Source organism: Haemaphysalis longicornis, unplaced genomic scaffold, assembly GCF_048455015.1.
Source record: "Haemaphysalis longicornis isolate Haplotype H1 unplaced genomic scaffold, Haemaphysalis longicornis Haplotype H1 scaffold_6, whole genome shotgun sequence".
NCBI lineage: Eukaryota > Metazoa > Arthropoda > Arachnida > Ixodida > Ixodidae > Haemaphysalis > Haemaphysalis longicornis.
In genome coordinates this window covers 13,750,024-13,822,112 of record NW_027526407.1, presented here as the reverse complement: position 1 = coordinate 13,822,112, position 72,089 = coordinate 13,750,024, and the positions used below count along the sequence as shown (strand labels likewise).

The 72,089-nt window shown below is 46.1% G+C and overlaps 1 long non-coding RNA gene across 1 annotated transcript; it reads right to left on the bottom strand.

Moving 5' to 3' along the window:
• Positions 1-16,667: 16,667 nt before the first annotated feature.
• On the bottom strand, positions 16,668-68,792 carry LOC144141401 (uncharacterized). The gene is made up of 3 exons (XR_013316583.1): positions 68,657-68,792; positions 67,581-67,750; positions 16,668-16,823 (listed from the first exon to the last, which is right to left on the bottom strand). It is a non-coding gene; the product is annotated as an uncharacterized LOC144141401 (long non-coding RNA).
• Between the last annotated feature and the right edge of the window lie 3,297 nt (positions 68,793-72,089).

Genomic DNA, 72,089 nt, shown 5'->3' with positions numbered 1-72,089 from the left:
TCTGATTTTAAATCATCTGTATAAAGTTTGAAAAGCAGCAGACAACTAGTAGAGCTGAGCATCTCGATAAACTATAGTGATTGTTACCTAAAGTAAAATACAAACTTGGGCTAGTTCGAACATTGCGAAGAAGAAAACTGCGCATAAATGCTGTGCGAAGACTGCAGAGGCTGTGCGCCACGCCTCGAAGCATGCGAAGTAATAAGGCGCTACACGAGTGCGTGCACAAGGGAGATTTTTGAAGCGTATGCGATCCTCAAAATTGGCGAAGCTTGCGTCATTTCACCGTCGGTGTCTCTACTAAGTGGTGTCTCTAGTAAGTGGTGCCCCCGTGTTGCTCGCGGTTTTTGGCTATGGTTTTGATTGTTTTAGGGTTGTTTTTTGTTGTTTATTTTCATTCTGCGCCCTAGGTGATGGAATATGCGTAGACCGCGTTTTCCTTCGTGATGTGTACTACTCAATTAAGAATTCATTTGCTAGTCTGCGCCCAGTGTGTCTAGTCTTCTTCTCTCGTGTCCAAGATTTATGCGGAGGTTTCTTTTCGTAATGTAGCAACATGCCAACTTTGTATTCAACTGAAGTTTATTTCTTCTACACAGGGGTCTCTATCTTTATTTGACATTTTTGACATAATGTTTCTGCTAGTTTCTGCATCGCTTAAACGTATCGTGCTCGAATGCTCGCCTTCGCTAACAGGAACAACTACACATGCCCTGAGTTTGCTCAGCTGGTTGCGCCAGGGGTCAGACAGTTTGGCTGGTTTCGGTATTGAAAATAAAGTGTCGCCATACCTCTGGTAGCCAAGCGAAAATTCAATAACTTTTACTTATATGGCTTTCTCTTTCCATCAAACGCCACAATAAAGTAAAGTGGTGCTATAACGAGTAGAAATAAAGTTTGTGTTTGGCTATTTCCTTTTTTTGACATCCTATTTATTTATTTTTTCAGTTCATTCGTTGCACCGACGGGTGGTACTTTCGTTCTTATCTATTCTGCCGCCACCCTCTCCATCTGCTCCGGCCGTGTTTCCTGTGTGCACGTGTTGCGGCTTTGTAGCGTGGCTTGAAGGTGAAAACTTTTGTGTCTGTGAGTGCCAATGGTCTCCAAATGTGAGAGAAACTAAGAAAATGTCACAAGGCGTGCTGCGCTGACGTGTGGTGCGACAACTCGGGCAGAATAGCACAGCGAAATTTTCCCGCTTCCTAACGGACGGCATGTAAGCACATTTTTATTTAGTCAATGTTATGAAGAAGCAAGCGCTATCCTTATCAAGAAAGCTGCAAGGCAAAACAAAAAAACAAATGTGCCGGAGTTGCTTCACCGCGGATTTCTTCTTGTTTGGTACAACGCATTTGTCAGTAATACGTATAAGCATGTGAAGCGACTTGTCGAGAGATCCTCATCAGCCGATTGATACCAGTGGGTACCGACACATAAATTTTGCTTCGGTATCGGTTTTGTGAATGGTTGCTCTACATTTTTTTTCGACGACAGCAAAGCCTGCAAATCATGTTGGCCGAATGTGCCGATGGTTTGCCGAATGATGTCTGCCGAAGTGGTTTTGCGTTAGAGCTTTCGGAATATCAGCTTCTTATCGCTACATTCCCGCCTTTGAATGTTCATTAGGACGAAAGAAGCCCCCAAATTATTAACGTAGCAGCTAACCGCTTGCATTCCGTTTTAAGAAAAGATCAAGTTACCTGCGCGATGGCAGATCTGCGCTCCGCTTTTCATTCTGTACTAGGACACGTTTTTGGTAACTTCCTTGCTCTCTAAATATTTGTTTCGCTTTTACTTATATTTATTGATACCAATAATAGTATTTCGTCCATTTTCTATTTGTGACCTATGGTACACTTACGCTGAAAATTCGCAAGCTGTAAGATGTTTTTTGGGGTAGCAAGTTTACAAGGATAAGGAAAAGAATAACTTGGTAATGGTGTGCGAAATGTGCTTGTCATCTTCACCTCAGAATCATTTTATTATCCACCAGAGGGGAGCGTCACGTGCGCGCATGCAAGCAAACGTGCTTCCCATGGGCTCTAAGATCTTTCCTTATTGTGGCGTAAATTCCACGACCAAGCTGTTGAAAGCTCTTTCATCGGGTACCGAAGTCTTCCAGGTCTTCGAGGAACCAACCCCGACAAATCCTGGCCCACCGGTAGGCTTTTTACACCCATTTTACCGAGCGGCCACGCCGCAGGAAGCTAACCCAAACCAGCGCTTTGGAACCGCCGCCGTGCCTGGTCGATGGCGCAGGGCGCCACGGGGCCTCCGGACGTGACCGCGGGAAGGACGCAACCCCAAACCGCGCCGCTGGCTTTTTCGTCGTGCAATATGGAAGTAGTTGAAGTAGAGGGTGAGACTATTTCACTCGAAGACTTCGAAAATTACACCGGTTGGCTCTCGAGTCACGGGAAAAGAAGTGGCAATTCACTCGAACGACTTAAGCTAGCCCAGAACGACTCTCAGAGGCAACCAGACACTGGTAGTGCCTCATCAGTTAGCAAGACTCCAGAGCCAAAGCGCAAGCAAGCGATACGGTTGCCGCACCAGCCGCGGCTGCCGAAAGAGGACATAAAGATCGTCCTCCGACCGCGGGACGGACTTGACGTCGCCAAATTGAATGACGCACAAATCAGAGACGGTGTTCTCTCCGCCGCAGCAATCAAGAAGGAAGAAGCCGAAGACGATTTACTTCGGACAAGCCTAAAAAAAACATCATAGCCATCAGCACCCCAAAGATGGCCCACGCCGAAAAGTACAACGGAATCAGACAGCTCTGTTTCGGCGAGCACAGTTACGAGATCACCGCCTACGCTGCCCCCCGGAGGACACTACCAAGGGAGTGATCCATAATATTCCTGACTATGACACCGCTGACGACATCACACGCAGCCTGGTCTACAGGAAGAACCCAGCGGTTTACAGGCCCGACGCATGGGCAAAACGAACTTAGTCATTATCGTCTTCGAGGGCCTCCGCGTCCCATACTACGTCTACTATAGAGGTACAGAGTAACGCTGCTTCCTCCATAAGAAGAAGCACGAATTCAGCACAAGCTGTGGTCGACTCGGACACCGCGCAGATGTTTGCCCCGAACCGGACAAGCCCTTCTGCAAGAGCTGCAATATCGAGAAAACCAACCAGACAATCATGTTTGTGAACTTAAGTGTGCAATCTGTGGCGAAGGCCACACGAGTGGTGAAAAGAAGTGCCGTAAAAGGTTTAAGACTCCTTTTCTCCTCAAACAACGTGAGTGCGAGAACAGCATCGTGGTTCCAGACCCAAGGACAGCTCCACGGACACGAGCAACACCGACAGCAGTGCCAGCCCGGAAGGGCACCACCGAGAAGCAAGAATCGCAGAGAAGAGGAGCCGCTCTGGTTCGTTTCCTCGACTCCCTCCCCTAGCCGCAGAGAAGGAGAGCACTGGAGGCCGGCACAGATCCCGTTCCAAGTCTCCTTACCGGGAGGCGAAGCGCAGAGAGTCGTGCTCTGCCTCATGCTCCAGACTCAACGACAATACTCTGGTGGATCACAGCAAGGTGAGCTGGGCCAGCACGGTATCCCGAACTGCTCCATACAACACACAATGTAAGTCAGGGCTACCTTCTGCAGTTGAAGCAAAGCTAACGCATATCAAGCAAATGCTCGAGTTAGTCATCAGAGAAAACCAACAGCTTAAAGCAAAGAATGCCCAACTCAAGGCCAAAACCTCCCACCACCGGCAGCGCGACCTAGCGGCCTCATTGCTGAACCCGTAACGCCGATCCGATTTTTTGTTAATGCAGCAGTAGAAGTTATGTGCGAGTCCGAGGCGGATGCACCGCCCTATAAGCGAAAAGTGGTGACTGAACCCGGTGACCCGACAAAGCAAAAGTTTATCGAGGGGCTAGAAACAAAAATAGATGCCCGTCTCGAAAAACTGCGACATGTTCGCTAAATTTACGGAGTCGGTGAACAAGCAATTAGCAAACTTGAAGACTAGGGTACTCGCTATTGAATACGTCCAAACAATAGCACAACAGACACCAGGCGTAGGCGCATACAAATCCAAGCCCTATTCGAGGCCCAACGTGGGGGAAGGTGCCAGAACATTTGATAATACCAGCGGACACTGTGGCCCGGAGTAACAATGCAAATATGTACGTCATTTGGCGATGGAACTGCCGCGGGTTCAAGCGAAAACGGGGAAAATTTTGGCAGTTTTGAAGTAATTAGCAGCAACCGGAGACGCCAGACTTAATCGTTCTCCAGGAAACGGGGGGAGGCTAAATTATCAGGCTATAAATCATACTACGACTTGAACTCGGGTGAATAAAAAAAAAACCGTTACTACCCTAGTGAAACGTAACATCCCGGCAATTCAACATGATACTGGCATTGCGACAGTAGGCCACGTCATCGTCGAAATTTTATCGGGTAAAAAACACGCAGAGGGCAGCCTTTTTGTGCTTAACTTGTACAGCAGCCCCAGCCAAAAGCACCAATTTGCAAATCTTTTGCACAAAACATTAGACATAGCCCGAAAACAGGCACTTATGGTGGGTGACTTTAATGCACCGCACTCTGCTTGGGGGTATAAGAAGGACCTCAGCCAGGGCCGGCAGCTTTGGTAAGATGCCCACTAGATGGGCCTCACCCTGGTCACTGATCCTACTTGCCCCACAAGGAAAGGCAACAGTATTAGCGTGGACACCACACCAGATCTTACATTCACAAGGAACACACGGAACGTCACATGGCTGAACACTCAAGAAAACCTAGGGAGTGATCACTGAATTTTAAGAACTACCATCCAATCCTCGCCAACTAGGGCCACACGTAAGCAACTCAAAATCACAGACTGGGACACTTTCTGGCAAAGTAGGGCTGCTGAACAAAATTCGACTTGTGCAGTGATAGAGGACATCGCAGCATGGACATCAGATATTCATGCACATGTCCAGGCAGCAACCAAAATTGTACCCGAGGAAGCCAACATACATCAAGAAGATTCTAGGCTACTACACATTTGGGAAGCCAAGGCGGGCCTTGAAAAACGCCTTAATAAGCAGACACTCAACCGCAGCCTTCGCAGGCGGCTCCCCTTACTAAATAGAGATTTTGAGGATTACGCCAACCAACGCACGCGTCAAAACTGGGACTCTACTTGCGATGGGATGGAGCTCCAGATAGGACTCGCGAAAATGTGGAACATCCTGAGATGCCTGCTAGATCCAGAAAAGAGCAAACTTACTCAGAGACACAATCTCAGTAAGATGCTGCATAAATACAAAGGCACAGACGACGAACGTATTCAAGAAATCAGAAACCGTTACCTTGGTACTAACCCTACAGAGACTCTCCCACCCTACAAAGGACCACCAAATCCAGAACTGGAGCGTCCCATCACTGCAGCAGAAGTGCGATATCATACACTGCCTACGTACCAAGTCTGCCCCGGGTCCTGGTGGAATAACTAACAAAATGCTGAGAAATCTGGACGACAACTCAATAGACGCACTCTCCAAGTACATGAACCACTGCTGGGAAAGGGGAACCTTACCACCCCAAAGGAAATCAGCTAGGATTGTTTTTATTCCTAAAGCAGGCAAGAAACTCCACCTCGAAAACTTAAGACTTATATCGCTTACCTCGTGTGTAGGCAAACTATTGGAGCACGTCATTGTCAATAGGCTCAACATATTCATGGAGGAGAAAGATCTGTATCCCCGCACCATGATAGGGTTCCGAAAAAAGCTTTCAACTTCGGACATTATTCTCCCACTTAGGCACCAAATTATTAAAGCAGACGGGTACTCACAACTAGATAGCAGGGCAGTACTAGGCGTCGACCTAACAAAAGCCTTCGACAATGTGTGACGTGATGCAGTGCTCTCCAACCTCGCCCAGCTTGAGGTAGGAAAAAAGGTCTATGACTATGTCAAAGATTTCCTCTCGGGGCGGACTGCACAACTACTTCTTGGAGGATTGGAATCTGGCGAGATCAAGATTGGTACCAGAGGGACGCCGCAAGGGTCTGTTCTCTCTCCCTTTCTCTTTAATGTCGCCATGATTAATCTGCCACAGCAGCTAAACAAAATAGAAGGACTGCATCACAGCATATATGCTGATGACGTCACACTGGGTTGCCGGTGGCAGTGACGGAGAAATTCAAGAAACACTACAACAAGCGATAGACGTGGTAGTGGCTTATGGGAACCCAAAGGGCCTTAGCTGCTCGCCACAAAAATCTGAATTGCTTATTTACAGACCAACCAGGAGAGGCTGCAAACGAGACCGCTATGTTGCCAATATCCAGCTATATGCGGACGGCCGACCCATTCTCATGGTACAAAACACCAGAGTCCTTGGTCTTCGCATACAGGCCAATGGTTGCAATACAAAGACCGTAAAGGCTCTGGAAACAAGTGTACACCAGACAGTCCGCCTCATCTCCAGAATTGCCAACCGGCATCATGGTATGAAAGAAGGTAACCTCGTCAGATTAGTGCATGCTTTTGTTCTTAGCCGCATAGTCTACGCGACGCCCTTCTTGGCAATAAAGGCTGATGAAAGAAAAAAAAATCAATAACATCATTACGCAAGCCTACAAGCAGGCACTAGGTATACCCATTACGGTAGCAAACGAACGCTTTGGAGCGATGGGGCTGCAAAATACCATAGACGAGCTTGTAGAAGCCCAAAAATAGCACAGCTAGAAAGACTCTCCAAAACCACAAAAGGCAGACACATCCTGCAAGAGCTTCAATTCACCTATGCGGCTCAACAAGGAAAAAAGGTGGATATCCTTAGCGAGCATAGGGCACGTATATACACAACGCCTCTGCCCAGAAATATGCATCCCGTGCATAACCTACAGCGCAGGAATTAAAGAGCAAAACCCCCCAAAAGCGATTCGAACGATGTGATGACGTGGTCTACGTGGACGCGGCCGAGTACTGTGGACACAACGCCATGGCCGTGGCAGTAGTCAATCGGCAGGGCCATTGCATACCCTCCGCAACGATCCGCACGGACACTCCGGAGGTAGGAGAAGAGGCAGCCATTGCACTGGCGCTTTCTTCTACAAGAGCGAAATACATAATAAGCGATTCCAAATCTGCAATCGTAAACTTTGAAAAGGGAAGGATCTCACCCGAGGCCCAAGGAATCCTTAGAGGATTCAAAGAATTAAGACTCCGAGGGGTCCAAATTATATGGGCAGCGGCGCACTCTGCATTTCCGGGGAACGAAAACGCTCACGAGGCAGCTCGAGGTCTGAGCTTCCGAGACTGCCCCGAAACACCTGAGGCATCGTTTCGCACGGGGGGTAGGGACCGCATGGTGACCTATAGGGAGATAATCTACCATTACAGATTAGGGAGGGCCAGATATCCCGCAGCTCATCGCACCTTGGGAAAGTGGCAGTCAGTAGCATGGCGTCTACTTCAGTCCTACACTTTTCCGAACCCGGTTACGTAGAGTCATTGTTACCCCGGTCTATGCGAAAATAAGTGTAAATTATGTTCAGCAAGGGCCGACCTTGAACACATTTTATGGGCCTGCCCCCTTAAAGTGAACAGCACACCTCAAGCACTAGACATCACTTCCTCAGAGCAGTGGGAGACCGTGCTGTTTAGTTCAGACCCGGACGTTCAACTCCGGGCCGTCGAGATGGCTAAAGACGCCACCAGGGCTCAAGGACTCCTGGCCGCCGTCCGAGGGGGGAAGAAGGAAGGGGACTCCCATCTTCCTTCTTCCCTTACCCCCGTCTAGGGCTCAATAAAGTTATGCACTCACTTATTATCCACGAACATGTGTTCATGAAACATCGTTTCTGTAGAATTGTATTGTGTACAAAGATTGAACGTGGTGACTTCTGCAGCAATTTTCTGTATAGGATGAATTGCACAAAGGTCTCTTTTGTGTTTGTGAAACCGACACAGAATGCGAACATTTGTACTTATTTTTCGAGATACACAGCAGGGCATGTATTGAATTTCTTTGTTGGCAATAGGGTGCTAATAAAATCAGTGAATAAACCTCATTTTCTGCTACTTCCTTTCTTTGCCCAAGGAAAATTATCACGCCTTGGGTAGTACTGGCAAACACGTATTCAACTGAGAAAGATTAAAAAATATTTTGCGCACATGCTGAGAGTCCAAGAAAATTACACTGAAAGCTGTCGAAAACATAATGTCCAGCAGCGACACAATCTGAAAAAAAAAAATGCAAGCAGTGTTGCTTGCCGCTTGCGGCACACAACGACGGTTGCCGCCATTATGCCCATAGCAGATTATGAGTGGTACGGCGTTTCCTCGTCGCTCATCAAGACAAGCGTTTCCATAGCAACATCAGTAATGTTTTTGTCGTTCTTTGGTTTGACAGTTTGGCCTACCAAGCAACATAGGACAAATTGGCGCTAGTGATGAAATTTGGTTCACCTGGGGGTATACCAGCTGACCTAGCCGTGATTGGGCCACTGCTACTGTCGCCGAGCCACAACCGCCGGTTGTGCCGAAGCCTTCGTGCGGATGTCCGTCATCAAGTTTTCCACTTCAAATAGTGTCTACATGTGGATTGCTCCTACGTCGTTCCGCCCAACCGAGTGTAGGAACGGTTCCACTTTGAGCTGCGCACCGCCTCTCACGTTGCCTGTTTTACTGAACGCGGATTGTCACCTTTCTGCGAAACAAGGCACTCCACCGTCCTGTTGGACAACGAATTCACATTTTTGGAGAGCAAGTGGTTCCTGAGCAAGTTTTGAGCGTGTTGCGCCTCGGAACCAAATTTGGTCTGCATACTAAGCTAGATGCACCTGAGGTATTGTCTTTAGTGAGAGCTGCTGCTTCAAACGCAATACCTGAGGATTAGGACAGGTGCATTTATGAAATCGTCAACATCCTGCACATGATAACCGGTGTCAGATGAGCCCCTCCGGTCACCCAGGTGGTTGAGTCCCTTAGATCTGCAGACATCAGGCTCTTGCTCTCTGATAAGGAAGCTGGCTTACCATTTTTCCGTCTGAAGTATATACGAGAAAAGCTGATGAAGCAGTCTCTGTAAGTTTTATTCTACATAAGCCTGTAAAATTGGCACGCGTCGAAAGTGAGGTGATAGAGGTGTGCGAGCAAGTAGGCTCAAAGAAGCTTGCAACTTCTGTCAAAAAAAGCGATGGCCTGAACCTACGAATTTAGTTATCTGCGAAACCCCATAAGCTGGATTGCCCGTTAAGAGCCATCGTTTCTGAGCACCCACCATGGCAACGGCTACTGGGGCCTTACCTCCAGAGGTCACACTGAGAAATCTTGGTTGACGACCTGTTTTTCGTGAGGAGCCCTAAAATAGTGTCCGAATATCTCCCGAAGAAACACTCGTGTAGCCTAATTATGTTCTCGGTGGACATTAAGACATATTTTTGTCTGCCACTGGACCTGTTATGCGCGGCAGTGAGGGAGGAAATCGGAAGGCATGTTGAAATTCGTTCTCAGAATGCCCGCGGGATAGCCGCCCAACATTATTATGGAGGCCCTCAAGTTTTACCTGCGCTCTAAAAATTATGGCCTACAAGGATGCCTTAGACATGCAGAAGGACGGCGTATGTATAGGGTCGTGTCTTGCCCCAATACATAAAAAACGTTTGCTATCCCGTTTGACAGAAAACTTCGTCAGTTGCTTCCGTCGCTCCCCACTAACATCACGAAGACCAACTTCATTGACGACTTTCTAAGGCTGTATCAGCTCAATTCAGAGGGCACTACAGATCAAGTCGAACGAGTGTTTCAACTTTTTCGTTCCGCCCTTAGCGTCTTTTCGTTAACAATAAGAGCACCGGTTTCTGGATAAGGAGCTCAAGGTGAACACTGAACATGTGTGTTGGATGTCATCCCCACGATCCAAAAAAGACTGCTTCCATTCACGTCAGAGAAAACTGAGCTGTAAAAAGAGGAATCGCTACGCCAGCTCTGAGGAATACATTGCGGCCATTGCGCCCATACTAAGCTGAGACCAGTTTCCGTTCACAAGTTGAGCGGCTGAAGGAAGCAGTGTACCCTGGAGACATTCTCCTGGCAGTTGGCGAGAAGCTTCTTGTGGAGTCACGCACCAAGAAGAGATGCGATCAGTGCAAGGCTGACAAGACGGCCGTGTTGCCTTACGGCCACAATGTTGGCCACAGGATAAAAAAATACAGTGAAAGGGCGGTGGTTCGTGTTGTTTTCTCGGCTCCTAACAAGCTGCACAAGTTGTGTAAGCGTATATATTCCCAAGGCAGTGCACATGCGGGGTGCCGGGAAAGACACGAGAAGCGCTTTGTGAACTGCCAAGCATGCGTCGTCTACAAAATCCCCTTGTCCTGTGGGCGAGCGTGGATTGGCCGAAAAGGATGATGCAGTAATGATTGACTGGGGAAACACGCCTATAGCTTCCGCACCTTTACCGGCAGCAACCTGTCCACCAACTGCAAAGACAGCAAAGGCTGTGCGCCCCACCTCGAAGCATGCGAATAAGGCGTTACGGGGGTGCGCGCACGAGGGACATTGTTGAAGCCTACGCCATCCTCAAAATTGGCGAAGATTGCGTCAGTTAACCGCCGTGGTTTCTACTAAGCACCGAGATCGCGCAGCTTGAGAGAACTCTTGGGGGTGATTTTTAGTGCCCTTATTCTGCTCGGCCCTAACTTTGTTTATGTACGAGGTGGTTGTGCATGTCTAGTGTCAGGTCCCTTGGCCCCCGTGTAGCTCTAGGATTTTGGGTGTGGTTTTGATTGTTCGCTTGGTTGGTTTTTTTCTTTGATATCATTCTGTGCCCTCGGTTATCGCACATGCGCTGATCGCATTTTTCTTCCTGATGTGTCAATAAATCTAGTAAAAATTTAGTTGCTAGTTTGCACCTACTGTGTTCAGTCCTCTTCTCTCGTGTCCTCGTTTAATGCGCAGTTTTTTTATTTTACCTTTTGTGTTAGTAATTTGAAGTTTGTTATTCTGCAGTAAAATAATCGTTATGAAAGACTATAAAATAATCGCTATCAAAGACCCGATTCCCCTACCACTCTAATACAGAACAACGGAATTATAACGCTAGAAACCCGAAGAACAATCAACCGATTAAAATTTCTTGCCGACCTTCGGGACCGCAAATTTCGCCTTGACCCATCAATATATCTGGCCTGTCTTTCTTCCCGGACAACCAGGCAATACCACCCCTTTAAATATACCCCACTGTTCGCCCGCACAAACACTCATAAATATTCATTTTTCCCGCGAACAATATCCCATTGGAACAGTCTCCCTGCCTCTGTGTTCACTTCGCCTATTCTGCATGCATCTATTGATCACCTTTTTCACATGTAGAATTTTTTTGTCGTTTGCTATTTTTTGTCGGTGTTTTCTAAGATAGAGATTGTATAACTACATTTGCCTGATATGCTATGTTTTTATCTTTCCACTCCTGCTTGGGCCTAATTCTGGCCTGCAGTATTGTCTAAATAAATAAATAAAGAATTTGGCAAATTTTCCCTAAAACCCACTTGTTTGCGCTTGGTAAAACGCATTGGACAATCAACTGTAATAAATGCTTTACTGTCCAAAGAGCAATTACTACATCAACAAGTTCTTCAAGTAAGAAAGTATTACTGTGATTCTTAGTAAATGCAAACGAATAATTTTAAAGACGAATACTTTATGCCAAATGCTATAATAATTTCGAAACATGTTTTCCCATAAAGCGGGATAGTTCCGATAAAATTAAAGTTGGCCCGTAATTAGCGGTATCCCGTTTGTATTGTTATTATTTTAAGGTATTGGAAAAGTTTTGGGATATTTGTAAATTTAGATGGCTCATGTATATGCGAAGTCTAACAACACTGTTCATAATGAAACGGGAAGTGACTTATTCGCATACAAATGTTGGATTTTTATTATATTTATACATTTCGAATATTTTATATTTCTATTAACTTTCAAAATTATTTCATTCCGACGCCATTGACTGTGCTTACCGATAAATTTGTTACGGGGTCTCATTTAAAAATGGTTCGTTATAAGCAGCGTTCCCAGAGTAAAGAATGATCTCAAGGCGTTTTTTTAAAATGCAATGTTTTTTAAAACAACAAGCTGTGAACTTTTTGAGCCACGCGTTGCTTTAGCACGTATGGTGCTTTTTTTAGTTTTCGTATTTTTGGAAACTGCACTTCTCTACTGCATGCATTGCACGGGGTCCGCGCACGCTTAGAAGCACATCAACGTGCGGCTTCTTGTCTGTCGCCGAAGTATTTTTCACACTCAATCACTGAACTAAATTTTATTACATTTTCACCACTTTGTTTGTGCACGTTAGCAGTGCTTCCTGTTATTATGATTCATGTGTTGTATGTTGCCCTTATAGTTTCTTCAATTGCGATTGCATGTTACAGCGAATGTTAGTGTTCCGCAACTTCTCGATCTGACTGGTTTTCAGCGATAAATGTAGCGACAGCCAAAAAGTTGGGGTCATAATGAAACTTTGCACGTGATTTTGCGTGGGTATCTTTTGTCTTAATTTCCAAACAATCATTTCTTCCGTTCGCCTATGTATACAGAATTGAAGGAAGCGTTGTTTGCCTATATCTTCCTTTCATTAGTTACTGACGCCTTACAGTACAGTTATGTCGCTCATACATGAGTCGGGCATGGTCGACGCCTTTTATGTGCTGTGAGAAATTTTATTACCCAACTGCATGCCCCCCATAGTGGAATAATAACCGCGAGATCGTTAATGCGGATACTAAAAACCGTATGTCCTTTCACTAAGAATATTGGTAGTGGTAGCGATGATGTTTTGTGGACGATAGGGGCCGTGAGGGTTTCTTTTGCATGACAGCAGACGACGCATTTTAAACTCGGCCGCCTTATGTGCCACAGCTCCCTCTCGTCTTGGAACTGCGTGTTCCCTCTCCCATCCCTCGACTCCCTACCCGTTCAAGCATAAACCGGCAACAAGTTATTAGCGTGTGCTTGGAAGTGAAAGACACTGTCGCACATGTCGCTCTGAAAGCTATTTAGGCTGAATTGGTGATATCAGCCCACGTCGGTGTTCCAACCGGGCCAGTTGCTGTTCATCCGGGTGGGATTCTCAGGTACTCGAACAGTTTAAACTTGAGGCGGCAATGGCGACTGGATCGGCTGTTAATTGATTTCGCGCAAATTCACGCTTGTGTTCGGGCTGACGCTTCTTCAGTCTCTGCTCGTGCTCCTCCAAGCGAATTACATGCGTCTGTTCATTAGCAAATTAGCACCTCGAACGTCTCGAACTTAATAAAGCGGACACACACGTGGCTGTCCCTTTCGCGGCCCAGTCGCAGGCATCTGATCGTCTGTTCAACACACCAACTGAGACCCAAACCGCTCGATGGCGGAAGACAGCTGACAGGGCGCAGTTAGCCATAAAACTTCCACGATTCTATCTCCCACCACCCCAACGGGTATGCCATCGGTAGCGGCATACGCAGCGCAGAAAATACATGCCCGTCCCCCATCTTCAACCCGTGTACGGCTACACCGGTAATGAGGGTGGGCTTATAATTAGCCATAAAATACACCACCGAATGGAGAGATAAACCCTTTATATGCTACCAAGCTAAGATTTATTATTATTCTTCTCCCAGAGTAAATATGACAAGCTGGTTAACGAGAGTCGCCGACGCGATAATGTCGCTCGGAAAGGCTTTAAGCTTTTAAGGTTTCTGGAGAGCTTTTTTGCCCTTTACACCGAGACCTGAGCTACGGCTGCCAACTCTGGATTCATCAGCCTGCTGAGATCCTATTCGACCAGCTACCGTGGCACTGCAATTACCCTCCAGTTGCCATTCCTATTTCCGCCTTCTGTATATATATTGCAACACTCGCAGCACCACAGCAAAACGCGAACGTTTCCCCCACATACGCCGGGGGTCCACAATTCGGCCACTGCCGCAACTGGTTACGACCGGCCTATTTGGCCTATAAGGCCCACGAGAGAGTCAACGTCAAAGGCTAAAGAACAATGTTTATTGCGGCACAATTGCTGACTGAGGGGAGAAAAAACCCACAGGTGGTGCTAGGCTGGTGCTATTTTACCCCTACGAGGGGACGGAGAGTTAGAAAGAACACAGGCGTAGCTGCCGCTTGTGTGCGGCCGCATAGTACACCGATCACCTATTCGGGATTAGGGGCTGTTATGTTGCCTGAGCTCCAGTGCAGCCGCTTTGGACAGTTTGGTTCAGTTTCCAAACTGAGTCCACAAATACTTGCGTTCAGGTGTATGATAAAATAGATTGATTTTTCCGGTCTTCTTAATTTAAAACCAAAATTACGAGCAAGTTCGTGTATTTGATTTGGTTTTGTGCTCTGCACGCTGAACTGAAATACAACGTACGGAGGGAGTGCATAGTGAGAAACCCAAGCCCAGGGGTCAATAATTGAGCAGTAGACAAGTACCCAGACCTTTTTCTAGCAAGAAATACAAAAAAAAGACATATATCTTAGCATTCAAAGTGATTTCGCGTGGTAGCAAAATAGTCAGCAAGCAAAAAACACTCACTTGTTACCGTCGTTAGACCGTACAGTTAACACGAATTCATAAACACCATTGTTCGTTGGCCCAAGATTTGATACATCAGCATACAGGCATGCCAAATTTCTTGAGTCATTCAGGTCCATTCCTCGAAGCCAGTATCTCCCTACCTGTTTAAAAAACTGCGACATGAACTGGTCTTTAGGAATTGAAAATTCCGACCAAGTTTTTGTTATGCGAAGTATTGTCCCAATGAAATGCGCAGAAATGTACAGAAATCAGCGTTTGTTAGGATTACTGCAAAATGACAAATAAAGAAACCTAATGCGGAATTTGAGTTCATTCGTTTCGGAGGGCTAAATAAAACTTGTTTCACGCTTGCTTATAGCATAAATGTATCCAGTTTCTTCTGAAAGTTAGACACACCGTCTCGCAACCTTTTCAAAATATTGGAGTACCTATATTCTGGCTCAACCATGTATGCCTAATATTTTAAAATAACAATGAAATCTTACTTCGCATAAAAGTTTTTTCTCAAAGTTGTAGCTACAACGCTTTGATAAAAAAGGTTTAACTTGCGAAATCTGAATAAAAGTATAGGTAATTGGGATTTTTTAGCGCCATTTCTAAAATATCAGTGTTGCGTTTAATGGCAGCATTACAATAGAGGAGCATTTCCCCCAGAATATCTTCAAGGTTTGTTTGTACAGCAAAATATTTTAGAAAGTCCTGTTGCATAGGGTTTGAGGCGCCTCCCATATTCCCTACGAACAGCCCCTATTCAACAGAAACCACACTGAAACACGGACACTGTGCTCTCCTTTTGCCCCCCAGTCCAATGATTTAGTTATTCTGCTGTTGTTGCCTTGCAAATTACTTGTAGTCTGTGGTGGGTCATTCAACATCTAGCCTTCTCGATCATCCCCTTCCGCTATTGTGCCTACTTGTCAAAAGCCGCCTCGAATTGTCCTTGCAGTATTAAAAAGCCCCGTACCTCGTTGTTCACCATGCTGTGCTCCTATAAAAAAGCCACAGTAGCCCCATTATTGGACCCCTTAGAGGTGCAGCTTACTATAGGCGTTTAAATAACTGAAAGGCACCATTTTGGTTTGCATGTGAAAGTTGTAACTGCAAAGAGGCATTAAAACATATTACAGAGTGTTCCAAACAGGTACACTCGGTGTGCGTACTGCAACGTCTCAGAACAAGCTCACACAAAGTAATCTTTTCCGCTCAAATACTACAAACCTTAAATGTCGAATACATGAGAAGAAAGCTTTACAATATGCTTGTGAGCCGCACAACCGTCTTTACCTTTTCCAATGGTGCCGAGGACATAGGAGCTAGCGTCCCGCTGGATGGTGGCATGCGACCTAAAAATGGTGAAGGCCATAGCGATACTACGGGAGGACCAACGCCTTCGGTAAAAGGTACGATCTCAGACAACCGCACAATCAAGCAGTAGCTAAACGTCAGGGCAAAAATGCTACTAATGTAACAGTTGCGGTGTTATAAGCACACCTACAACATTCGTCAGGCGCCTCACGGGAATGGCATTCATGTCAGCGCGCATGGCCAGTGCGCGCAAACATCCATGCGGCCACTACCCAGAAGCTCAAGCTCGTACGCCGAACCATTAGCTATGCATGTATAACCAGGTAAATTCCGCCCGGCAATTATTTATGCATTGCATGAAGCCCATGCTGAAAAGTGGGCCATGGCAATGTGCTGAAAGTGGCCTGGTATAAGAAGAATAGCTGCTCACCTTTGACCAATGCATCGTCGAGCCCCCCGCAACCACTCTGCGGCCGTGCTCTCGTCAAGCGGTGGAAATTTGATTTTTGCCAACCCATGGCCGCTGAACGTACGCAGATGACGGCTAATCATCGTTTCTACCAAGTCAACTTTCTAACCATTTACCCTCAGTAATGGGAGAAGCTTACACATGAAAGTTACTGTAGTCTGCCCTTTCGACAGCTGAAGGCGTTTTATTGTGCCATTTCTGCTCTCACCCCGTCTGGATGAGCTATAGCCGAGATCTTTACACATCCAAGTGCAGAATGTATAACGTTGTAAACGCGATTATTTGTGCTTATCTTAATGTGATCTTATCTTAATCTATCTTAATCTGATTAGATTAAGAAATTCACAATGACCGTGTGATTACAGAATTTGGTGCAAGTTTATTCTCTGAATTGCTACCCGTGCAGTCATACTGCTTACGATATATGCGACTTTCCATTGTGGTGGTGGACAGAGTAGTCACTTTATTGCACTGAAGAGGACAACTGGCATGCTAAGGAGTGCCTGCAAAAATGAACAAATACAAAAGGAATCAATTACTTACAAGAACAACAGAGCTCACAGTACCACCACCGACAGCGATGCACTTGGAGGCACCCACACATATTTACACTTCTTATAGCTGATCTTGTTATAACTTATCTGGATATATAACTTACAGTTGTGATATATAACTTATCTTGTTACCATGAATGTTTAGTTAACAGTATACATATGCTGTTGTTACAAAGAGTTTGGACCACTTTTAAGGAATCTTTACAGAATGTATGGCTTAAATTCGTTTTTCAAATATTCAGACGGGAACCGGAGCAGCGTGAATACTACAAACAAAAATTGATGCCAAAATTAGCAGACAGGCACTCCAAAACTCACGTGTGTCAAGAGAAGGTTCACTGAGTTTCCCAATTTAGACAATCGTTATCATTTCAAATGGTCTCTTTCGGTAACACTTACCGATGACACATACCTAAGTTCTTTCACACACTTGGCTGGTAGGTTGCGGAATGTATAACAGTAATACGGTCGGTATTACTGACATCGGCCCACCAAAAAGGACATTTGTTTACTGGACAAGGCAGCAAGCCGGACACTGCTACAGAACAAAGTGTGCTTGCATATATTTTATTCGGATTGCAGTACAGATACGAACTGAAACTCGAAAAAGCAACATATGCTCCAACTGAATAATTTTAGGATGAACTGCATTCCGTTATTGGTGAAGATAATTAAACTGAATTTTTTTCTGCCTACGAGAAAAAGTTTCAAGGATTCACTTTGTAGTGTATGCTGCGTCGGTGCAAAATTCCATGCAGAGATTTTTATATAGACCAGCTTCCTGAAGTAATAAAGACAGCTGGGCAATAGATTCTCTCACCATGCATTTAGATCTGTAAAATTAATTTTTTCACCCAAATTTGGCTAGAACCGGAATGGCCACATAAACTGCGCCGGATGTATCTACTTTACAATGAGCTAAGCAAGGTGCCCTGACATTGACATTAGCACTTGGACACACAGATGATGACAACAACAAAGTCACAAATAAAGCAAGAATTTACAAGATTTGAAATAGTTTTTTTGGCTTCAATATAACAAAACATCTCTTCCTTAACTGCCGCTGTATTTATTTGTTTGCAAATGTGCCAAGGACCGGCAAACGGGGACAGGGCTTTCTTATCATATATAGCAGATGCTGATAGTGACGATGCCGATAACTGCACCACGAGGCGACGCAAGATGCCCGCTTACACAATCGAATGCATGTCAACAACTACCGAAAACATCTTGCAGCCGGATAATTTGCCGCCATATATTCACTTGTCTGTATTCATGTCGAAAATTATTTTCGATTCCTTGCCCAGTTACCCAGCTGTATAAAGTGCTCTCTACTACGAAAGGCATAATTTTCGTCTGCTTTCTCTATTAAATAAAGAAATAATGCATCCGGTTGTCCGAAGAACGCAAGGCAAAATGATAAAATTAACCTGACCTGTTAGAAACAAGAAATGAATGTTTCTCAATCTTATGCTAGCCTGTCCCAAATGTTTTTACTTGTTTTGGTACTCACTAAATGTTTTTTATTGTAAATCAAGATACCACTTTTTGCTGCAACAAAAAAAGGTCCCTTTTGACATTGAATGATCTATAGAACAAGTTGACGGTTTTTACATTTTACAATACTGGCCGTGTAGGTTCTAATTATTTCGCTTTCCTCTTTCATAAATTATCGATGGTTTTATACGAAATTTTAGCCACCTGGAACCCATTATATTACAGCTATAAACGATTCTTTTTTTTGTCGGCGCCAGGACAGCTGCGGCCGTTCAGGCACACGCAATTAAATAAACGTAGCCAACTTCCGCGACAGCGTGACCGCTCAACGGCCATACTCGCGTTACGGCGTTGCTGTTCCGATAGTTTTACAACTTAAGTAATCTTCTTAGCGCAATATTTGGTAAACGTTGCGGCAAAAAGGCGAAATGTGAACAAACAGCTACCCTAGCTTGAGAACCCTCAAGTTATAGCGGACGCATTTTCATACAGCTGAGCGACTTTTGACATTGCAGCGTGAGAAAAAGAACAAAGACCTACCCTAGCTTGAGAACCGTCCCGTTATAGCGGACGCATTTTTATGCAGCTGAGCGACTTTTGACACTGCAGCGTAAGATAACACTCCTATACAACTTCAGCGGTCATTTTATGGCCAGCTGGGCTTCGAACTAGCCATGTTATCTAGCAATACAATCGAGCATGGCAGTGACCTTTCTTCCCCACGGTGAGATGTCAGTTAACCTCATCAGTAAGTTAGCGTGTTTATTTAGTCCTTCAGAACCGTGCGTGTTAAACGCAAGGCCGACAAACGCGACGTCAATATTACTACAGGCGCGCGCGACAACGTCGTCCAAAGAAACTTCTTTCTTCCTTTCTCTCTTTCTCTCTCTCTCTATTTTTTGGCTGGCTCTCCGAACCCAACCTTGACATGCAGGTATGGAGCGCTGCCCCCTCCGGAAGTAACCATCATGCTGGAAGCATAAGGGCACACAAGGAAGTTACAACCACGATAGGAAGGCTCTTACGGACAGAAACAGTACTCTCAATAGATAGGGACCAGGCCACCTGGTGTAGTTGGCCGACACCTCCCACGACTGATCAACTCCATGCTTGGCCAACAGCCCTCAGCAGCTTTAAAGGACGTTTCTCCGGCAGTGGTCAGACAAGGATACAGCACAGGGTGCTAAAAATTTGTGGGTCCGGAGTGCCACCTTTAGGAACTGACCTTGGAAAGGATCAACACTCGCATCTTGTGTAATGAGGCATACCTAGCTGTACTACTAGAGTAGCTGTGAGACGTTAAATGGGACATCATGACAATAATGCGAAGGAAAGCCAATTGGCATTTTTTCACCCTGCAAATTGGCTTGTAGGGGCGGCAGCTTCACCCGCTAACAGTGCCAATATCATCATCACCTCTGCATCCCACAATCATCATCATCAGCGGTGCTTGCCCGGCTGCGTCAGTAGTGCCACGCGCCACGAAGGTCGAACTCTACCGAGCACCTGGGCGGCCGCATGTCCCCACAGCTCCCACTCCTGACCGGGCCTACGCTGTCTCCAATAAAATGTAGGAGGCCACCGCACCCTACCGAGTTTGCTTCCTACATGTGGTGACCCAGACGCTCACTACAAGTGGTGACCAGGACGTTCCCTACAAGTGGTGACCCGGAGGTTTCGCGCCATATACCCGGCCAGCGGCACACCGACATGGTGACGTGGGGGGACCCGCCGATACCAGCGTTCGAGCCACGGCACGTCAGATGATGGTTCTTCAAGTACGAGGCTGCCCTCTGGCTCAACCACGTCAGTGTACAGCCTCTGAAGCACTCCATCCTCTGGGAAACGCTTCCCCTCGAGCTCCGCTGCGTCCTCGCCCTACCACCGCCCAGCGAAACACCCTACGACGACCTTCGCGCTGCCGTGCTCGCGCTCTACGACTTCAAGGACGACTGCTTTCGGCCTGCTGCAGATAAGGTACCCGCGCCGTCCGCACACGCTTAGCCGTCGCACATCGTACCTTCTGCACCATCGGCGTCGTTTCCTGCCACGAGTGTCGCCATCGTAGACTGCACGTCCAGCGCGGCAGCCACACATACACCGACGGGGCTCACAGCCGACGTCATCACGGACGCCCACCGGCCGCAGCCCTACTCCCCTTCTACCACCCCATGCAAGGGCTTCGGTGAGTGCTCCGTGAGCGTTCCATCCTCCCCAAACTGGTCGCCCGCTACACCGCCGTTGTACGTAAAGGCCACCACGACAGTGACACAGAGCCCGGCTCCCTTCCTGTCGCAGCATAACTCGGGTGCAGTTTATGTAGTGGCACCATCCGCGAACCCCGACAACACAGCCGCGACCCTGACTTTACAAGAAACGCCCCACGCCCACCCCGTCAACTGCGACGTGCACGATTACCAGGAAAAGCCCGACGCACTGGCGACAGACGTACAGCCTCATAGCTAACCGATGTCGCCACCAGAGGAGCGCGTTCCCGAAACTCGACGCAGACGTCGCCGACGACTTCGTAAGCACCAGTAATGAAAGCGAGTTTCGTCACTGCCACTGCTTTGGCACACAGGCACACATCGACGAGGCGTCAGTGCCGTCTTGCCAAACAACGTCTTGCATGCCGGCTACAACCAGCGTTGTGGGCTTATATCAGTCGGTGTTCCGGGACGTGGGGGCCTCGCTGTAGCCGCTGTCACCCTAGGAGTCGTACGGCGGTTACGCTTAGAGCATGCGCAACGATGTCGCACCAGACACCATGCTCAAACCGTCACCGTCGACAGTATAAGCCTCCTCGTACTGGCACACGAACGCCAGTGTACATACGTCGCAAGAGTCTGGTCATGGAGCGCCCGTTCTACCGGCCCCGTCAAATCTTCACTGTGGCCGCGGTTCGTGCCTCTTTCACTTCGGCACTACTCCACCGTACACCAGTTCCTCCCACCGTGCACTCCCAGCCAAAGCTACCTGAGGCCAATCAACGCTCCGGAAACCCACAATGGACTGACCAGGACTGCTCCCATAGTTTACCCGCGATTTGACCTGGACCGTCTAATGACCTTTACCACGGATAGGCCTAGTTAATTACCTGCACATAGCTTGTACTTCGGCGGCTTTCTTAACGCACTACGCATTAGGGGGGAGCCCTGTAGTGGCGGCAGCTTCACCGCTAACAGCGCCACTATCATAATCACCCTTGCATCCCACAATTATCATCAGCAGCGGTTCTTTACCGGCTGCGTCAGCAGTGCCACGCGCCACGAAGATCGAACTCTACCGAGCGCCTGGGCGGCCGCATGTCCGCACAGCTCCCACTCCTGGCCGGGCCTACGCCATCTCCAATAAAATGTAGGAGGCCACCGCCACCCTACCGAGTCTGCTTCCTACAGGCTCATCTGAAAAAATTGGTTTCTAGCCCCCTTCATATATGTTATGTTGGCTTTAAACCTTCCATACCCTTGTTGCAGGGGAATTGTTACAAACGTTGTTCTGGTGTTATGTTGGGGGGTAGGGGGACACAGACTTCGCAAAATGTTTAAAAGGAGAGGCGAAGCTAGAAAGGCCGAAGATAACATCAGGGAGCGCACTTCCGGGCATATGCTATGATTCACGGAAAATTGCACAGAACTTTGAGGTGGTTTCAGAATCAGCGAGAGAGACACGGCCGTTGTGAGAAAAGAGTGGGAATGTAAGTTCGCCGTACATGTGCACGCTTCTGACACCCTTCTGTTATATTATGCAGATCTTGACCATCATTGCCTCATGTACGAGTTCTATATCCGGAGCCGCGCCGGTGCAGCAGGTAATGCTCCTTGATACGCACCTCTACCAGACCATGCAATCACCTGACCTTCCCGCCTGCCAGCCTTCCGGATCGCGCTTTCAGAAATGCCTGCCGGTGATCACCCCACCATATTCAGTAGAATCGACGGCCACATCAACTGACTACTTATAAGCAACTGGTTCATTGGATGCCCCTTGAGTGGACATGGAAATTCAGAGAACATGTACGCACATCTGACACACTTCTGTTATATTGGGCAGGTTAGTTCACCTGTTTCCCTGTATGCTAAGAAAACAAGAAATGTTTGGATATTCTTCCATGCCGACAAAGTTTGGTTATGTCCTTTTACGAGTGAGTTCTTGTCATTAGGCTCCTAGGTATGTCCGGTGATACCAAGGAGAACCCGGGGCCCCGAGACGAAGATCTGGGGAAGCAATAGAACAGTTTATTTCATTGATTCAGGAGTTGCACGTTAACATAGACGGAAAACACGAATGACTTATAGAATCTATTAACGAAAGTGGAGAGGCACACGTATCTCTTCAACAGAAATTCACAGAAATAAACAACAGATTAGGCGCCTTTGAGGAATGTGCGTGGGTCGCAAACAACCAGCGGAATCGTCAATAGGTGCCTGAAGTACTTCTGGTCAATAAGCATTTTGGTGAATTTGAATATCGTTCTGGAAGTGAAAACTTGCTGTTTTATGGAATAGAAGATTGCGTTCCCGAAACTAGGGCGCAATCAGAAGAAAACGTTTTCGACATCCTCAATGGGGCTCCGAAGCTAAACTTTAGAATTAGTGATGGCAGCATATCTCGCGTCAAATATCGAGCAGTAATTGTAACATTTGCGTCCTTGAAGTTAAAGAAAGCATAGTTCTTTCTAGAGCAGTCCTCGTGAGTCTAATACAATAATCATCAAGGGTTACAGCCGCGCAACAAGAAGCGTGCACAAAAAGCCTTTCCGATTCGGCAAGGCGAGTGAGAAGAAGTATACCGTCAAGTACAATAAGATGCACACCAACAAAAAGTGCTTTGTGTACTCTCTGGTAACAGACTGCGTTTGTGAGCTGCATAGAAATGTGCACAACCCATCAGAGGCTTGGTCATTCGCTAGTCTTGCCGACGATGATTCGCGTTTATCCTAACAATGTGCCCTCTTCGGCACTTAGCGTAGCTGTACACTTTTGTATTCTATTTTAGGAAGTTTTGCTACAATACGAGATGCATTACCTTTGGTTGTTGACAACGTCTTCGCTTATGTGGTAGTGTTAACCGATGCCTGGCTTACCCCAAGAATTTCAATTGCAGAGCTGTTCGATTGTGAAAATATTTATACAATTTACAGGTGTGATCAGGACGAATCGCCAGGAGCTGGTATTCTTATACCCGTAGCCGATTATGTAGTTTCTAGCCAACTAGTAGTAGTATCACCTTTAAGATTTGTTCAAATTTCCGTTCATGTGAACTATCAAAATGTCATAGTTTGATGCTCTTACCCCCTTTCCGTACGCGTCATCACTGTTCGGCAAACCTGCATGATGTTAAAAATGACATTGCAAAAAGGCAACCGCATACACTTGTTGTCCTAGGCGACATTACTACCAAACCCTAAATCCGTCACTTCCTTGTTCTTCGTCTAGCACAACTTCAGCCAACTGTTCACATTTTGCCTAATTGTGCGAAGACTAACTTCACCCAACTCGTAATGCAGCCGACCATAATGGGCCCTCCCTACTTCATCAAATATTCTAGAGCTGACTCTTAGAACATTGCGAGGCCCTGTGCATTCTACTTCACACAACGCAGGCGTAAGCGACCATTTTTTCGTGCACTTCAAAACAACAGGTTCTTCGGCGGAATCCCAACAATCAGAAAACAATTGTGATTAATATTCAATTGTGCTTCCATCAGTACGAAACTGTTATCGCAGTTTGAGAGCTTTGCTTATGGCTTCTTTGATCACACTATTGAACAAAACTAAATTGTTCAGAATGAAAATTGAATCTTTATTCACCCGATGCATTACCAAACGCGTTATCAGGGGTCTCCAACACTCCACGTGGTTCTAAACTGACCAAAAGAAGTTGCAGAATAAAAAAAGGTTGTTCTGTCGGACAAAACAGACTAACTTTTTCGCCCATTGGCAGGTGTATCAATCTGTTCTTTCCGAGTACAGAACAGCCACCAGGGTAGTCAAGCGCGTTTTTGTAATAAAACCCTTCCCTCACTTGTTGCAACAAACTATTAGAAGATTTGCAAACCAGTTACTCCTAGTGAAAAAAAAAGGCAGCATCTCCACTCCGTGGATTATGGCGAGGGTGCGGAGTACGGGAACTCGAAATGAAATCCAAGTTGCACCGGGAGTGACATCCCAGTTGCGCCCCGACCGTGATTCGATTGGAGCCGTGAGGTGCACCTAGATGATTTCCTAAATGAAGCTGCAACTCACGGCACAAATCGAATTTCGCTTGATTTTCGCTTGGTAGTGGTGTGAGCAGGGGAGGACGCGGGCGGCCATTGGGAGATCCTTAGGTACTTCCCACCGTTACATGCGAGCGAGTAAGCCGTTTGACTCTCCGGTGCTAACCCATGCTCGTAGCACAATCGGTAAAACGACTGACACTAACTGTGTCTGTCTACTAGTCATAGGTTCGAATCCTGCCGGTACGTGTGTAATTTTTTGCGACTGTAAATGCTATGCCCACGGACGCGGACGGACATCGTGCGGTCATAAGGAGCGCTGCACCTACAAGATTTCGTTTTAAATTCTGACGTGCAGCCAGTTCACTGTGAAGAGTGTTGTATTGCATTAAATAATTTTTGTTACTTCTTTTCCGAATTGTTGTGCTTCTGCTTTGGCACAAATGCATAATCGTGATTTTTTACTATGTCTCCAGTTACCATTGTTGCCATTGGAGTGCAGCATTTACCCTCTTGTTGTGGCGTAGACGAAACAAACTTAAGGTTTCTAAAAAATATATACCGTTTTCCTTTATTGAGTCGAGTTCACTGAGTAGACAAACAACAGTTCGGTTCTCGTCCATTTACCTCCTCTTACTCCTCCTCTGGGTGCTGCCCGGCTCTCCGTCGACCTCTTCCTCCTCCTGTTACACAGGCCGCCCCTCTGTTGTCAACCCTCCCGGTTTGATACGGCACTACGTTGCACATAGACGCAGCTTCCACGATGGTATTAGGTCCATTGTAGCATATGTACTTCTAAATTCCTTTTTTTAGAGCAGTCTTGCCAACCATGTAGGGTACTGAAAAAGGAGCCTTTGAACCCTGCAAGCCTTTCCGGACAAGGGCATAATCCCCAACGTCAATTTTCGGAACCTTGCCCGTGTGAAGACCGTCGTAATGCTTCTTCATTGCGATTCGGTACTTTTCATTTCCCCTCTCGGACCTTTCTTGTTCACGCAGTACTATTGAATCGGTAATCCCCAGGAGGTGATCGGCATGCAGCCACTCAGATTTCCCATGATATGCAAAGTATGGAGTGCATCCTCAAGCTTCAGTGTGCGAGTGGTTGTGGTGTGCAACAGCGGCTTCTAGAGCACATTTCCAGCCCCTTTTAAAATCTCGATAGAGCGACATGAACTGCTTTATGTCACGTATAGCCGGTATTCAATAGCGTGTAATGCATGCAGGCAACCGTGCGAGTGCGCCCCCATATGTGTGGCCAAGCGTCTGTTGCCAAGGTGACGTTGTGCGCCCGGCCCCCCAGATCAGGCACCCCTCTTCTCCTCCGTGCCTTCATGGCGGCCAGGCAGGCCGCGAGTGACCTTGGGTTCTCGTGCAAGGCGTGTGCGAGTAATTCGATAGTCAGGTGTGCCACGATAGCGTTGGTTACGGGAAAAGTCCCGATTCCGCTCATGAGCGTGACAACCTTATCTGCAATTCAACCCCAGCCTCCGCGCACACCTACGAGCAAGTGCGAGTCGGTCGTGGCACAAAGATTGCAACGTGAGCGCAGTGGTCCGTTTGACAGCAGGAACTGCATCCTTACCAAACTTTTTCCCTTTGAACGCAAAGTAATACCTCGACGCCAAGTGCTGTTATGTGCAACACAGCACGATCTACCTATCGCCAGACGCGTACGCAGTAGCCGCCGCAAATCGGCTGACTGCCAGCCGCCGCGCTCTAACGCCAGACGCGAGTTGTTTTGCTGGGTGTGAAACATTTAGCGCTCGAGAAAGCCAGCGCTAAATCGGTGTACGCGTGAACCATTTCTCCAAAGAAATTATTCGGTTTTCGTACTCGACCACGTATTAGAGGGCACCTACCAGACATAAAGTCGTGGATGGTGCGCGTGCACTTGCGTCGACATCCGCGGTGGCAGGCAAATGCAGCGTCGGACTTAACTGCTTAAACGCTCCGTTCGCAGCCCCGTTCAAAGGGAACATCTTTCTGCGTCAATGCTGTGAGGCATTTCGACTTAGTGGCGTAATCCTTGATGAATGCCCTGAAGCGGCCGGCGAGTCCTAGGAAGACGCGTAGAGAATGCACGTCATGGGGCTTGCATAGCTGTAAAATTCGCTTGACGGATTCCTCTTTCGTGCTTGTCGTCTTGCCATCAAAAATTCTTCCCAGAAAGACAACAGAAGTTTAAAAAAAGTCACTCATTTTGAAATGTTTCTTCAGTTTAGCTTCATTAAGGGCGTCTAGCACCTGTGAGAGGTGTGATATGTGCTCATCTCTGCTCCTGCAATAGATTATTATATCGTCGACGAACACTTTACGAAATTGTGAAGTGAACTTTTGCAGGATGCTATCCATCATTTTCTGGAACCATGCTCCACAATTCTTCCATCCGAAAGGGAGTCTGTTGTACTCATATGTACCAAAAAAAGTCATGAATGCAGTGAAGTGCTTATACTCCTCCTGAAGTGGTACTTGCCAATACCCTTTGCACAGATCTACTCGAGGGAACTAAGAGCAACCGCCGGTTTCATTGATGATGTCGTATATTCATGGCATTGGGTACAGGAACAGGTCAGTCTGGCGATTCACAAGCCTGTAGTTTGTGCACAGCTTTTATGTACCATCATCCTTGAGAACCATCGTGATAGGTGGCGCAAACGTTTATATGGAAGGTCGGATGATACGACACTCCAGCAGACTTTGCAGTTCAGTTTTTAGCCACTTCTTTTTTTTGTAGGACATGCCATATGGTTTTTTTTCGTACAGCAATAACATCGCGCAGTTGAAACGGCACTTCCATGACTGCTGCGGCTGGCGGATAAGTGCCTACACATGAAAGGTCGGGATATTGTGAACAGACGGTCTCGCTGTTCGTGACCAGCCTGATGGACGGTTTTGTCTGCGCGTATATCGTCTCAGTGGGATGGTCAACGAGCACCTCATCCTTCCAAGAAAGGTTGAACCTCAATCTCTTCATTTCAGGACGGGCTACGATGAAATTAAACTTCGCGTCGTCTATTAGTAATGCTTCTACGAGTATTTTACTTCCTGGTACTCGAATTTGACGCGCGTCCATTTATCAAGCACCCTAGCAGTCCCATCGTAGCCATCTACCTGGACAACCCAACCAGGAAATAGGTCATCTGGCGAGGCAAGTCCTGTACTCATGATACTCACTGATGCTCCGGTGTCCACTAAAACGTTTTCTAGTCACCCGCTGACATACATTGGTGCATACAGCAAATTGGATTCAGATGTAATTAAGTACACAGTCTCGCTTGGGGTCTTTCGGTGGGACCGATCACCCTCTTTTATCCGTGTTTTGGCTGATGAGCACCACTAAGAGTGCTGACCGATAGTATGGCATTCTGAGCAGTGTCGTACTATCGGGTCTGGCCTCTTGGTAGAAGAAGGTCGACGCAGACGTGCTTCACCGTCAGGAGGAGTTCTTCCGCTGTGGTAGGAGCTCCTGGAAGAACCTGGCGTTGAACGGCTTTCGTCATACCATGAATGATGAGTGGTACAATCGCGACTCTGGGAGATTAGGATCGGCAAGCTGCAGGAGTCTTCGCTTCTCGTAGAAGTAATCCACCAACGTCCCCTCCTTGTGTTTGAAGAAAATGGCCTGATCCCAACGCTCAACGGGTTTAAAATTGAATGCCCAGATGAAGCTTTCTGGTCAGTCGGCCCAGGGCTTGTCAGCGTCCCCTGCCATGCGCAATTTATACCACTTCTTCGCGTTTCCCGAAAGGTATACTCGCAGGTTATTTATCCAATCAGAGTCTGTTATCCAGTGATGGTTGGAGCACGCGTATTCGTCGACCTGAATCCATGCCGCTGGACTTGAAGTGATACCATCAAAACAATCAGGCTTAGCTTCCTGCCTGTACCGGGACGGATCACGACTCAATTCCATGAAAGACATAAATTGTTGTTGCTGCTGAAGTTGTTCTTGCAAACGCAAATTGTGTTTCATAATACGCGTGAGTCTCTCTGGATGGTCTGATCTTGCGTTCACTGATTCACTTGGCTTAAGCACCCAAGCTTGAAAATCAGCGGCGCGCATGTTCACCTTCATGTTACTTTTCAACGCTAACTTGTCTAGCGTGAGTTTAGCTTTCGTGGCAAGCAAGAATATGAAGTCAGGTGTGCTGACCTTTTCTGGGAGGATCACGGTCACATCATCGCCGTCCTCTTGGTAACCGTTGACCACCAGACGACCATCTTCACGCTGGGTCAGCTTGAACAACACCCACATTGTCCGTAATAGTCGGCTGCGCCAAATGTAACGTTCCCCTTTATTGGATCGAGTTCACTAAGTAGACAAACAACAGTTCGGTTCTCGTCCTTTCATCTGCTCATCTTCCTCCCCCTCTGGCTGCTGCCCGGTTCTCCGTCGACCTTTTCCCCTTCCTGTTACAAAATACTGTATTGTATTCATCAATTTATTTGTCCCTAATTTTTTCGCACCCTGTTTAGAGCTCCACTTTGCCGCTTGAATGGAAAGTGGGGAAGGTGGTCTTCTGCAGAAGTGGGGTAACACAGTCTCCTCTGAATCACAGACGTATTTCCCTAACCAGTGTTCCTTGTAAAATGTTAGAACATATAATCTACTCCAATCTTGTCTCATCTTTAAAATATAACTCTTTTTTACTCTCTACCAGCACGGCTTTCGAAAACGTTACTCATGCGAAACCCAACTCCTGTAGTTTACTAACTAATAATATACCATCAGCATTAGATGGGGGCTCACTTATACATTGCATTTTCTTGACTTTCAAAAAACTTTCGACACAGTACCTCATTACTATTACTCCAGAAAATTGGTGCATTAAACATTTACCCAAATATACTTAAATGAATTAAATTCTTTCTGACTCATCACACTCCATTTGTAACAACCCATCACTACAACGTAACTCTTTCTGAAGTCACATCTTGCGTACCGCAAGGTTTCGTTCTAGAGCCCTTACTTTTCCTTATATATGTTAACGATCTCACCGGCAGTATTAACTCCTTTATAACGCAAGTTACAGATGATTGCGTCCTTTACTGCGAAATAACTAGCGAATCAGATGACCAACTCCTAAAGGCTGGCCTTGAGACTGTCTCAACCTGGTGCCATACATGACTAATGACCCTCAACTCCACCGAATCTAAGTCCATCACGAGAATCCGGCGATCTATGTCTCCCTCTTGTACCTATAGCATTAACCTAATACCCCTCCGCATGTCCCTTCATATAAGTACCTCGGCGTTGACATTACACACAACCTACCCTCGCAAACACGTGTTACCTATATCGGAAATAACGTTAACTTGCGGCGAAACTTTTCTCTCGCTCCAGTGTGCTTCACAATTCAACTAATTACCCAAAGCTTGAGTACGCGTCCGCTATATGGTATCCCGTGCAGCACAATCTAGTCAACGCGTTAGAATGTGTTCAGAACCACTTAGCTTGTTTTCTTTGTTCTAACTATTCCCGTACTGCTAGCATATTCCTAATGAAATGTAACCGTGTCCCACCCAATTTAGCTGTCTGGAGGAACTGGCACGACTTCTTACTTTTTGTAAAATTTTTTTCACAACACATCAATGGGGCGAGAGCGCATTCCACAGCCATCTTACAACTCATCACGCAGTGATCACCAGCATAAGCTTGCCATTCCGTTTGCCACATGAAATTCTGTTCTGCAGCCTTGTTACTGAGAACATGTGATGATTGCAACCATCTTGCCTTTTACGTTGTACGATAACGCATCCTTTGTTGTTCAAGACTGCAATATTTCCGGAATTTTTATAACTCTATGCAGTTTCGTTATCTATACATGTCTTTTACTTGCATGTTTGCTTTCTACAGATCAGTTTCAGCAGCCTTCTTACTCAGAACTTGTGCCGATTGCAACCATCTTCCCTTTTCGTCGTACCGATAACACCCGTTTGTTGTGCAATACTGCAATATTTCCGCAATTTGTATAACTACACACCGTTTCCGTTATCTATTGTCGTCTTTATGCGCTTGTTTGCTTACTACATATCCATTCTTTGTTATTTGATTTATGCTGCTTCCGTTTAATATGTTTTTGCCACTTTTTTTTTTGTTTTCTTTGTTCTTTCTTTGTGTACCATGAAATTTTGAATCCACCCCATCTGTAATGTCCTACGGGCCCTGAGGGTTTTATACTAAATACATAAAGAAGTCAGCGATACAGGTTAAAGACCGCACAGGCATGTGCGGCAACAACCAGCTATTACGATGCAGCCGTACATAGCTTCTACGAGGACGTCGAATTAATAGTGAAGAAGGCTACAACGCAGTTGACAGTTGTGACGGGAGACTTTCCACAAAAATTGGCGAGAAGCACATGGCAGAAATGCCAGTAGGAAACTTCAGAATAGATAATTGCAACAGTCGAGGAGATACAGTGGTGGGATTTGCCGAGAGAAAACACGTAAGGCTGATGAGCACCGTCTTTTACAAAAAAAATAGGTGATGAAGTGAATGAGTCCCCATGGTGCAACGAAAAACGAAACACCTAAGGTTGATGGGCAAGTTCTTTTACAAACAAAAATAGGAATGAAAGTAACAAGCACCCATTGTTGAACAAATAACGAAATTTCATTGTGGGTGAGAACTCAAGTATCGTGCAAGATCTAGAGGTGGTAAAGAATATTCAGAGCAGCGATAATAGGATGGTTAGATACAAGCTAAGTCTAATTCTCAAAAGAGAAAGGAGAAAAGTCCTGAAAACTAACAAGCTCCGCATAGAGTCATTCAGGGCCCGATCACAGTAGAATAAAGTAACTGTTCCAAATAAATCGTTCATCTAGACAAGGAGAACAATGTCAGTGTAGGCAGGGCAAATGACAACCTAAGGACGGCAATAGCATAATCTGCTGCAGCTGTTGCGGAAGGATTATGTAAGAAGGAAACAGGAAAACTGGCTAAAAAGACAAATAAGTATTCGCGAAAGCTATAACTATATTGGTCTCCAGTGAAGTGGGCCAAATTGAGTTAGCAGAGGTGTCAAAATTGGATAACAGTCGTCAAACAAACGACATTCGTGCATAAAACAAGGCAGTCATTGATGAAATGCTGCAAACGATGAAGCTTGAGAGAAACAGATAGAAAGCCAGACCTCAGTAAAGACAGGGTATACGCACTCAGCGACGACCCGGGTCACATTAAGAACATCTTGGAGGAATTAAGAAAGGCAGCAAAAGAATTCTACACCACGCTGTACATTAGCGACGATAGATAAGGGAAAACTACAGAGAGTGCAAGCTGAACTTGCGATATGTCGTTAGGAACAAAAGAGAAAGTAGGAAATACTTTCAAAGGTATGAAAAGAGGAAACGGTGGAGGTGACGACAGCATAAGAGTTTATTTTTTGAAGAAGGGAGAGGACATTGTGCCGGAAAAGCTTGCTGTACTAGTTTCGGAACGTTCAAAGACTAAAAAGGGGGCGAAACCTTCGAAAAACGCCAATAATTAGAGACTGATCAGAAGAGAGATCCCGAGCACCGTAAGAATTACATGCCCATAATTCTACTGGCACTTATTTGCAAACTGTTTTACAAAGTCATACTTAGCCGAATAGGTGAATGCCTGGCTTTCAACAGCTGGACAGCAGGCTGGGTTTATAACAGCGGTCTGGACCATCGACCAGATCAATGTTGTGAATCCAGTCATGTAAAATTCTGCCGAATACGTTAAACCTTTTTACATGGCATTTAGAGGCGATAAGAAATCGTTGGATTCAATAATTACCACAGCTGTGTTAGAAACACTAAAAGACCAGGGAATTAAGGAGGCCTACATAAGTTTTCTATAAGACATATGTAAGGAGTGCACGGGTGAGATGACCCTCCTCAAGCAAAGCAACAAATTGCCTATTGAAAGGGAGTAAGACACGAAGATACCTTCTGGCCAAAACTATTCACAGCATGTTTGGAGGACGTATTTCGAACGCTTCAGTAAGAAAACATTGCATTAGGGATAAACGGGGAATATCAGAGCCATTTGAGTTTTCCAAACCTGTAATTTTGCTAAGTTAGACGGCGGAACGCATGCAAGCAATTTTTCAGAAACTACAATCACACAGCATAGCCGTGGGGCTAAAAGTGAATGTGATAAAAACTAAAGTAATGAGGAATAAGATTTACATACCCGCCCTTTTAGGCTGATGAAACCATATGCTTAAATAAGTAAAACAGTATAACTACCTTGGACAGATGGTCACTGCTGACCTCTTCCCCGAGAGAGAAACCCGGCTCAAAACAATCATGGGTTTGGGATCACAGGGCAAGCACTCGCAAATAATGAAAAGTGAGCTACTCCTGTCACCCAAAAAAATATCAAACCATTGCATCCTGCCGGTTAGGGCATACGGAGCTGAAACTTGTCTCCCTGCAAAACAACTATAGTTCATCTCACAAGCTAGCTGCAGCACTGTGGAGGCTACATTGTTGTCCCCCTCATGGCGCCTAACTCACCGCGAAGGAAGCGACAAAAGGCGCTGGGGCCGTGCGGTGCCACTTGCCGAGAGGGGAAATGGGAGTGTCCTTTAAGGACCCCCTTCCCGACGGATTAGGCGCCCTCAGTGGGCGCACTATTGATAACAATGTAGCCTCCACAGTGCTGCAGCTAGCTTCTGAGATGAACTATAGAAAGCATCTGAGGTCCGCTATATGGGCCATGCAACAAATAGTTTTAGGAGTAACACTTGTAAAGGAAAAACGAGCTACCTCAATTAAAAAAATAACTATAGCACAATAAATTGTAGTTCAAATAAAGAACACTTTCGTCAAGAATTTTGCGGGCCATAAAACGTTTGCAATATGCTACCACCACGACCTTATAAAAAACATATCCCCGGATACAGCGCGTTTTCCTCGAAAATGTTTCGCTCTATTGCGAGCATACTACTCGGTCGTCCCAAAAACACCTAGCTTCATGATGGCGCCAATGTGGATAGGTTATCTATTCTGGGTTGTTCTCGAGAGTGCAAAGTAAAACTGACTAGCAAAACGTTGTACTAAACGGTTGAGGTTTAACTTTCCGATGGCCTATCTATCCATGTATTTATCCATTTGTGTATATATATATAAAAATATATTTATATATATATATATATTTATATATATATATATATTTGGCCGCGAACCAGGTATGGGTTTGTTTATTTATTCTTTGTATTTACGGCCGCACCACGCCCAGCTGTGTTATCTGCGTTCCAAGAGTAGCGCGTCTTCCATTCTTTACTTTTATGCCGCGCGCCTATCACATTCAGATAAGCAGACTGTTTCGCCCTAACGTCACTAGCCCAGACTAATCTTCTGTGATCTACAATGTCCTGGATGTGAATCGATGGTTCCTGAAACACTTGCGGCGAAAGATAAAAGCCTGCAGAGCAGACACCGCGGCATTCGATCTCCGACGCTCGTTTGTGTATGTCACTTTGATGACTGCTGCTTCGCCGCCCGTGTATTGAGTTGTTAGGGGAGCACAAGTTCGCTCCAATAAACTTGTTTTTCTTGACGACAACTGCGGCATCTTTGGCAACGTGAATATATATAAGTAAAGAGTCGGTTACACAGCAAGAACAATAAAAAAATAACAAAGAATGTTTACTTACGTAGCGCCAACAGGACTTGGCTTCATCAGAGTACAGTTACATGAAAATCCTGTAACTGTACTCTGATAGGGGCAAGTCGCGTTGCCGCTACGTAAGTAAACATTCTTTGTTATTGTTCTTGCTGTGTATCCGACTCTTTAGTTATACTATTTCTGCGTGCTTTGTGAGTTTTATCTTTCGCTAGAGTTATATATATATATATATATATATATATATATATATATATATATATATATATATATATATATATATATATATATATATATAAGAGAAGAAGAACTTCGAACAAGGTAAAAGCACGATTGTGGCCTACGTTTCAGCAAAGAGAACTTGCTTTCCTCAGGGCAATCTCTCGCCTGGCAGGCACTGTTTATATAGGGGTAGGACCCCAGGTGAAAGGAGAGGGAAAGATGGAAGGGAAATTGAGCAAGCTGATTTGTTTAGGAGTGTGTCGGGGGAGAGATTGAGGGGCCAAGAAGGTTGTCTAGTTTAAGCCGTGAAGTAGGTCACACGGAAGTCAGCTGGTGGTTGATGTTCGTGGAATTTTTGGAGAGAGGATGAGGGTGTTTATTGACCCTCCGCGGGGTTCTCAGAAACGCCGGAAGCAGACCAGGCGGTGAGGGTGGGGTCCTCATCAGAAACTATCTGCAAGCCTCAGGTCAAAAGAAAAGATAGAGACGGGGGAAAACTAACTAGGTCAAGAAAAAAATAAAAAGGAGAAAAAAACAGGGAGGGAAACCACAGAAACCCACACACAAAAGAAAAAGCAATGGCCCGGCAACTGAAATGGCACGTGTCACCCACGGCAACATTCCTGGAACAGGCCTGTCCTGAAACTCAAAAACGAAAAGATAAAGTTAGAGTGACGTACGAGGCACAAGACCACGCGAAGTAAAAAAAAAAGAGAGAAATAAAATAAATAAAATTGAATTCCAAAAGCAAAGGTTGGAGGAATGAGGGCGAGTATTAAGCTAGACGCTAAGGAATAAAAAAAAAAAAATTAGGTGACCAGGTACAGAGCAGAGTGAACGGTCATAGTCTTTGAATGAGGTATATGCAGGAAAATGCCTAATGCTGTATTCCCGGTGAATATCGCAAGGATTCCAAGTTGCCCTTAGACGCATTAATTCCAGCAGGTTCCATGGAGTTGAATTTGTGAATTAAGTAGGATTCTCGGTATTTCCGGTCCCTAGGAGACTTAAAATTTGACTGAAGTATATATAACTTAAGGTCATCAAAATTGTGGCCTGGTTGGTTGAAATGCTGTGCTACAGCTATGGAGGATTTGCCAAGAGTATCTGCCCGGTGACCATTACATGAAAACAACCCATGACATCAGAAAACTGATTGACGCCGCCCCACGCAACATCACTCACTTCGTTCTTCACTTTGGCACTAACGACTTAAAGAACAACACCGCTGAAAGCACCATCGAGGCCATGAAAACTCTTGTTCACGATGTTCATACCAACAGGCCCAAAGCAAAGATAACCCTGACAACAGTACTTCCCAGGATCGAAAACAAACACAAGCCAGACATACCCCAGACACACAGACTTCTAGCTCACTCACAAAAGTCAGCTAAGCTTAACGACTTCCTCATGTACCTTGGACACAACACAGGAAACGTTGACATCATCCACCACGCAAAAATTCACCACGACCCCCTAGGACACCTGGCCAAGGACGGACTACACCCTAACTTTCGAGGCGTCCGACTGATTTCCGAAAACATCAAGCTCAGGCTGAGGAACACATTTAAGGTGACGCTCCCAACTTCACGTATCAACCTCCCGTCTCCGGCCAGCACAGAGCAACAGAACCAACCCAACACCCCCAACGGTAGCGAAATGCCATGTCCACCTAAGAACAGCACATGTGACGCCAGCACACAAACCGTGGATGTGGCCGCAACACCAGCTGTACAGCACGTGAGCGAACAACAACCCGACCCACCAAAGACAACACGCTCATGGTTCACGCAGACCCCAACACGCAGTATAACGCAAACAGGCACCCAAACAGGCATCGATGTGGACCTCACCCTTAGCAGCCCCCCTAAACTACTGACTCCAAGCAAACAAGTGTCATCCCGGAGGTCTGCTCGGAACAAACACAAATGACTACCACCGAGTAGGCCGTATGCTCCAACCCCTAAATCCCGCTCTTTCCTCAAAGCTCGAAAACTAGCCGGCAAACAAACCAACTACAGATTTCATCTAAAAACGTACTCCTCGTATCTCCAAAGCAAAAAGATCCCCAAAGGCCTCCGCCTAAAAGTTAGATGTGCCCTTGGTGAGCTCCCTCCTGAACTAGCTGCCAGGTGGCAAGATATTCTGAATAATGCTTCTCTTTCCCTCCTTGAAATTCTTAGAGAGCACTGTACTAGCCAACTCAGCCTCTTCAACGACCAGATTGAAGCTCTTCCACTAACCGAGCAGGAGAAACTAGATCTCAATATTTTCATAAATCGTAAGGAAAATGATCTTAGCAATAAGCAAGCGGTTAAGTTTCAGCGTGACCAACTTCCCTCGCAAAATGCAGCATGTACTGTAGGAGATCAGCCTCTCAATAGCCGGGACTATGAAGCACTAGGTCATGTAATGTTCCCCCTCGATACAGAGATCGCTTTAATTGAACATCCTCCCCCAGCCAATAGTCCTATAGAAGAAACGAGCTCTCTCGCTACCTGCCCCAGCAACGTTATTGACATTTCCAAAACACTAACGGCCGACGAAAAAGGTATCCTAGAACGAGGTCTAACCTTCTGTCCCACAAATAACAGTGTGAATGAATACGAGTTACACAAAGATCTCACTGAATTTTCTCGGAGAATGAGACTAAGCGAGTTTTTTTCGGAGAAGCAGGACCAACCTGACATTAACGAACGCACCCTCCACCCACCTAGCACTTGGACTCCAGACGTAGATCAATCTCCAGAATTGGATCTGTACTTAAAATCAGTATCAAGAGAAATATTGGCAACAACTAAGCGATCAAACAAGCGCAAGAACCTAACTCCGTCGGAAGAAGTTACCCTGAATTGTCTATCAGCCAGAACCGACATAGTCATAAAGCCAGCCGACAAAGGTGGCAGTGTAGTTGTTTTACCTATGGGAAAATACAAAGATGAAGCTTATAGGCAGCTCAATAACCCTTGCCACTACAAGACCTTAGATAACGATCCGAGCCAGGAATACAGCCTAAAAATCCTTCAGAGCCTCACAGATCTACGATCCAGATAATTAATAACGACTACTGACTTGAATTTCATGAAACCGAATAATAAGCATGCAGGACGTTTTTACCTCCTCCCAAAAGTCCATAAAGTCCCCGTAGAATTATTGTTCACTGCCGACATTCCTGGCCGACCCATAGTTTCGAATAACAATACCCCAACCGAAGCACTATCTCTGTTTCTCAATCATCACCTATCCGACATTCCGGCTCTTCTTCCTTCATTCGTTCAGGACACCCCCCACTTCCTCCGCATAATAGAAGAGTAAATATGGGCGGTCGCCTACCCAGTGGAACCCTCCTTGTTACTCTTGACGTTGCTGCATTGTATACAAACATTCCGTTCGCCGAAGGAATTGAAGCGATTTCAAAATCTCTATCAGTGAACCCGCACCAACATGCACCAGAAGTGTACATAACTTTGTTAAAACTAGTTCTAACTCTCAATTATTTTGAATTTGACTCTTCTTACTTTTTGCAAGTTTTTGGAACTAGCATGGGTACTCCATTCGCACCGACCTATGCCAACATTTTCATGGGGCAACTTGAAGCTACCCTATTAAGCTCTTTTCCGCATAAACCTCAGGTTTACCTCCGCTACATAGACGACATCTTCATGATTTGGGAACACGGTCGCGCGACTCTAGAAACGTTTATATCCCATCTCAATTCTTCGCACCCGACTATTAAATTCTCCTGCCAGTATTCTGAAAAAGAAGTGAACTTCCTAGATACTACCGTCATTCTAGACAACGGTAAACTTAAAACCACGCTTTTTAGAAAGCCGACAGACAGGCAGCAGTACCTAGATTATAAAAGCCATCACCCCAGACACTGCAAACACGGGATCTTTGTAGGACAAGCCACCAGGCTTAGAAGAGTATGCAGTGATGACAGTGACTACGTAGAGCACCTAGACGAACTCAAGGCCACCCTTATGAACAGGAACCACCCCAAAAGCTCGCTCGATCAGGCGTACCAACGTGTGTCTAATCTCAAAAGGGATGACGTTCTCAACAAACAGCGGCAAAACGAAAGCGCCAGGCCACCTGCCCTAATAACTAAATTTTCAAACGCCCTCCCAAACGTAAACAATATACTGCGGAAGTACTACCCCATTTTAGCCAGTAACGACCGACTTAAAAAGACTTTCCCGGAAGCACCAAGGGTTACCTACCGGAGAAACAGGAATCTAAAAGATATTTTAGTGCATGCTAAAACAGGGCTTTCAAAGCAACCAGTCATAGCCAGCTGCTCCCGCCCCAGATGCAAGACTTGTAGGCACCTGCAAACAGACTGCGTTGTAAAAAGCACAGCCAGTAATTATGTCCACAAGATTAATTCAAGTTTTACGTGCACTTCATCCAACATTGTGTATATGTTGGAATGCTCAATGTGCCACAAACAGTATATAGGTGAAACGAGTCAACCTATGAGCCTACGGCTTAATGGTCACCGGGCAGATACTCTTGGCAAATCCTCCATAGCTGTAGCACAGCATTTCAACCAACCAGGCCACAATTTTGATGACCTTAAGTTATATATACTTCAGTCAAATTTTAAGTCTCCTAGGGACCGTAAATACCGAGAATCCTACTTAATTCACAAATTCAACTCCATGGAACCTGCTGGAATTAATGCGTCTAAGGGCAACTTGGAATCCTTGCGATATTCACCGGGAATACAGCATTAGGCATTTTCGTGCATATACCTCATCCAAAGACTATGACCGTTCACTCTGCTCTGTACCTGGTCACCTAATTTTTTTTTATTCCTTAGCGTCTAGCTTAATACTCGCCCTCATCCCTCCAACCTTTGCTTTTGGAATTCAATTTTATTTATTTTATTTCTCTCTTTTTTTTTTACTTCGCGTGGTCTTGTGCCCCGTACGTCACTCTAACTTTATCTTTTCGTTTTTGAGTTTCAGGACAGGCCTGTTCCAGGAATGTTGCCGTGGGTGACACGTGCCATTTCAGTTGCCGGGTCATTGCTTTTTCTTTTGTGTGTGGGTTTATGTGGTTTCCCCACCTGATTTTGTTCTCCCTTTGTTTTCTTTTTTCCTTGACCTAGTTAGTTTTCCCCCCGTCTCTATCTTTTCTTTTGACCTGAGGCTTGCAGATAGTTTCTGATAAGGACCCCACCCTCACCGCCTGGTCTGCTTCCGGCGGTTATGAGATCCTTTCCCTAAACCCCGCGGAGGGTCAATAAACACCCTCTCATCCTCTCTCCAAAAATTCCACGAATATCAACCACCAGCTGACTTCCGTGTGACCTACTTCACGGCTTAAACTAGACAACCTTCTTGGCCCCTCAATCTCTCCCCCGACACACTCAGAAACCAATCAGCTTGCTCAATTTCCCTTCCATATTTCCCTCTCCTTTCACCTGGGGTCCTACCCCTATATAAACCCTGCCTGCCAGGCGAGAGATTGCCCTGAGGAAAGCAAGTTCTCTTTGCTGAAACGTAGGCCACAATCGTGCTTTTACCTTGTTCGAAGTTTTTCTTCTATTGTGTTCTCTACCATCTTCAAAGTTCTACTACTCCCTGGATTTCGTGTACGAAGATGACGGAGCAAGGTAAGCCCCCTCTCCTCTCCCTGGCACACATAGCTCTCATCGGTGATAGCCACTTTAAGTACATTCACGATCACTTCCCTTCCGGACAACATTCACCATACATCAGCTTTCAAAGCGGCGCCACAACCCATGACATCAAAAAACTGATTGACGCCGCCCCACGCAACATCACTCACTTCGTTCTGCACTTTGGCACTAACGACTTAAAGAACGACACCGCAGAAAGCACCATCGAGGCCATGAAAACTCTTGTTCACGATGTTCAGACCAACAGGCCCAAAGCAAAGATAACCCTGACAACAGTACTTCCCAGGATCGAAAACAAACACAAGCCTGACATACCCCAGACACACAGACTTCTAGCTCACTCACAAAGGTCAGCTAAGCTTAACGACTTCCTCATGTACCTTGGACACAACACAGGAAACGTTGACATCATCCACCACGCAAAAATTCACCACGACCCCCTAGGACACCTGGCCAAGGACGGACTACACCCTAACTTTCGAGGCGTCCGACTGATTTCCGAAAACATCAAGCACAGGCTGAGGAACACATTTAAGGTGACGCTCCCAACTTCACGTATCAACCTCCCGTCTCCGGCCAGCACAGAACAACAGAACCAACCCAACACCCCCAACGGTAGCGAAATGCCATGTCTACTTAAGAACAGCACATGTGACGCCAGCACACAAACCGTGGACGTGGCCGCAACACCAGCTGTACAGCACGTGAGCGAACAACAACCCGACCCACCAAAGACAACACGCTCATGGTTCACGCAGACCCCAACACGCAGTATAACGCAAACAGGCACCCAAACAGGCATCGATGTGGACCTCACCCCTAGCAGCCCCCCTAAACTACTGACTCCAAGCAAAAAAGTGTCACCCCGGAGGTCTGCTCGGAACAAACACAAATGACTACCACCGAGTAGGCCGTATGCTCCAACCCCTAAATCCCGCTCTTTCCTCAAAGCTCGAAAACTAGCCGGCAAACAAACCAACTACAGATTTCATCTAAAAACGTACTCCTTGTATCTCCAAAGCAAAAAGATCCCCAAAGGCCTCCGCCTAAAAGTTAGATGTGCCCTTGGTGAGCTCCCTCCTGAACTAGCTGCCAGGTGGCAAGATATTCTGAATAATGCTTCTCTTTCCCTCCTAGAAATTCTTAGAGAACACTGTACTAGCCAACTCAGCCTCTTCAACGACCAGATTTAAGCTCTTCCACTAACCGAGCAGGAGAAACTAGATCTCAATATTTTCATAAATCGTAAGGAAAATGATCTTAGCAATAAGCAAGCGGTTAAGTTTCAGCGTGACCAACTTCCCTCGCAAAATGCAGCATGTACTGTAAGAGATCAGCCTCTCAATAGCCGCGACTATGAAGTACTAGGTCATGTAATGTCCCCCCTCGATACAGAGATCGCTTTAATAGAACCTCCTCCCCCAGCCAATAATCATATAGAAAAAACGAGCTCTCTCGCTACCTGCCCCAGCAACGTTATTGACATTTCCAAAACACTAACGGCCGACGAAAAAGGTATCCTAGAACGAGGTCTAACTTTCTGTCCCACAAATAACAGTGTGAATGAATACGAGTTACACAAAGATCTCACTGAATTTTCTCGGAGAATGAGACTAAGCGAGTTTTTTTCGGAGAAGCAGGACCAACCTGACATTAACGAACGCACCCTCCACCCTCCTAGCACTTGGACTCCAGATTTAGATCAATCTCCAGAATTGGATCTGTACTTAAAATCAGTATCAAGAGAAATTTTGGCAACAACTAAGCGATCAAACAAGCGCAAGAACCTAACTCCGTCGGAAGAAGTTACCCTGAATTGCCTATCAGCCAGAACCGACATAGTCATAAAGCCAGCCGACAAAGGTGGTAGTGTAGTTGTTTTACCTATGGGAAAATACAAAGATGAATCTTATAGGCAGCTCAATAACCCTTGCCACTACAAGCCCTTAGATAACGATCCGAGCCAGGAATACAGCCTAAAAATCCTTCAGACCCTCACAGATCTACGATCTAGAGAATTAATAACGACTACTGACTTAAATTTCATGAAACCGAATAATAAGCATGCAGGACGTTTTTACCTCCTCCCAAAAGTCCATAAAGTCCCCGTAGACTTATTGTTCACTGCCGACATTCCTGGCAGACCCATAGTTTCGAATAACAATACCCCAACCGAAGCACTATCTATGTTTCTGAATCATCACCTATCCGACATTCCGGCTCTTCTTCCTTCATTCGTGCAGGACACCCCCCACTTCCTCCGCATAATAGAAGAGATAAATATGGGCGGGCGCCTACCCAGTGGAACCCTCCTTGTTACTCTTGACGTTGCTGCATTGTATACAAACATTCCGTTCGCCGAAGGAATTGAAGCGATTTCAAAATCTCTATCAGTTAACCCGCACCAACATGCACCAGAAGTGTACATAACTTTGTTAAAACTAGTTCTAACTCTCAATTATTTTGAATTTGACTCTTCTTACTTTTTGCAAGTTTTTGGAACTAGCATGGGTACTCCATTCGCACCGACCTATGCCAACATTTTCATGGGGCAACTTGAAGCTACCCTATTAAGCTCTTTTCCGCATAAACCTCAGGTTTACCTCCGCTACATAGACGACATCTTTATGATTTGGGAACACGGTCGCGCGACTCTAGAAACGTTTATATCCCATCTCAATTCTTCGCATCCGACTATTAAATTCTCCTGCCAGTATTCTGAAAAAGAAGTGAACTTCCTAGATACTACCGTCATTCTAGACAACGGTAAACTTAAAACCACGCTTTTTAGAAAGCCAACAGACAGGCAGCAGTACCTAGATTATAAAAGCCATCACCCCAGACACTGCAAACAAGGGATCTTTGTAGGACAAGCCACCAGGCTTAGAAGAGTATGCAGTGATGACAGTGACTACGTAGAGCACCTAGACGAACTAAAGGCCACCCTTATGAACAGGAACCACCCCGAAAGCTCGCTCGATCAGGCGTACCAACGTGTGTCTAATCTCAAAAGGGATGACGTTCTCAAGAAACAGCGGCAAAACGAAAGCGCCAGGCCACCTGCCCTAATAACTAAATTTTCAAACGCCCTCCCAAACGTAAACAATATACTGCGGAAGTACTATCCCATTTTAGCCAGTAACGATCGACTTAAAAAGACTTTCCGGAAGCACCAAGGGTTACCTACCGGAGAAACCGGAATCTAAAAGATATTTTAGTGCATGCTAAAGCAGGGCCTCCAAAGCAACCAGTCATAGCCAGCTGCTCCCGCCCCAGATGCAAGACTTGTAGGCACCTGCAAACAGACTGCGTTGTAAAAAGCACAGCCAGTAATTATGTCCACAAGATTAATTCAAGTTTTACGTGCACTTCATCCAACATTGTGTATATGTTGGAATGCTCAATGTGCCACAAACAGTATATAGGCGAAACGAGCCAACCTATGAGCCTACGACTTAATGGTCACCGGGCAGATACTCTTAGCAAATCCTCCATAGCTGTAGCGCAGCATTTCAACCAACCAGGCCACAATTTTGATGACCTTAAGTTATATATACTTCAGTCAAATTTTAAGTCCCCTAGGGACAGGAAATACCGAGAATCCTACTTAATTCACAAATTCAACTCCATGGAACCTGCTGGAATTAATGCGTCTAAGGGCAACTTGGAATCCTTGCGATATTCACCGGGAATACAGCATTAGGCATTTTCGTGCATATACCTCATCCAAAGACTATGACCGTTCACTCTGCTCTGTACCTGGTCACCTAATTTCTTTTTCTTTTTTTTTCATTCCTTAGTGTCTAGCTTACTACTCGCCCTCATGCCTCCAACCTTTGCTTTTGGAATTCAATTTTATTTATTTAATTTCTCTTTTTTTTTACTCCGCGTGGTCTTGTGCCCCGTACGTCACTCTAACTTTATCTTCTCGTTTTTGAGTTTCAGGACAGGCCTGTACCAGGAATGTTGCCGTGGGTGACACGTGCCATTTCAGTTGCCGGGCCATTGCTTTTTCTTTTGTGTGTGGGTTTCTGTGGTTTCCCTCCCTGTTTTTTTCTCCTTTTTATTTTTTTCTTGACCTAGTTAGTTTTCCCCCGTCTCTATCTTTTCTTTTGACCTGAGGCTTGCAGATAGTTTCTGATAAGGACCCCACCCTCACCGCCTGGTCTGCTTCCGGCTGTTCTGAGATCCGTTTCCTATACCCCGCGGCGGGTCAATAAGCACCCTCTCATCCTTTCTGTCCAAAAATTCCACGAATATCAACCACCAGCTGACTTCCGTGTGACCTACTTCGCGGCTTAAACTAGACAACCTTCTTGGCCCCTCAATCTCTCCCCCGACACACTCCGAAACCAATCAGCTTGCTCAATTTCCCTTCCATATTTCCCTCTCCTTTCACCTGGGGTCCTACCCCTATATAAACCCTGCCTGCCAGGCGAGAGATTGCCCTGAGGAAAGCAAGTTCTCTTTGCTGAAACGTAGGCCACAATCGTGCTTTTACCTTGTTCGAAGTTTTTCTTCTATTGTGTTCTCTACCATCTTCAAAGTTCTACTACTCCCTATATATATATATATATATATATATATATTGTGAGCTGAATTTGTGTCTTGCTGCCTGCTAGGAGATATTTGTCCCCATTGGTATTAATCATCATCACCAGTAGCTTGCGGCTACCGCATCATCTGCTGTACATACTTATCATCACCGGCACAACCTCGTCTTCGGCTAATCATCATCAGCAGGGACGCGGGGTCGCCATCTTGGTTCGTCCCCGCCTGACGCCTTGGAATAAAGGAGCTGCGAAAGCAACGGTCCCGTCACCTTCTATCTACGGCCCCACAAGTGGTGGAGTTGCAACTCGATCCCGAGCTGTAACTAAACCGAGCTGTCCTTCGACACCCCTGGAGCTCCGTTCAGGTCGCCGCCCCTGCCAGTCTACTCCAGCCCCTTCCGTGTCCAGCAAGCCCGTTTGAAGTGGTCAGTATTGACCTTTACGGTCCTTGCCTCCGACAGCGGCCGGTCATCGCTGGATAGTTACGGCAGTGGACCACCTGACTCGCTACGCCGAAACCGCTCAACTTCCTTCAGGTAGCGCCACCGAGATCGCTCACTTCTTAAACAACATTTTGCTACGCCATGGAGCGCCCCGCGTTTTGCTAAGCGATCGAGGCAAGACATTTCTGTCTCAAATTCTCGCCGACTTGCTTCGAGCTTCCAAAGCCTGTCACAAGATGACGTCCAGGTACAATCCCCAAACAAATGGCCTCACAGAACGCTTCCATCGAACTCTCTCTGATATGATCTCTATGTATATTCAACCTGACCATCGCAACTGGGACGCCATCTTACCTCCTGTTACCTATGCTTACAATACCGCAATTCAGACCACAACCGGATACTCCCCGTACTACCTTGTATACGGCCGTCACCCTTCGCAAACTCAGGATACCGGCTTCTTCGCCGCTCCCGTGTCAGCTTCTGCGACGTCTCCTGAACAATTTGTTGCTCGCGTTGAACACTGCCGCCAAGTTGCCCGCATGCGCACTGAAGCGAGCCAACAGGATCGAAAGCAACGCTACGACGCTGTGCATCGCTCTCCTCAATTCCGACCCGGTGATGAAGTCTTGCTGTGGACGCCTATTCGTGTTCCAGGCCTATGCGAGAAGTTCTTGCGTCGTTTCCTTGGTCCGTAGAAGGTTCTCGAGGCGACCTCTCCTGTAAACGTTCGCGTCACGCCGGTTTGCCCAAGTTCCGACCGCCGCCATCGTGGCACCGAGATAGTTCAAGTTTCCCGGCTCAAGGTTTTTAACCGCCGCGACGAACTCTGAAACGCGGCCAGGCGGCCACTTCTTTCAACGAGGGGGATAATAGTGTGGGCTGAGTTTGTGTCTTGCTGCATGCTAGGAGATATTTGTCCCCATTGGTATTAATCATCATCACCTACAGCATCATCTGCTGTACATACTCATCATCACCGGCACAACCTCGTCTTAGGCTAATCATCATCAGCAGGGACCCGGGGTCACCATCTTAGTTCGTCCCCGCCTGACGCCATGGAACAAAGGAGCTGCGAAAGCACCGGTCCCGTCACCTTCTATCTACGGCCTCACAATATATATATATATATATAAATATATATATATATATAAATATATATATATATATATATATATATATATATATATATATATATATATATATATATATATATATATATATATATATATATATATATATATATATATATCGAATCAGAAAATGGGAAATGAGGGGCTCGGTGAAATAAGACAGAAAATAAGGGTTGGCAGTCAAGAAAACCTCGGAAAGCAAAGGGGAGGTTGTGGCGGGTCAGAGAAACTTTTTGAGTCAGAAAGAAAGTGGTGAAAAAATGCCCGCCGGGTGGGATCCGAATCCACGACCTCCAGAATACCGGTCTGGTGCAATATATATATATATATATATATATATATATATATATATATATATATATATATATTGAGAGAGTGAGGGACGAGGTCTCGGAGACGACGTTTATTGTTCTCCTCGGAGCGAACGTACCGGGAAGCGTGAGACCGACGATGATGCTGATGATTATTTACAGATGGTAATGGCGATGGGGCGTCAGTTCAAGAGATTGGGAAGCGTATCCCTCAGTGCTCACACTGGCCATGATAGTGGCGGTATCGCTTGCACTGCGTATCCCATTAATGTAACGCCGCGAATGCTCACAATATATATATATATATAGATTTCGATGAGTTTTGCAACGGGCCAGAAGAAACGGTCAGGTAAAAGATAAGAACAACTTTGCGGTTAACTTGTTTATTATAAATTAGTCCGACAGTTTCGGAAGTGGAACTTCCTTCCTCAGGGACAATCCCTGAGGAAGGAAGTTCCACTTCCGAAACTGTCGGACTAATTTATAATAAACAAGTTAACCGCAAAGTTGTTCTTATCTTTTACCTGACTATATAAATATATATATATATATATAGCGAGAGAGAGAGAGATAGAGAGAGAGAGAGAGAGAGAGACAGAGAGAGAGAGCGAGCGAATCAGAAATGGGAAATGAGGGGCCCCTCATTTCCCATTTCTGATTCACTACATGCATAGCGAGGGCCTCTGTTCTGGCAGTATTGGTGCCAAAGGTATGTTAAGAGGGTTCAACGCTGGTCTACCACTCTCGACATGTCGTAGACACTCGAGTCACGGCCAGGGGGTCAAAAAGAAGGTCCCCTTCACCCCGAGTAGTCCGAGTGGCGCTGGCTACCGCCCCAAAGTGCAGGAAACAAAAAATACCTTTACATAACTACCCGAGAAAGTGGTTAGGAAATAGCCCCGCTGGTAGCGTAGTGGTCATCGCACCAGACCGGTATTCTGTTGGTCGTGGGTTCGGATCCCACCCGCCGGGCATTTTTTCACCACTTTCTTTCTGACTCAAAAATGCTTAGTCGGTGTCTATGGCGTACCGCAATCCCCCCTTTGCTTTCCGTGGTTTTCTTGACTGCCATCCCTTATTCTGCCTCTCTCTCTCTCTCTCTCTCTCTCTCTCTCTCTCTATATATATATATATATATATATATATATATATATATAGGTTTGGAAATGAGGGCCTCGTTAGGAAAATACAGAAAGAAATGCCGGCAGTCTACAAGGCCAAAGAAGGCATAGGGGAATGGTTAGACAATTTGTTTACCGTTAGTGACGTTACATTATTTTTTTATTATTACGTGAGAAAGAAAGAAAGAAAAACACGCGCCCAGAGTGGGGACCGAACCCACGCCTTTCGATTGCCGGCATTCTTTCGATTGCCGCCACGCCTTTCGATTCAACGCCTTGCCGGCATTTCTTTCTGTATATGTATATATATATATATATATATATATATATATATATATATATATATATATATATATATATATATATATATATATATATATATTTTTAATGACCGACCACACGCTAGTGTTTGCTCTCTGAGATTTTCTTGATTGCCACACCTTATTTCTGCCTTACTTAAACGAGCCCGTCATTTCCCATACTGACTCGCTACATGCTTAGCGAGGGCCTCTGTTCTGGCAGTCTTGGTGCCATAGAGAGCTTAATAGCATTTAACGCTGGTCTACCATTCTCGACATGCCGTAGACACTCGAGTCACGGCCTGGGAGTCAAAAAGAAGGTCCCCTTCACCCCGCGTAGTCCGAGTGCTTCTGGCTACAACCTACAAGCGCAGGAACCAAAAATAGATCAACATAAATACCCCAGAATGTGGAGGGGAACATAGCCCCGCCGCTAGCGTAGTGGTCATCGGACAAGACGCGTATTCTGGAGGTCGTGGGTTCGGATCCGACCCGACGGACATTTTTGCTCCGCTCTCTTTCTGTCTTACGAAATTTTGTATCTGTTCTGTTTCAATGACCTGCGACACTCTCCCCTTTGCATTTCGACGTTTTCTTGACTGCCAACCCTTATGTCTGACTTTGAACAAGACAAAAGCACGATTGTTGCCACGTTTCAGCAAAGATACTTGCGTTCGTCAGGGCCCTGTTTTCTTTTCTTTTGTTCTCTACCATCTTCAAAAGTTCAACTGCTCCCTATATATATATATATATATATATATATATATATATATATATATATATATATATATATATATATATATATTTTACAGAACAGAGACGTACGGGACGAGGGATTTCGTAAGGACACATATCAAAGTTGCCGTCCTTATTGCCAGTGCTGTTTGGCGGGTTAACAGTGTCTTTTTATAGTGCCGAATGAGGTATGATTGCCTTTTTTATGCAGGAATAAATAATTGAAAATTCAAGTCAAGAAAAAATCTGCCGTTTTTTCCGGAAGCGGTAATCGAACCCACAACCTCCGCACAACGCGTGCGGTGCTATATATATATATATATATATATATATATATATATATATATATATATATATATATATATATATATATATATATATATTGTCACGAAGCCAAGGACGACGCAGTTGTCTTGCAGGAGAAACAAGTTTATTGGAGCGAACTTGTGCTCCCCTAACAACTCAAAAGAATACAGAGGCGGCGAAGCAGCGGTCAACAAAGTGACTTGCGTCAGCGAGCGTCGCAGAATCGAATGCCCCGGCGTCCGCACTGCAGGCTTTTTATCTTTCGGCGCGCGTGGTTCTCGAAACGTCGATTCGCATCGAGAACATAGTAGATCCAAGAATATTATTCTGGGCTGTTCACGTTAGATCGGAATGCTCTCCCTATCACAACAGATAACACATGCGGCACAGAAAGAAAGAATGGAACACGCGCTTCCCTTGGCGCAGAGATAACGCAGACCGGCGCAGCCGGGCGGTAAAAGCAAAACACAAATAAACAAACCCAATGTATGGTTCGCGGCATTACCCCCCCTCTAAGAGTGCATCGACCCGATGCTAACATAAGCGACAGTCCGAACAAATGAAAATAAAAGTTCGTCATCGTCCGTAAAAAGGTTTTAGGCGAACCACGTGGACGACTTCAGGCCGCCTGCGTTGTCGTGATGTGCCGGAGTCACCATCAGGGATCACTTCGTAGGTAAGTTGGCCAACACGTCGTAGAATCTGGTAGGGTCCGAAATAGCGTCGCAGGAGCTTCTCACTGAGTCCGCGTCGTCGGATGGGAGTCCAAACCCACACACGATCCCCTGGTTGGTACTCGGCGTCTCGGCGTCGGAGGTTGTAGCGGCCCGCATCCAACAGCTGCTGGTCCGTTATACGAACTCGAGCGAGCTGGCGGGCCTCTTCCGCACGTTGAAGATATCCGTGGACGTCGGCGTTGAGGTCGTCGTCTTCTACGTGCGGAAGCATGGCGTCGAGCATCGTAGTCGGCCTTCTACCGTAGACAAGCTCGAACGGCGTCAGCTGCGTCGTCTCCTGGATAGCCGTGTTGTACGCAAACGTGACATACGGGAGCACTTCGTCCCAAGTCTTGTGTTCAACGTCAACGTACATTGACAGCATATCTGCGATTGTCTTGTTCAGACGTTCTGTTAGTCCGTTCGTTTGGGGGTGGTACGCCGTCGTTCTTCGGTGATCCGTGTTGCTGTAGCGTAATACTCCTTGCATCAGCTCCGCAGTAAATGCCGTTCCGCGGTCTGTGATTAGGACTTCCGGGGCTCCATGTCGCAGCACCACTTGGCTTATAAAGAACTTTGCCACTTCTTGTGCAGTCCCCCTCGGAAGAGCGGCGGTCTCGGCGTAGCGCGTCATGTAGTCTGTCGCTACGACAATCCACCTGTTCTGTGATCGTGACGTAGGGAACGGGCCTAAAAGGTCCATTCCAATCTGTTGAAATGGTCTCGATGGGACGGCGATCGGTTGTAGAAGTCCGGCGGGTCTTGTCGGCGGCGTTTTTCGTCGCTGGCAGTCACGGCAGCTCCGGACGTAGTGGGTGACGTCAGAGGTAAGGCCGGGCCAGTAGTACCTCGCCTTGATTTTTCCAATAGTGCGGGCTGTGCCGAGATGTCCGGAAGACGGGTCGTCGTGGCACGCTTCCAAAATTTCGTCACGAAGGTCCGCGGGGATGACGAGAAGGTAATTCGCTCTTGTTCCGGGGCTGAAATTCTTCTTCACGAGGACGGAGTTTCTCAGGCTGAATGCTGGTAAGCTGCGTTTGAAGGTTCTAGGAACGGCAACGTTGCATCCCTCGAGGTACTCGATTATGACGCGTAAGTCGGGGTCGGCACGCTGCTGGGCGGCTAGGTCGCTCTCCGTCACGATCCCGAAGAACGCGCTGTCTTCATCAGAGTCTTGTGGTGGTGGGTCGACGGGGGCGCGGGACAGGCAGTCGGCGTCGGAGTGTTTCCTGCCGGATTTATAAACGACTGTAACGTCGAACTCCTGCAGGCGCAAGCTCCACCGCCCAAGACGGCCAGAGGGGTCCTTCAAATTGGCGAGCCAACACAGCGCATGGTGGTCTGTTACAACCTTGAATGGCCTTCCATACACGTATGGGCGAAATTTTGAAATCGCCCATATAATAGCCAGGCACTCTTTCTCAGAGGCAGAATAGTTTTTCTCCTCCTTCGACAGACCACGGCTGGCATAGGCGATTACCCTTTCGCAGCCGCTTTGCTTTTGGACAAGGACGGCACCCAAGCCTATATCACTGGCGTCCGTGTGCATTTCCGTTTCGGCATTTTCGTCGAAATGAGCGAGCACGGGCGGGCTTTGCAGGTGTTTTTGCAGCTCGCAGAATGCTTTTTCTTGGTCGTTTTCCCAGCTGAAAGGGGTGCTGTCTTTCGTCAAGCGCGTGAGTGGCTCTGCAATGCGTGCGAAGTTTGCGACGAAGCGCCGGTAGTATGCGCACAGCCCGAGAAATCTTCGCACGCCCTTCTTGTCTTTCGGCCTAGGGAAGTTCGCGATAGCTGAAGTTTTTGCCGGGTCAGGTAGGACTCCCGCGGCGTTGACGACGTGGCCCAAGAACTTGAGTTCCTCGTATGCGAAACGGCACTTTTCAGGGTTCAGCGTCAACCCCGACGTACGAATTGCCTCGAGTACAGACTCCAACCTTGCAAGGTGTTCGTCGAAAGTCCGGGCGAATACCACTACGTCGTCGAGGTATACGAGGCAGGTGTGCCACTTAAGGCCAGCTAGCACAGTGTCCATGACTCTTTGAAACGTCGCTGGTGCTGTGCACAGCCCAAACGGCATCACCTTGAACTCGTATAGGCCGTCTGGGGTTATAAATGCAGTCTTCTCTCGGTCTCTCTCGTCCACTTCAATTTGCCAGTAGCCGGTCTTCAGGTCCATCGATGAGAAGTACTTCGCGTGGCAGAGGTGCTCGAGGGCGTCGTCGATTCGGGGGAGGGGGTACACGTCCTTTTTCGTGATTTTGTTCAGTCGCCGGTAGTCAACACAAAACCTTAATGTGCCGTCTTTTTTCTTTACGAGTACCACGGGCGCAGCCCAGGGGCTTTTCGATGGCTGTATAATGTCGTCGCTGAGCATGTCGTCGACTTGAGTCCGGATGGCTTCCCGTTCGTGTGAAGAGACGCGGTACGGTGACTGTCGGGTAGGTCGGGCTCCATCTTCGGTTATTATTCGGTGCTTCGCTAGAGGGGTCTGACGTAGTTTTGCGCTCGACGAAAAACATTCGCCATAGCGACGCAGCAAAGCCAATAATTTGTTTCGTTGTTCTTGCGGTAGCGCCGGATTCACGTGCAAGGGCTGCGGGAGCTTGAAGGTTTCTACGGGTGTGCGTTCAAAGTCGGCGACCACGATCACGTCACTTGCTTCTTGCGCTTCTTCGAGGAATGCAATTGCCGCGCCCTTGTTTAAATGCTGGTACTCCTCGGTGAAATTAGTAACCAGAATGTGGGATTGGTGTTCCTTGAAGCGCACAATGCCTCTTGCGACCGACACACCACGGTCGAGAAGCACCCTTTGATCAGTGTCTACGATAGCGTCGACGTCAGGAGCAGCATCTTCACAGTAGACTGCGACCATCAAGCTTGCGCGGGGTGGCAGGGTGACATGATCATCGGCAATCCTTACAGCAGCACGTCGTTCGGGGTTCGGTTCCGGCGTCATGGAGTGATTGGGGGAAAAAGTTATTGACTTGGTCTGCAGATCGATTATTGCCCCGTTGTCCATCAAAAAGTCCATCCCAAGAATTACGTCGCGGGAGCAGTTAGGCAGAATGACGAACGCCGCAGGGTACGTTGTGCCGTCTATGGTGACGCGCGATGTGCACGTTCCGCTTGGCGTCACGAGGTGGCCTCCTGCTGTGCGTATGTGCGGACCGTCCCATCTGGTCATAACTTTCTTCAGTTTAGACGCAAATGGTCCGCTCATTACCGAATAGTCAGCTCCCGTGTCTACGAGGGCGACTACGTCAAAGCCGTCGATGGACACCTTGACGTCAGAAGCAGTCTTCCTCGAGTTTCGGGTTCGTCGGGGCGTCGTATCTCTGCTTGTACGTGTTGACGGTCGGGCAGTGTGCATCGTCGTTGTCGTCGTCTTCTCAACGGACGTCTCGGTCAGGTCGGGTACGCGTCGCGCCGTGTAGCTGTCGTCGTGTTCAGGAGACTCGTTAGGGCTGGGTCGGGTCGTAGGGATGAGGGCATGTCGTGAATGATGGTCTTCAGCGAGTCGCTGCGTCGTTGGAGGGTTTTCATTTTTCCGCCGTTGTGCAACTTTACCTCCCGAAGTTGCTGCTTTTAGTTTCCCCCGCGTGGGCTGGGGGACCTTCCACGTGAGAAGTCAGCATTGCTACGGCGGTTCGGCGATTGGTACGGGTAGGGCGATGGCGAGCGGTTGAAACGGGATGGGCCACGGCTGGTTTCAGATAGATACTCGTCGATCTCACGTGGTCGTTGGCCAGGGAGAGGGCGAGGTGCGTCGACGGAGAAACCACGCAGTCCGAGTCTCTTGTATGGGCAGCGACGGTAGATGTGGTCGGCCTCTCCGCAGTGGTAGCACAGAGGACGATTATCGGGAGTTCGCCATACGTCCGTCTTCCTCGGCGTCTGGTTTCGGGCTACCGGGGGTCGGGCGGGTGACAGTGGGCGGCGGTACGGCGGGGCCTCTTGACGGCGTGTTGGGGCAGGGCGGGGTCGACGAACAGCCGCAGAGTAGGTCATAGCCTCGGGCTCGCGGGGTGCTTCGGACGGCACAGAAGTTCCCAAAGCCTGCTGTACTTCTTCCCGGATCACGTCGGTCAGTGAAGTGACTTGAGGTTCTGGTGTCGTCATCGGGAAAAGTTTCCGCAGCTCCTCCCTTACCACTGCGCGGATAGTGTCGCGTAGTGAGTCGGAGTTAATAGCGCTGGCACCAATCGTCTCCGAAACCAGCGCATTGATTGGGCGGTCGTATTGCCTCGTTCGGATTTCGAGCGTCTTCTCCATCGCGGCGGCCTCAGACGCGAATTCGGACACGGTCTTGGGGGGGTTGCGAACAAGGCACGCGAAGAGCTCTTGCTTCACACCTCGCATCAGAAACCGTAGTTTCTTTTCCTCCGTCATTCCTGGGTCCGCGCGGCGAAAAAGTCGCTTCATTTCCTCGACGAAGATTACGACTCCTTCGTTCGGGTGTTGCGTTCGAGTTTCCAGTAAAATCGCAGCTCGTTCTTTTCTCACCACGGTCGTGAAGGTCTTAAGGAACTCGCTTTTGAATTGCGTCCAGTCGGTCAAGGCGCTCTCGTGGTTTTCAAACCAAGTTCGAGCTGCATCCTCCAAGTAAAAGAAAACATGCCGGAAGGTTTCTTCATCGTCCCACCTGTTGAAGATCCGCACGCGCTCCAGCTTCTCCAACCATTCCTCTGGGTCTTCAGCGGGGGCTCCCCGGAACGATGGCGGTTCCCGGGGCTGCTGCAGCATGATTGGCGACGTTGTTTCTTGTACCATGGTGTTGGTTGCAGCGTTCCTTCTCTTGGGTCCTTCTGGCATCAAACCGAACTCGGGTGGTAAATCTTGCAGGCGGGGGCTGGCTCTTGTTGGACTGGCTTGGCGGCTTCTCGAGGTTGTAGTGGGCATGAAGGGTGCGTACCCAGCACCTCCACCAGATGTCACGAAGCCAAGGACGACGCAGTTGTCTTGCAGGAGAAACAAGTTTATTGGAGCGAACTTGTGCTCCCCTAACAACTCAAAAGAATACAGAGGCGGCGAAGCAGCGGTCAACAAAGTGACTTGCGTCAGCGAGCGTCGCAGAATCGAATGCCCCGGCGTCCGCACTGCAGGCTTTTTATCTTTCGGCGCGCGTGGTTCTCGAAACGTCGATTCGCATCGAGAACATAGTAGATCCAAGAATATTATTCTGGGCTGTTCACGTTAGATCGGAATGCTCTCCCTATCACAACAGATAACACATGCGGCACAGAAAGAAAGAATGGAACACGCGCTTCCCTTGGCGCAGAGATAACGCAGACCGGCGCAGCCGGGCGGTAAAAGCAAAACACAAATAAACAAACCCAATGTATGGTTCGCGGCAATATATATATATATTTTGTAGAACAGAGACGTACGGGACGAGGGATTCCGTAAGGACATATATCAAAGTTGCAGTCCTTATTGCCAGTGCTGTTTGGCGTTTTAACAGTGTTTTTTATAGTGCCGAATGAGGTCAGATTGCATTTTTTTTTGCAGGAATAAATAATTGAAAATTAATGAAAATAATTGAAATCAATTGACCTCATTCGGCACTATAAAAACACTGTTAAAACGCCAAACAGCACTGGCAATAAGGACTGCAACTTTGATATATATATATATATATATATATATATATATATATATATATATATATATATATATATATATATATATATATATGTTATATATTTATGTATACTAGGGGTCGTACGCGGCGCTGCCCGGTTGGGCGTTTATAAAAATGGCGCTAATAGGAAAACACCTGTTTATTATTTTTCGAATAAAGCAAACTTGTATTTGGTCCGCTTGGCCGCTTTAAACCAACAAAAAAAAAAGTAGTTTGGGGAGATCAAGAGCTGCGACTTAAGCATAGCAAGCGTTTACACCAAAGTGACATCTACTCAGTCCAGGTGCTTCTGAACGAATTGATTGATTGATTGATTGTAGGGTTTAACCCACGGACGCAGCGCAGGCGATGAGGCGCGTGGTAGTGGATGGCTTCGGATTTATTTTGACCACGTGGGGATTGCTAGCATGCGCCGAAATCTCGTACACACGGGGGTTTTTGTATGTCCCCTCCATCAGAAAAGCGGCCGCCACGGCCGCGAATCGAAACTGCGGACCTCGTGCTCAGCAGCACAATGCCTTAACCACTGAGTCACCGCGGCGGTTGTGCTTCTGAACTACTATTTGTTTAAAGAAAACAGTCACTTAGTTTTCAAAGAAACAGTAAAAAAAACTTTACAAAAATTCTTCAGCCCACATTCAAATTCAAACAAAAAATGGCAAAACTCTTTTATTACCAAGCTGAGTTTATCAAAATATTCTCGTGCGTCCTTTTTGTTTCAAGGGAAGCTTTACATCCGATAAGTTCCGCAGTGTCACACTGTAATTTGCCCTGCTCAAGGTGACCCACCTACAGAAATTAAATAAAATTTTGGTGCAAGCACACAAAAAGGCAGCTCCATTTATAACCATAGCTCGTGTACAAAAACGCGCATACGGTGTAACAGCTCGATTCCTCAATGCTTCATCGAATTCCTCAATGCTTCATCGAGAGCATGGGCCACGATTTAAAACTTCCTTACTCGCTCCGCTGCGCCCATCACCTCCGCCTAGGCCACAGTAGATATATTGCGCAGTGTTAACGTCGATATAATACTGGAAGCTGTCAGGAGCCACAGAGTGGGACCGTTGCGAAACCACTTAGACAAACCATAATATGTTTGCGGTACCAAAACTTGCTGGCGCAAGAAAAAGCCGAACGAAAATTAACTTACCACGTTTCTTTTTCCGGGCACAGTATAAAGCGTCGGTGCTTTGATCGTTTCAGCTACATTTCAGCTTTTCTTTGACCTTATGTGTTCGAAGCATGGTTTGTGCACAAAAGACGACGGCATTGTACGATGGCATTCCGCACATAAATCGTTAATTACAACAAAAAAATTGGCCGCGTATCTTCTCGTTTCGTTGCAAATGCCGTCAAAAGACAATAGTCTTTATCGGCTTTTGCGAAGTAAATACCTCCCTTCGCTTTCCCGCTCACATATGATGTTGTTATTTTTCCGTCGCGCTCCTCCCAAGGTAAAGACGACAAAGGTTTGCTTAACTCATTTTAAATTTCCCGCGTTCCACTGCACCAAACCGGGTGTCTCGATGCGAACGCTGCCGTACGGCGAAGACGCGCGTTAATCGAGGCGCCCTACTTCAACGATTATAGAACCGCGTTTCCCTACTCCACGTGCGTTGCAAGAAGAACGTGGAACCTATCTAGTGGAACCTTGAGTAACTGTTGCCGGTTGATTTCTTAAAATGGCGCCAGAAGCTATAGTGGCGCGGGCGACAGCAGGCGACGGGGTACTGAATTCTTTTTCTGCAGTTGATGAAGTATTTAATTTCCGAAAAGTCAAGCATGTTTGATTTTTTTATAAAGGAACACTGCAAATATCACTTCTGTATTGATTTGTTGTCTTATATTTGCGTAATGTCTTGTTCTTCTTCAACAATGTTGGCAAGTATGAACATTACACCGGACATAGACGGGTATAGATTTAGCTGTGACTATATAACACTATTGCGCAGGCATTGTTTTGCTTTGGCCGGGTGGCTTAATCGAGTGACAGACAGACAGACGGACAGACAGGCAGACAGACAGACCAAAATTTCTGGGTTTAAGTAGCCCAAGAATCTTTAAAAATGCACACACCCGCTGATTACCTTTCCATTATTACCAGGTTTCGATTATCAGTCCAGGATCCTCCATGGACTACCTCAGACGCCACCCGATGCTGCATGTTTGCATCTATTCCTGTGCGACTTCCACTTCAAACGCCGTATTGAACTTCCCGGAGGCCGCCCAGGACCGGTAAATCCAGGGTGCCCACAAGGAAACCGTACAACCGCGTCAAGGGGCGACGTCGCATCGGTTACAACAGCAGCGAGAAACTCGACAGCAGAGTTCAGAATTTGTATTTTGATGCATAAATATTACACACGTTGGCAAAATTTTCTGTCTTAAGGAATCATATATTCAAATTATTTGCTGCTTTTGGTGTTCAAAATATTTACGGTTAAGTGCAATCCTGACTGCAAGTTTCTGAGCTCCGGCATCCAGCACCCAGCCTATTCTGATTGGCTGGCAGTTTTGGCCTGACGCTATAAGCCAATCAGGCTGTTTTTTAGCGCCTGTTTAATTTGTCAGCACCCAGTAAAAAACTACAGCGGCGATGATGATGACTAGAAATGGCCTTTTCTTAACATCGGGGTGACGGCATGCTTCATCTCTCCTATGTTATACAAATTACATGTGACTTGATTTGCCTCGCCGCTATCTCAGGCTGTGACGCACCGGCATTGTGCGCGGTCTCGTTGACTTATCTGAGTACTCAAGCCAAAAAGGCAAAACGCACGTGCTGTAAGACGTTGTACTGCTTAAAGTTTGTCGTGTGGCCTGTTTCAATGTACGCGTCCACGGCAGTCCTATGAATCGTTGAGCGCACGCGTTTGCGGATTGTGTTGTTGCATCAACTATTTAAGGCGTGATCTCAAACTTCAGGCGGCCTTGCTCAAGGGGAAAAGAAATGAAAAACCTTATATGACACTCCTTTCAGCCGAACCACTATAACACTTAGTGAGCCAATTCTTTTTTGTTGCTGGCTGTCTCTTTCTGGCCTGTCTGGCCTGTTGGCTGGCATGTCTCCTTTTTCATTCACTTGGTTGGTAAAACTCTAAAAAAGCAACTCTCGCAAAATCTGCAGCGTTTATAGTCTTCGCTGCCAGTGCTCATGCAAGACTATTCACTAGCATTATGTGTTTTGTCGGGTGTTCCTTTAGCTGCTGCTAGCTCTGCGAAAAGGGAGGGAGGGAAGGTTACTTTTATGATACCGATCGAGGTCAGCCTGGCATCGAGGTAGCTTTTTCCTCTAATTAGTAATAAATATGGTCAAAATGAATAAATGCCCGAGAACACAAACACGCACACAAACAGTATCTCTACTTAAAAATTAAACAGGGAAAGATGCACAAACTCGCGCACCATGCAAACGTTCACGGACTTTTTCTTGAAACGGCGTCTCGGAGAAAAGCCTAAGAGTTGATCACCATAGCAGTAGACCACAATGAACCTCTGCCATCGCTGAATTTCAGAGGGCAGTACACGTTCGATGTCCGCACACATGTGGTACTAGGTGCGTCTTTTGCATCCTCGTAGTCGTTCGCGAAAGCAAATTGGGGCTTCGTCACTTTACGTAGGCCATGCAGCAATCCAAAGGCCCATGCGGGGTCAGTTTTGTGCTGTTGATGGTAATTTTGCTTCTGTCCATCCGTCTTAGAACTTTTAACTGCAACGACGGCTGTCTGTGTTTTGGGGAGTGCGTGACTCATTCCGTTAACTTGGGCATGTTAGGGCAAAATACCTTCCAACGAACATGTTGTGTTGAGCAGTTCGGTTTGGTTGAAGGTTCTTTTGCATAAACGAAGTTGATATGCTCTCAATCAAAAGAATTAGAAATCAAACATTATGAGCTAGCTGTACTGAAACGTTGAAACCGCACTGCGGACTCTGGCAAGAAACTTTACGTCCACTTTAATTTTAATTACGGTTGTAATAAAATACGCTCAGAATATGCCCGTCTTACTGGTGTTGTCGGAGCTACTGCAACGGGTGATTGGGACCACTTCGCTTTATACAGGACAATCGTTACCATCATCATTATAATCATCATTGTCTTCCGCCTAGAAAGTTTCACTGTAGGACGACGACATCTTCTATGACCTCCAACGACACCTCTCCCGCGCTACTAGAGTCCGCAGATTGCCCCGAATTTTTTTATTTCCTTCCTCTATCAGAGTAATTCACCTTTTTTTTTTTTGACCCATCCCTTGGTAACCAATTTGTCCCCTTAACGGTCCACTGGTTCTCGTTTTATCTGAATATGTGGCCTGCCCAAGTTCAATTCTTTTCATTATTTAAATTTCCTTTAGCTCTACTTTGGGCTGTGAATCAGGTAGCTGGTATCCTGTCTTAAGTGTTACTCAAAACATTCGTTTCATAGCGTGTTCAGCTGACCTAAGGGTTCTTCAAAACTTGTTAAGTTAGGCGCCAAGTTTCCCCTTCGCTTACAATACCCAGTAGTATGTATTGTAGATTTTTCTTTGGAGGGACACAAGTAGCGTACGTTTTCCTATTTTGGATTGTTTGCCGAGTGCACCCCAAGCCAATTATATTCTGCGCGAGATTTCAATTTCGGTTTGGGCAAGCACTAACCATTTGACCCAGGTATTTATACGTTACTTCTACCAGAGTTTCGTTTCGTAAGGTGATGTGGACGTTGGTACGGTTATGCCCCGTTACTTTAGATTTATTTATACACATCTTCAGCTCCTGGGCGTGATTTATGATTTTAGTTTCTCTAGCATTTTTTGCAGGCATTCTGGAATTTACTCAGCAAGACTATGTCGTCAGCAAACCTCAGATGTCTCAAATATTCTCCGTTTGTCCTTAATGTTACGTTTTCACACTTACGCGTTCTCAATACCTCATTACACATGCTGTGAAATGTTTTTGGCGAGATGGTATCTCCCTGCATTAGTACCTTTCGGTTAGGCGATTTATTGTTTGGCGTGTGGACAGTTAACCTGCCCATTCATTCCTTATGTGTGTTTTATAGAAGTCTTATCTAGGTCTAATTCATTCCCTGGTTATTATTGCTCTTAGCACTGATCTGAAGTGTACGATAATCAAATGCTGTCTCATAGTCTAGAAATAAAATCTGAAGTCGTTGAGTGTCGTCTGTGGATTTTCTATTGCTTGATTGAACACATAGATATGATGCATGGTTGAGTACCCTTACTAAACCTACCCTGCTCTCTAGGGTGTTGGAAATCCATGCTTTCACATGTGCGGGTAAACATAACTTTGGTATGTAGAATGTAAACAACTCAGGGCAGGCTGATGGGACAGCAATTATTAATGTCCTTGGGATCTCAATTCTTATGAATCACAATAATGTTGGCGTGTTTACATGCTATGTGGACGTTCTGAGTCTTCTAGCATTGCGAAGATAGGTCACTAATAGTGCTCACTATAATATCTCCTCCATTCTCCATAATATTCACCGTTATGCCGTCGTCACCTGCAACTTTTCATACTTCATGCCTTTGAGAGCCTTTCCTGCCTCCTGTTTAGTTACTGGTTTGACATCGCAAGTTCAGCTTGTACTCTCAGTAGTTTCCCCTGGTCTAACGTAGCTGACATAAAGCCTGGTGTAGAATGGTTCTGCTAGCTTTATTATTTCTTCTGTTGTGCGCTATCTTACCCTTCTCGTCTCTTAGTGCGCGCATCCTTTCTATGCGACGGCTAGGTTTCTGTTTTGCTCTTTCAATCTTCCCCCACTTTTAAGCATTTCTTCAATCACTGCCATCTTATATTCTTGAATGTCGTTTCTGTTACTTGAATTATACAGTTTCGACAGATCGGCTTGTTTGATCTGATCCAGCGTACTTGACACTTTTACGTTGTTTTGTTTCTCAATTAGTTTCTGGGTTTTCTTAGTTCTTCAGTTTGTTTTCTACATGTTATTGCTCACACAGATGCTGCTGATTCACTGATTGCCAATGTTAGGTTGTCATTACCCCTGTCAACACTGGCATCGTTCTGTTTGTTCAGATGCGCCAATTTGTTTTGTAGAGGTAGTTTTATCTACTGCGGTCTGGCCCTGACTAACTCAATGCGCGGTTTCTTAGTTTTCCCGAGTTTCCTTCTTTCCCCCCGAGATTCAGACTTAGCCTGCATCTAACCATCATTGGATCACTGCTTCTAATGTTACTTGGCAAGTCTATGTCTTGCACGATACATGCGTTGCAACTTGAAATGAAGTCCCTTTCGTTTTTTGTTGTACCATCATGAATTTCCATGTACATTTTCTAATCATTGGATTAGGATGATTTGATTGAGGTCAGAGTTGGTTTTAAATATTAAGTTAGATTTTTAAAACGCCCACTACGCAACATTTTTGTGGCAATATAATCGTCATATAGTCCTAAATGTAAACTGTAAAGGTTCGATATTACTAGCAGCAAAAGGGGAAATCTGTACGTATAACCAGGGTTAATATATATGTTGAAGAACTCTATCTTTGTTTTATAAAAAAAGGGGTTCTTTCCAGTCAGGTGATTTATCCTTCACGTTCAACCATTGTTTCTTATCAACTGTTGCAACTTCTGTAACAAAGTTCCCCACTGAATTTTTTCTCTTTTCGTCTTACAAAACGTTGTGTTAAAGTATTCGATCACAATTGTGAACTCCGTAGTTGCCTTTTTCGTTGCCGACTGGACGTCCTCGTGGAGGATGCCTAGTTCTTCACCATCATAGCTGGTTTTTAGTGCAATTAGTTAGTGCTGGTACAATTTTCAACTTGTATCGCTTGTTTAGCTTGATCCCAACAGGCGCGACTGGTTCGCTAAAGCTAAAAAACCGGGCCATTTCGATTAATGCGAAACCACAGGAGGAGCGAGCATTCAGTGTATAAGTGTATTCACAAATTGTAAATCGCTCTTTTTGCACACGCTGCGTGCCGATGGGGCGCTGAAGAACCGTCGGTAAGAGTAGCAATCGCGCCCTTGCTGAGCTGGTGGCGCCCTCTCTTGCGTTCAACCGGGTTTAAGCAATAAGTGAGACACAGACTAGCCTTAAGTTCTCTTCGTGCCACATGCCGCAGCATGCAAAGAAGTTTGCTCTAAAGCAGAAAACCTAGCGTTTGGAATCAACTTTGAGACGAAATTTAAGAAATGCTTCTTAATACTGCAAACTCACTCTGAATACTCCTGTAGTTTAAATTAGTTTAAATTGCGTTAGTCTATCTTGAACCGATGTTTCCCATTAAACACTTTTTTTGACCCTCGTTTGGCGACAAAACGCCAACCGCCCGAGCCCTTGAGGTGCTCCGCCATTACAACTCCTTCATGTGTCCTGCTCTATTTCTGGAAGTGAAAAATCCCAGCCCACGCTCTCTTTTCCAAGGGTCCACTAGGGCACAGAATATACGCCCAAATTATCTTTGTGAAGCCTTGTCCTAGTCTAAATTCGTTCAAGGCTAGAATGTGTCATTTATTATCCGAGAGCTCTTCTAGTAGTACAGCTTAACTTCCCTCCATAGACAGGATGCGCGCGTTGAACGTTCCTGGAGTCAAGTATCAGAAGCGGCTTGCATAGACCGAGAAAGTCTTAGCACCATGTGCTCTACTCGTTGTTCTGACGCCGTAATGGACAAGGGCTCTACAGCTGCTGGGTACTGACGGCCTAGATTGTACTTGGTTAGCCATGGTAGGTGGCGGCCACATACTACAGCAGGGTGACCAGGCCATTCTCTGGTGAGGGAGTGCTATTGGTGTCCCCAATAGTCTTCTTAGCAAAGTCACCTTCCTGGTGTAGCTTTTCGGTATCCATGATGATAGTTGGTTCCGGAGCAGGTAGTACTCCATACCTGCGTGGCAAGGTTGTGCCCGGAGAGCCAGACAAAACAGAGAGAGAGAGAGAGAGAGAGAGAGAGAGAGAGAGAGAGAGAGAGAGAGAGAGAGAGAGAGAGAGAGAGAGAGAGAGAGAGAGAGACGTTTTCCGTGGACGACGTTGCCGCGCACGCCTGCAGTGATACTGCACAAGAATTTTTCCGGTTTCTTTTTAAAAGCACGATTCTGAAGAAATTACCGCAGATGTTGGCTTATTCATGACAAGGTCACTGATGTCTGGCCGCTGAAAAAGTAAGTCACTGCTATGCTCAAGTGTTTTGCTCCGAAAAAAAAACGGTAGTTTGAAGCACAGTCGGGCAAACAGTATCTGAAGGTGTGTTAGTGGGTTAACAGAGTCGCGAGTGGGTTAGTGGGTTAACAGAGCTAACCATTTAGCAGAGTCGCGAGGAGGTGAGGTAACCCTGTTCCCTGTAAAGACCGAAAACATTGGCACTAGGACAGGTATGCAAATAGGCAGTTTTCTTACTTTCTACATAAAAGAGATTATATAAATGGGTAGCACTTTCACGGGTGCTTAACGAAAGTGGTTGTACTCTTTTGTGTACCAAAGGGTTTTTGAGTCATTAAACTTTTTGCGATGCTAGTCGTGTCACCCAGGGTGTTTGTCTTATTCCCTAGCCCGGTATGACTACGGCGTTTCTGACGTAGCGCTGAGCCTATTTAGAGTTTTTTCCGTACGTAGACTTACAGTACGATGCTTCGGAAGTTCTTTATCTCTTTGAACAATCCCACACCCCTGCCCAGCTAATAAGGTTTTTTTATTTCCAATTTAACCCTGCCACATGGCCGGCTACGCTTGCAGTTATTGAGGTTTGTTTCTAATTAGTTTCGGTGAGCGGTGTTATTTTGCGGGCTTTCCTTGTTATTATTTGTTATAAGTGCCTGTGCAATGCAGCGTACGTTTTTTACCCTATCTGAACGGTTAACGGCCCCACGAGGTGGTTTACTTGCTGATTCTGTGATTTTCACCGGTGCCTTCACTGATTAGGGCTATACAGCGACTGCGAGTTCTTTCACTTTCGGCGTTTGCCAGAAACTTTACTAAAACGCGCCTATTGAGCTAACTTTACTTGCCATACTTTCGGAACAGCCCGGCGATAACGCGACTGTATTCTTTAGGAGGCTATCCTGTCGCGACATTTAGCTAACTTCGTTTTACTGGTCTTGACACCTAACTCAGCCCGGCCACCCCCACGCCTAAAAAAAGAACGTTTATATTTTTACAAATAATAGTGCTAAGAGATAAAAATTTGGTATGAAGATACTATAAAAAGCTATCCTCGGTATTCAATGGCGTGGAATACATGAAGGAAAAGTGTGCGCCGCCATATCTGTGGCCAAGCGTCTATTGCTAGGCGACGTTGTGCGCACGGCCCGCAGATCAGGCACCCCTCTTCTCCTCCATTTAACCGTTGCTCCATTCGATTCAGAAGGGGTGCACGGCAATGTTGCAGGGGAAGTTCTCTGGTGCGGTGCAGTGCAGCAGCGTGGTTCCGTGGTGCCGTGCATCACGGTTGCACCGTCAGTAGCGCCCGTGCGTGTTCACAATCGAGCGAAATGCCGGCATAGTCGTCTGCTAATCATCCTCGCCTGTCGTCCTCTAAAACTGGATGTTTACAGCCATCTGGGTTGCGTCGTACGCATTAGCGGCGACGCTGAGTTTGTCCCACGCATCTTCGAGCTCGAGGGACATCTTCACGCGGTCGCCGCAACTGCCGGTAGCCGCCTGCCAACCCGCAACGCCCCAACGCTCACGGCACCGAATCGCTGCGGCTCCTCCGTAGCAGGTGCAGCGGGTGTCTGCACCGCGGCGGCACCGCTGCAGCACCATGAGCAATGGAGCGACGCGGTGCACGGCACCATTCCTGCAGGGGCGAATCGAACGCTTTGGTGCAGCGCACCGTGCAACGGTGCAGGCGTTGCAGAGAATTGCGTCTGAATCGAATGGAGCTCGTGTGAGTGCGTCGGTGGCCTTCACGATCGGCTACCAGCGGCGCACGCCGGCAGCAAATTGGGGAGGCCACGGTGCGCCGTCACTCGTTACGTCGGGCTCCGCGGGATGGCGGCACTTGTCCGTGCTAAGCACGAGTGTGAAACACATGGCTGTGTTTCAAGTTACGATCTCTTCGGCGAACACAAAGTATTGCGTAGAGTTCACTGTGAGTGCGATTAGTAACATCACTGTTGGCGCCACAGTTTAGAATCTGATTGGAACGGAGCAGATGACGCACGCCGGTGTGTTTTTTTTTTCTTCGGCGTGCGGCCGCAGTGACCCAGGCTGCGCCGTGTCCGTGGCGCATCGGCCATATCTGTGGCCATTTCCAGTGTTGCCAAGCGAAGAAATTGACCGCTAAACTTTTCAACAAATACCGTCTATAAAAGAGAAGGGCGAGAGGATTTGAATATACATGGCGGAGTTTCAAACAAAAATTTCCCAACAAAAAACAACGAGGCAACGAATACTTAAGATGTTCAATTTGTCTAATTTATTAACCGTCACCTTCAAATTTAAACTGTTGTTATGGCTTCAGCAGGGGAAATACCACTTTTCCTTAGGGTAAAAAATAAGCAGTGGCTTAGCTCGGCTATACCAGGTTATACGCAGCGTGAGCTAAGGTTCAGCTGGTTATTCTTAGCTTTCGTGGTTGTCTAGGATTAGCTTGATTACCATGCTCACTGCTGCTTCAATGACACACACACAGTATACGCATTATGTTAGACTTAAATATTTATTAAGCGGCTCCGGCGCAGCTTCACTAATCGCCTCAGAGTTCGGCTGGTTCCACGGGCGCACGCCGGTTTTGCCTCGACGCACGAGCCATCGGTTACACACCCGGCCACCCCTCACATGGTCATTAAGTGGACCGTGCCGCCACATGTGGAATGTAGGTCGGCGAAGATGCTGGGCGCGTGTGGTGTGTGAGAGACGCCGGGAAGCGAGCAACGTTCTGTGTGCTGTGTGACGTCACTGCTCCTCGCGCATGCGCAGCACGGCTCTCCAGGAACCAGAGAAAACTGCTCAACCTCGGCCATGTAGCTCACGCTACAAAAAACGTATCTCCAAAGCAAAGTTAAGAAAGCTTTCGTTAGTTGGTAGCGACGTCAGTGCATCGATTTGCATTCATGTTGAGCATCCACTGAGCGAGGGGCTCATTTTGTGCAGGCCATACTTTAAAGAAACCGATAGTAAAGCAGATCATTGAGATAGTGTACGGCTAATACGTAGCACAGACCATCAGTATAACATGCAAAACGCGGACGGCAGACAGTACTAATACACCAACACAGCGTTCCGGGCGATGAAAGCGTATTGAGAACAATTGTTAATGGTCTAGGTCATCATGGGGAGAGCAAAATCGATATGTGAAAAAAGTTCTTTTAATTTACGATGCTACATGTAAAGCTACCGTAAATATTTTTTACTCTTGACGCGAAGATCAGTTGGTGGGAAGTGAGCTCACCTTCCAGCAAATGGCAAAAAAGAACTCCGAGGAGGCGCCTCGATGACCTTCATTATTGATGTTACATAACTCTGTTTCCTTTACTACGCGGATGCTACTCCACCACAATAGGTATATAACATTAAAGTGTAAGTTTTATGAATTTCATTGTTCCAAAACTAATAACTACCTTCAGATATGTTCTAAAGTAATATACAAACTGCCTTCTCGCTTCGATACACCCTCCCTCCTCCGTCTTTCTACTCCTTGTGATATACCGCTGATGTGTCGTCAGGGTGTTAGCATATATAAATACTTAGGACTAACGCGGTAGCTCAAACAAAGAGGAAATTAAAGACATATTGAAATAAGCTAGCTTTCGCCACCCGTGTTCGATGCCACTCTGGGTGAACACATTTGGGCGTTTCCCTTTTCTAACCTAATTTTTGGTGTATTTGATTTCTTTTACTGCACCTGTCATGTGTTTCCTAAATTACCTTCCCATATGTTTCTCAAATGAGCAAGTGAATGAGTAATACATTTAATGAAGTTGACCAGAAATAAATAAAATTAGAACAGTGTGTGGCCTACTGGCTTTTTCTCAGTCAGGAAATCCACGAGCGTTTGCCGCATTCCGGGCGAATGTTAGCGGGTTACTTCACTCCTACTTAGTTGCTTAAGACAGAAGCACGTTTAATAGCAAATCCATATTTGGTTGTTTTTCAGCGACACTGAGGGCGAACGAAAAAAGTTCTTTGACAGCAATAAAGGGGCCAGTTACATGAGATTACTGCTACCTCAGTTAATACCCCAAAATCTACACACTATACCTATTTTCCCCTTTGTAATAATAATAGGCAGTTTGCATCCCGTGTTTTTGACGTCGTGAGGAAAATGAACGCCAAAAACGCTTACTTTTAGTTCTCGGTGGTAGGCATTGTACTTCCGGAGCATTGATTGTTAACTCCGTAAGCTTCATGATTGGTTACAATATTATCTGCATCACTGTCAGGGTCCCAGAAATCGACGATGAAGTTCCGGAAGCCAGTGGCTTGGCGGCAGAACATGGCTGCCCTGAACAGAAACTTTGCAGCCAATAGTAATAATTAGTCCCCGCAGGAAAGGTGGAATGAAATTAGCCTAAACGAATAATGAAATGTCAATAAGGGCACGCTACAACTAAAAACAATAAACACAACCAGAAAAAGTCCTTATTATGTTATTCTTCAAAAGGGGCCTCTAGAAGTCAACGAAAATAAAAAAGAATTAGTGCCCTTTCTGGAATCTATGGGCGCAATACGATGAGGGCACCTATACTAGTAGACCTGTGCTGGCCAACAGACGCGGTTAGTTTACACAGCAGCAAGAAAAGCGGCATGGCACTTGTTGTTTCCAATTCTGTGTATTGTAGAATCCTAGTTCTCTGGTTCTCTAAGCCTCAATGTTGAGTTACTAGCTACTATAGAACATCTAACGCATTGCCGCTCGAAATAATATTGTAAAGTTACGGCTTCTACTTAACTGTATGAGTTGTGCTGTAAATAGCCACATCTGGCCGTTATTTACCGTACGTGACGACAGCTACAAATGAGTCGGTAAAAAATTGCAACCAAGCACAATAACAAACTAGGTTCGTTTTACGGTCACAACATTGGGTTATGTCCTAGTTCATTATAGTTGCGGCTGCGTTCGAGACGACAACGTTTTTACAGCATCACATGACACGACGTGGTATATGCCTCAACAAGATGACCATTTGAAAAAGCGTAAACTTATATGCGGAAACAGTGCAGGCATTGTGATCTAGAAGGCCCTTTATGTGTCTCGTACGTAACTTGCTCAAATCACATTTAGAACGGGCTTTGACCAGTGCTTTAAAATCCACAAAACGTCTTGGAGAAACACTAAGCATGACTACAAACTTACAACGACACAATTTATGGTTTTTCAGGGATTACCTGTCAAGTTGTCCCCTTTAACCACAACCATACCTTTGTAAACGGATGTCTTGAAAGAGTCTTAGGAAACTCTTTAATGTGATACGATACTGTGAAGTCAATTTGTTGGAGAAAAAGGTAGACAGCCGTGGCAAAAATCGGCAGAACTCTGTTCACTTCCATCCCAACGTTGCAGCTCACTGCAGCAGTAAGAGCTCGAGCATCCATTATATAGGACTCTGATAGTCGCAAAAAAGAAAACGTAATGTATTGCTTTAGCTGCAGCTAATGAGACATGCAATATATATTTTTAAATAAAGATACACATATACTATAATCTTAAAAAGGACCTCGAAATCATTACCTATTCAACACTTGATGGATCAGTGCACCCTGGTTATAGACATGCCGAAGCCAAACTTTATTTTGTATATTTGATTCAAAAAACACAAACATATGCGTTCCAAAACCATTGTTCAAGATGGAGTACGCGTCGAAATATTTGACTTGGTCTGATCAAACATGAGTGCTCTAACACGAACTGATCAACGCACTATTTTGTAGCGTTTAGCTATCTGTTTGTGTGGTACTTTTTTCGTAATGTAATAGCGCAAAAATTGTCGTTGTTTTTCTAGCTGATAGGGCACGCGGTAAGGAGTAGACCAGCATAGACTGCCAACAAAAACAGGCTGTGCACGCGATAGCAGGTCAATCAGCAGGTGTGAGCAGCAAAACGAGGGCATGACGACCCTCTGTCTATTGTACCCCTAACCCTGAACCAAGTCGATCATCAACGCTAAATATAAATCTTGCCTTCACTAATATACGAGGCACACTGCCTAAGCGCGGCAGACTGCATAGTTTTATTGAGGTTGTAGAAGCTGACATTGTCCTTTTAACGGAAACGTGGCCACACAAAGGCGTCCTCGATAACGAAATATTCCCGTCTAACATAAACTTCAGTTTAGATCGCCATGATCGCAGTAATCGTCGTGGTGGAGGCGTTCTCATAGCTAATAAATTTCTCTATCATCCTCACTTATCCCTCATGAAGACACATTCAAACTAACCTGGGTGCGAGTATCAAGCATTGTTCTAAAGGCAATTTTGGCATCTGTTATCCGGCCGCCTGGCTGTGAACATGGCTTTTTCAACCTCCTTTCAAACTCACTCACCTGGAATAAAGAGAAGTTCTCGGAAGCCCTAACATTTCCTTTCGGTGATTTTAATTTCAACAAAATTACCTGGCCTTTACTCTCAACCCCTAGTGTATTCCCGTACAACGAATCCAAGCACTTCCTCGATCTGAAGCTTGATATTAACCAACACCAAGCTATAACGTACCCCACATCGGGCGATAACACTTTAGATCTTCTTCTAACATCAAGCCCGGATGACATAAGGCGCACAGTAGTAGTCCCCCCGTTCTGCGACCATAACCGTATCCACAATTGTGTATCTCTACCTCTGATTCGAAAGTCGCCAACGGAAAAATTTATAACTTATTACAAACGAGGAAATTTTGACGTTATCAACGACAAACTTGGTTGTTTTGTTGACAGTTTCCGCGTATCATATCAAACGCTTTCAGTAAACGCCAATGGGCAGACATTCAAAAACACAATACCGAACTTCGAAAAACAGTATATTCCAACAATTCGTATAAAATCAGATTCCAATAATCACTGGTTCATGATTAATTGAAAAGTCTTTTCAATCAAATTAAAAAAAAACAGCCATTAAGGACAGCCAGTCAATGCAATAACCCTGTAATATAAAAAAATATCACCTGTGCACAAAAAATATATTAGGAACAACAAAAAGGTAAAGAAAAATACCTTTCATTGACCTACTATCAATCGTCCACTCAAATGCGACTAAATTCAGGCGCATGCTCTCTTACAAAAACCAAAGTAACGACATAGAACTTCTAGACCCAGACGGGGAACCAATACACACAAAACACGTTGGAACCGCTCTAAATGACTACTTTTTTCTCTATTCTCTTCCCCTAGTCTTACCCAGTCAACTCGTCTACCTACCCGTTCCCCCGCCGCTGTATCCTCCGAAATAGCAATTACCCCCTGAAGGAATCGTTAAACTGATCAATGCTCTTAAAATATCTTCAGCGCCAGGTTGCGACCCCATAACCCCTAACTTTTATTAAACACCGTCACAGTGGTTAGTCAGGTTATTTGCTTCATGCTAATGCAGTCCATTAAAACAGGTGAAATTCAAGACGATTAGAAGAATTTTTGCCTCATCCTAATGCAGTCCATTGAAACAGGTGAAATTCAAGAAGATTAGAAGATAGGCGGAATAGTTGCGATCTTGCAAACTACCGCCCAATTTCCTTTAGTAGCTTTCCCTCTAAATTACTGGAACACGTTATATCTTCTCATATCGCGACTCACATTGAATCAATAAAATTCTTCTAAAAACACAAGCATGGTTTCCGAAAGCAGTTTTCATGTGAGACCTAATTAGCCGAGTTTACCACGACCTACTACAAATCATGGAAGATAAACTTCAAATTGATGCCATATTCCTGCAATTTTTCAAAGCTTTTGATTCGCACCACATAATCAATTACTTAGCAAGCTACGTTCACTTGGTATTGCACGGAATATTGTCTCCTGGGTTGAACACTTCATCACTAAGCTTAAGCAATTCCCCTATGCTAATATAGAAAACTCCCCTTTAACTAAAGTATCATCAGGCGTCCCGCAGGGTGCAATATTATTACCTCTTCTTTTTTAATATTCATTAACGACCTGCCAAAAAACACACAAACAAAAATTGGACTTTTTGCAGATGACTGTCATATACTCCCGCATGACCTCAACACAGTTGCGCTATGGTGTTATGACTCATCAATGCCGTTAGATTTAACCCAACGGAAGGCGATCTCATTTTCCCGTAAGCGCATACCTACTTTATTAGTTCGCTTTCTCTCGATTCGGCTTCGTCATACAAGTATCTCAGAGTGCACAGCTACCCATCGCTTTTATTTGCGCCGCACGTGCAGTCCATCTGCTTTGATGCTCTACGCACACTTGGTTTTCTGCGCCGTAATCTAAAATCTGCATCTCTGACGTTAAACAACTAGCATACATAACATATGCACGCCCAAAGCTCGAATACGCATCGTCTATTTGGAATCCATCCGAAGCATGTCTCGCTAGCGAACTAGAATCAGTTCAAAATCGCGCAACTCGCTTCATAACCTCACAGTTCGCCAGACAAATCAGCGTCACCGCCTTAAAACACTCAATCCAACTGCCATCTCTCGGGTCACGCCGCATCATCTCACGCCTATGCCTCCTGCACAGTTTCTTTAGCCACCCGCAATCAATACATGAACTTTTAAAGCCCCCAAATAGAACTTCCCGCCTTAACCATTCTAACCCCATTGCACGAGTCAACGGCCGTACATCCGCAATGAACGACTCCTTTTTCCCCCATGCAATTACAGTTTTTACAGTTT